The following is a 59120-nucleotide window of genomic DNA, read 5'->3' on the forward strand; positions in this document are numbered from 1 at the left end:
ACTATACCCTTAAAAGAGGAATACTTCCACCAGAGACTTCACAGTCTTTTGAATTGGAAACTGAGACGCAAATAAAGGAGTTACTCTCAGGCTCTTCATAATTTATTTCAATACCAATGGAAATTGGGTTGCTGCTAACAATCAGGTCAAAGAAGACTATATCTAAAACCCAGGAATTCATTGACAAATCCACGTGAGTACTTACATATTCAATGGTCCTGATGAGTGGAGAACTATAGCAACTCAAAAAAAAAAGTGAACACTGAGGAATCAAATCCTGTAGAACTAACAATTTGGGTCACTCTGGAAAGAACCTTATTACAGTGAAGTGCTGTCTGAGAGAAAGGGAACATGCGATGAGTAGTGGAAAAAAAAGACTCTAGGATTCTAAACCTAAAACTCATGGCCAACTATAGAAACAGGGATCCTAAAAATGATGTTTCATATTAATTAATTAATTATCTGCATCCCCAGTCCTTTTTCCTCCTGACCTTGTAGGAAGAGTAACAACCATGATTCACATTTTATGTTTCAGGTAGGAGTATGTCCAAGTTAAATTACCCAATTATGATATGATACCCAATGACACTTCTCTTGTGTCCCTGCTGATGTTTTCAATTTTCATATGAACAAAGAACAAGAAAGGCTGAAGAGGCAAGTGTTACTGGATATTTCCTTTCTGTGCCTCGTGATCATCCAACTTGCTTTGTGACCCGGGAATTCTGTCCCTGTGGACTGCATCATGGACTTCCTTGCCTCTGGCTTCTGGTTGGGTTCAGTCAATGGGAGAGTTATTTTTTCTAGTTCTTAATTTTATGGGTCACTATAGATTCACTGCCTCATTTATTAAAGGTGACAGGTCCCATAGTATGACCACCTCTTTACAATTATTCTTTTGTGGTTCTAATAACTAGTCCCTACTTTACCCTTCAGGCCTAACATTAGTAAAAATTTCTTGCTGTTCTGATTCCTATGCTGTATGTTATCTACTATGTTGGGATGGTCAAGTACCCATGCATAGGTAATTTTCCTTAACTGCCCAACCATTGGATATAGATATTTTTAATTAAAATCTTCTTAATTTCCCTGTTAAACTGTGCTATTTCTGGTTGGAGCTAGCCTGACAAAACACCTTATTTGCATGAATGTTAAAGTGATTACTAAAATAACGATTATAGTCTAACCCCTTATTTTATTATTCTTTGTTGTTCTTTCTATTTTTATTTTGCTTTCAGAGGCAGTGCAGTATGTTGATTCAGATAATGAACTCTAGAACCCAACTTTGTGTGTTCAAATTCTGGTTCTACCTCTTTCCAGCAGTTTGACTTTAGGTAAATTACTTAGCTTACTTATCTTATGGGGTTATTATAGTGGTTAAAAGTTATTATATTGAAATCCAGGTGCAGTGCCATGTGCTTGTAATTCCAGCTGCAGCAGGGCTCATTTTAAATTAGAAACTCCAAATTGTTTTTTCTTCTCCATTTCCTGGTCAAGCTATTTTCTCCATCCCAGTTTCCATCATCCCAGCAAACTGTCATGTCATGCTGCGATTGGAAGATAGGACAGCTCTACCCCAAAGTCCTGGCACCAACAAAGGTTGGGAAAACTGAACTTGTAACTCAGCCCGTGGTTAGCACAACCTAGCTGAAGTTACGCTGTATATTTTCTGGCTTTTTGTTCCTATATATCATAAAAATTCTGTAGAATGGGGAAGGCAGATTGGTTGCCTTCCCAATTTTGATCCAACTGTGATTAAATTCATTTTTCTTTTTTATGTCATTTTCTCTTACTTCTTATATTGAAATCCAGTTACTTGGGACCTCAACACCCTCTGGCCCCAGGTTCTGATAACACAGTCATTGGTAAGCTGAAACAGAAGGATCGAAAGTTTGAGGTCAACCTGGTTAACATAGTAGCACCCTGGTTACAAAATTAAAAAAAAAAAAAAAAGTTCTTATATTGAAAACATTTAGAGTAACATTAGCCATCAAAAATTATGGGTAAGTGATTTTATCATTCAAAATATTTATTAACAACTGATAAATTATGTATTTATTTGTTTATCATTTGTAATTCAATCAGATTTAGCTCTCTAAAGGCAAAGACTTGATTTTGTTCACTGATGAATCTCTGGTGTCTACAACAGCATTTTTCAATAGAACTTTCTATGATGATGGAAATGTTCTATATCTGCACTAATATAATAGTCATGAACCACAGGTAGGTAATGAGCATTTACAATGTGGATAGCACAACCCAGGAAGTGACTTTTAAATTTCATTTTGTTTTAATTAATCTAAAGTTAAATAGTTATATGTGGATAGTGCTACCAGATTGGACAACACAGACATTGCCTGGCACAACATAATAGATACTCAGTAAATTTTTGTTAAACGGGGAATAAACATCCACCACGTATTATTTGCTAGACATTTTGCCAGGTCTAGAGATAAGTATATACATTATTTCATGTAAACCTCTCAAATTATAAAGGAAACATCTCTGTTATCTAGATGAGAACATTGAGGCACAAAGGACTCATTTGTCACAACTCATTTGTCACAACATTTGTAAATAGATTGGAAGCCAGCAATGGGCCATTGACAGTGATCTGAATTAGACTCAAGTTTGTCACAATCCTTTGATTTCAGAGTATAGGACTGCTAGTCTTTCTTCCAGGAGATGGGAATATATTCCCAACCTCCTTTCCTGTACTGGACACAGCTGTCATACTGTCCAGCCATGTATAGGCTTTCCCACATTCCTAAAGATAAAATCTTTAAGTGCAGGATTCATATCTGATTCCTATCTCATTCTCCCATATAATGTTGACACTGTTAAGAGTAATTATTTTATTGGTGCATAATAATTATAGAAAATGGTGGATTTCATTGTGATATATTCATATATGCACATAACATACTTTGATCAATTACGTTCCTTAATACCAGTATAATTCTTCAATAAATGTTGGTTGAAAGAATAGAGGCCAAGAGATGCTTGGGTGGATGGATGTAAGCAACAAAAGGAATTTAGCATTTAGTATCAACTATCATACACAAGAAGAAATCATATGGAGATTTGCTGGCTCTAAAGTTTCCCCTATTGACTACTGAACAGTTCGTTTAAAGCAAGTTTTAGTAAACCCTGTAGAAAAAGCTTTAGGTTTTGTGCTTTATAGGTCTTTGCCTCAACCATGTGTCATTTTGGTGTGATAACATAGACAACATGTAAATGATTAGACATGCTCCAATACAACTTTATGATCACCAAAGCTCGAATTTTTTATAATTCTCACATCTCGAAATATTCTTTTAATTTGCTAAGCCCTGGTCTAGACAGGCAAACTAACCTAGAATTAGTAGCAATGAGAAAAACAATAAAATTGTGGTGAAAACTGGCAAGAAGGGAAAGGCAGGGTAATATGAAGGTGGCTGTTACTTTTCTTTCGACGTATATATATTTTTTCCCTCTTCAGGTAACTTCACATATTTTTCCTGTGTTGCTCTTTAAGGATTGTTCTCAGTGTGCATATTTTCTCATATCTCCACTGTTCTCTCAGGATCATATGTTTTAAATAGAAGGATTTTGGAAGAATGAAAACCATTCAGAATTCAAAGTAATTACTTTCTAATAAAGCGCTTACACTCACTGAGAGATGTTTCATTAATGTGAAGCAATCTCTGTCCCCATTTGATAAAATACAATGCTGGTTTCTAGTCCCATTCACAAAAGGGACATATGGCTTCCCGTTCCCTGGACTTGGGGCGACCCCTGCTTTTCCCTCACTGCCCATCAGTTGGCGCCTTTTGCCGTTCTTTTTTTTTTTTTTTTTCCCAAGCCAGCTTTGGGGGCTGCAGTCGCTCCGCAGCTCGCAGGTCACATGGCCTTCCCGAGCTAGGGGAGCCCTGCGCCGGAGCTGCGCGGCGGGAGGAGGTGAGGCTTCAGCGGCGTACCCAACACGCGCCGCTCCGGCTGCTCGCACCTCGGAGTCCGGGGATGGCGCCTCCACCGGAATCAGCCAGCCACCCGGCCTGGAAGACGCTATAGGCGGCCTCGGTGTGCGCCCGGGACGGAGCTGACCGCCTCTACCGGGTAGGTTTGCGCGGCGCACGGTCTGCCCAGCCTTTTGGCACGGTGGTGGGAGCACCCATTCCGGAGGCACGCCGCAGGAAGGGGACGGGATCAGGGGTGGCTGCAGCGGGCCCACGGGGGTATGGTGCTGCCTGGAAAAGCCTGCACCCCGACCGTGCGCCCCGGGCACCCTGGCTTCGCTGCGGCCCTGCTCGCGCTGCGGGCCGATTGCTGCCGGAGGACCACAGGGACCGCTGAAGGGCGTCGCCGCGCGGCCCGGCGGTCGTCAGCTCAGGGAGGAAAGCACCTCTTCACCCCTCGCCCGCGCCCGCTGTGTTGCGGCTTGGATCAAAGGACCCGAGCTGGGCGCGTACAAGCCTGGTCAAGACCGCTACCGAGCCCAGCCCGACGCAGCGTCTAAGGGCTGGTCGCTTAATGGCCGCCCCCGGGCAGCTGAGCCTCGTCGCGCGTCCGCCCCTCCGGCCGCCGGCTGCGCCTCGAGCGCTGCTGCAGCGTGGGGTTTCTCGCAGCTCGGCAGCCGGGCGAAGGTGATCAGGCAGAGGAGGGCGCCCTCCCAGCTCGCGGAAAACACCCGCAGAAAGAAACCAGCAAAGCGATGGATATGCTCAGCCTCGGCCTTTGGGAAGGAAAACTGAGGCCTGAGCATAGGGGAACTGCCCAAGGTTGGCGCCAGACCCTAGATCCCGGACCCTGATCTCCCGACCGCATTCTTTTCCCAAGAACGATAGTTAGGACATTCTGGGCATTTCTCGCCCTCCCTCTGGCCGCTGAGCTCTGGTGTCACCAGTGCCGCACTGCGCTCTCAGTGTCTTGGGGCACGAGCTCCTGCAGGGTCGGTGTGACCCAAGCATCTCCTGCTCGCCACACGCTCTCCCCGCGCGTCCGCAGGGCGGCTCCAATGATGATCTCACTATGCGGACCATTAGCAAAACCTGCAGGTGTGTGTGCATTTGTGTACGCGTGTGTGTTTACCTCAAGAAAACTAGACCTTGTCAGGGCAAATAGTTGTTTTAGGGGCAATTCTTTTTCTAGAGGGCATGCACCAGGTACTTTATGCTGTGAGAAGAGAAAACTATGCGTGCCTAACACAGAATTATTACAATTTCTCTAAAAGATAAACTTTCTACAGAATATTTAGGAAACAAGCATGTTAAAGAGATGATAAAGGTTACTTAACACTTCACTTCTAGCTTGTTGAGATTTTATGGGTATCTTCTTAAAATTTTCTCTACTACATGCACTTGAAGTTTTGAATCCTTAACATGGACATCCCCCCAAAAAATACGGTTTCTTGTTTTAATTTGCTTGTTGTTGATTACCCATACGAATCAACTGTTCCTCTGAATATTAGTCTTCTGCGTTTCTGTGATTGAATTGACTGTTAATTCCTTTGCCCGTTTTTCAGTTGAACTCTTTCTCTTCTTTATTTTTATTTTTTTCCACTCTTCTCAGTACTGGGGATTGAACCAGGGCCTCCCACATGTTAGGCAAGCATTTTGCCACTCTGCTACATCCCCCATTCTGAATTTTAAGCATTCTTTATATACTACACAAAAAGTAGTGATTATCTGTCATATATGTTGCCATCAAACTGAGCATTTCCTGTTAGATTTTGAGTTTTAATTCCAGATGATTTTTAGAATACTTCCATCAATTTTTAAATTGTGATGGTGATTACATGGGTGTATAAATTTGATAAGTGTCATTGAATTATAAAATTAAAAGGTACATTTTTTGTTTGTAAAGTGTATCTCAAAGTTTTTTTTTTTTCCTTAAAGCCAGAAGAGTGAATCTGCCTAATAGGTATTAAAACTTATTTTAAAGCTTCAGTAATTAAGCTGGCATGATTCTGGCACCAAAATACACAGAGAGATGCAAAAGTCTACACACATGCAAACATACAATCATTCAATATATCATAACTGTACTAAACCATTTCAATTAAGGATAAAAATATGGATTTAGGCTCCCTGGCTCTCATGTTCACCATACCAGTGCCTGGCATAGGACTCAAGTGTTAGTGAATCAAATGCTTAGTAATGATCATAAAAGTTTTATGTTCATTGCAGAAGTATGGAAAGCAAACAGGAAACCTCCATCTCCCACACCCTTCATCTCTCCTTCACCAAGTGATACTCCACATTTAAAAAGCAAAGTGTTCAGAGTATGTACATTTTTCTGCAGTTGCCTTGACAGTTTGCATTTTCTTTTAGAAATTGTCTTAGTCTGTTTGGGCTGCTCTAACAGATTACCACAGTCCAAGCCCCTTAAACAACAGAAATTTCTCACAGTTCTGGAGGCTGAACATTTTCAGGTCAGGGTGCCCTCTTCCTGGTTAGAAACTGCAGGGCAGGATTCTCATTCTGTCCTGACTTGAGGTGAAGAGAGCAGGAAAGCAAGCTTTCTATTATCTCTTATTACAAGGGCACTAAACCTATTGTGAGGGCTCAGGACCTAATTACCTTCCAAAGATCTGATCTGGATCTTGGAATACCATCACATTTGGAAATAATATAGAGTTTTAACATGAATTTTGTACAGATACAGAAATTCATTCCATAGTAGAGACCTAGCTAGCACTTCTTTTATTTTAGCCTATTTAACCCCCGCCCCAGACTTTTTAATGTCTTCCTAGCATACTCTTGTGATTATCTAAAAATCTTTTTCCCCATTCTTAGACATTTTGTTGACCTGAAATTAATTTTCCCCCTTCCTTGCTACATTTTTCTCCCTCCTTTGATTTATTCTTTCCTTCCATTTTTCCTTCTTTCCTCCCTCCGTTCCTCTCCTCCTCTTTCTCCTTTTTTCTTTGTAAAACCAAACTTAAATGAAAATTCCTTATCCATTTTTGGTACGATGTGTTGGCATTTCTGTCAGTTATATTCTTAGAAGTAGAATTGCTATGTCAAAGATGGAGAACATATAACATGTTTATAAATACTGTCCCAATGTTACCTCTAAAAATTTTACCATTTTATAGGCAAATGCCCATTTGTTGATCTACATCATTCCCTCTTTAATTGAGTTATAATTATATTATGTTCAATATAGATATTAATTTGGAGAAAGGTACCTCTTTCAATTACTAGTCTTTGGTAAAATGTTTTTTATTAATGACATTTTAAATGTCCTTTAGTAGAATTTGTAGTATGTGTGTATATTCTCTATATTTCTTAAATTTATTCCTAGGTGTTTTAGTTGGGTTTTTATTTTTCCATTTTGATTGAGACCTTATATTCCATTAATTAATTTTTATTGATCACATGAAAGCATTTAAGTATATTATACACATATACATATCTATAGTGTAAGTATATAATCAGAGGTAATCAGAGTTATAAGGTATATATAAATGCATATATTTTGTATGTTATTTTTTATGTTAATTATATTGCCTACCACATTCCAAAATCCTTGGCCATTTTTAATTGTTTTTCAGCCGATTTTCTTATGCTTCCAATCTGTGCAGAGGCAGTAGTATATATGGGTTGAGAATATGGGTTTGGGAACCAGTCTGCCTGGGTTCCAAACTTAAAAGCTTGGTTAACCTCAGGTACAAGTTAATTGTGCTTTAGTCTTTTCAGCTATAAAATAGGGTTGATGACTTCTCATGGTCTTTTTCTGAGGATCCATGAGTTGCTAAGAATAGTGCCTGGCACGTAAATGCTCATCAATATTTACTAGTAAGTTGGTCTCTGCCCATTATGTGATCAGACTTTTTAATACTCTGTTTTATAACTGAAAAATCAAGGCCCATAGAGGTTTTCACATGGCCTTTTATTTACTCAACAGTCGTTAAGCTTTATCTACGTATAGACTGCTACGCTGAGTCCATAAGGGGTATCAAAGATATATCAGTCTGAATCCACTAAAAAGGGATTTAGAAGTCCAACTGGGGCATAAGTGAAGGTCCATAAATAAAAATGATGGAGGCACTAGGCATCCTGAATAACACATGGGCTTTAAATTTGACCCGTGTTTGAATTTCCTGCTTTTGATTTACTAGCATTTATTTCTGTTCGCAGCTAAATGGGATTAATTGCATTGCTAGTTGAAAGGTGCTGTTTTAGTCAGAAGAAAGAGTAAAGGGTCTCACACAACCCTGGGATATATTGTAGGGAATTAATAAGTGGTAGCGATAAATAGGTACAATCAGCCCTCTGTAGCTCAGGTTCCACATCTGTGTGTTCAACCAATTGTGAATTAAAAATAATTCAAAAAAAGAAATCCATCTGTACTAAACATGTACAGACTTATTTTTCTTGTCATTCCCTAGACATTATAGTACAACTATGCCTTAAATACAATTTTCATTGTATTAGGTATTATATAAATTACTTTTATTTTTTTATTTTTTGGTATCAGGGATTGAACCCAGGAGCACTCAACCACTGAGCCATATCCCCAGCCTTTTTATGTTTTATTTTGAAACTGGGTCTTGCTGTGTTACTTAGGGCCTCACTAAGTTGCTGAGGCTGGCTTTGAACTTGACATCCTTCTGGCCCACCCACCATAGGCACTGAGAATATAGGTGTGCACCACCATGCCCAGCTTATAAATGATAAATGATTTTAAGTACACAGGAGGATATGCAGTAGGTTCAATGCAAATATTATGCCTTGTTAGATAAGAGCCCTGAGCACCTGCAGGGTTGGGATTGGTGGAGAGTGTTCCTGGAACTTCAATATTTCAACAATAGTGCATTCTAAAATAGGAAGTAACAATTGAATGTCATGGGAAAAAACATAGAAAGAATCCCAATATGTATAAAAGAGTTTACTTCTGGTTAGAGGAAATTATTCTTAGCTTGTGGAAGAGGTACCTTTTGATCTGATTTTGACAATTGTGTTAGCATTTTCTGGAGAAGGAATGCAGCTGGAAAGATAGAACTGGCTTGTGAAGAATCTTGGCAAAGACTTCAGACTTTATTCCGTAGTCACCGAAGAATCATTGAATGGTTTTCCAGAAAAGAGTGCCGTGTTCTGACCTGTACTTCAAAGGATGAGGTGGACACCGATAATGTAAAATATTGCCATGATTTGCACAGTGTCTCATGCCTGACATAGGGCTTTTGTAACCTGTGTCTTTTTCATCTAAACAATACCTAATAAATTAGATAATTTTCAATTTTACTATTTTGCAAAGAGACAAAATAGGACCAGGGTGAGGAATGACTTATTTCTACAAACTGATCTCATTAATGAGCGTTGGGGCCTTGATTGGACCCAGATCTTTTAATTTCAAATCTGTCACTCGTGCTGGAGTTCGGAAGTCCACTTAGGAGCCTATTGCAATCAGCTGACCTGGAAGTGATGAGGGTGATGAGGGTGTGTAGTGAGGAAGGCATGACAATGGACAGGGAAGGAGAAAAGAGAGGCATAGTAAGAGACCATGGAGGTGGCACTGGAAAGTGACTGGATGGAGGGAGAAGTCAGAACCTGGTGTCATTCAGGAAGGAGCAGACTTGAGAAATGTGGCTAGTCCTCAAGTGCTCATCTCCTGATTCCTAGCCTGGTGTTCTGCTGCTCATACCTTGAGTTTAATTTTCAGAAACTGCACAAAAACCTACCTGTCAATGACGTTCCATTTATTCATGCCAGCCCTAGTTCATGTTTATTAGTATCTTTCTTCTTTGCTGTCTTTCCTGGGTCCTATACCTAGCATGGTAACAGGCAGAATCCAGTTTGGGGAGTGATTGGGTTTCAAGGTTCACTTGCAAGGCACAGATAAGAACTCAGTAAATATTGTTCCATTAAATTGAGAGTGTAATGATTGTTACCAGGCCAACTCACAGGTGCGGATCAGTTTACAGTGTTACTGGGCTGTGGGCCTGAGCAGGTGACACAGTGGGTGACTCTAGAATTCTAGGAAAAGGATCGAATTATCTTGTGTGGTCCAAGGTAGGTGTGCTAGATTGCATTTTTTATTCAAAGGAGAAGTGCATTTCTTCAATCTTTGACTTCAGGCTTTGGGTACCCTCTTCCTATAGGAAAATTCCATATCCTGCTCTGCTGAGCTCAAGTTATTATGTAACTTGATCTGGTCAGTGAAATGTGGGTGGAAATGATGGTGTCACTTTTGAACAGCAGCGTGAGAGCTAGATTGTGGTTCACTATTTCTCTTTTCTCTCAGCCACAAAATAGTATTCAAAAATAAGGCTGTTTACCTCTCTGGGTTCTGGAGTATAGAAACATGGAACAGAGGCACAGACAAGTAACATGACCAGGGAATAAACCTTAGTCATTAAAAAAATAGAGGTGGGGGGAGAAGAAAAGAAAAAACTAATATATTATGTAGGGGTTGTAGAAATTGAAAAACAGAGTATTTCCCCTTTATGGTTATATCAATATGAATAGGTAAATCTAATTACACAGTTTGTTTCCAAAATGGTATTGTTCTCTTGGTTTTTTGGCTCATATACACCTAAAAAAACTTTCAGAGTAATTAAAAAGTACTCCAGAATCTTTTTATTTAAAATTTAACAATAAGAGAAGAAATGCATTTTATCATGATTTCTTGATTATTTTTCCTGTAGCATATTTATAATAAAATATATTTATTGCTTCTTTCTTATATATACGTGAACTGTTTTCCCTTGTCACATTAAAATACAAAACAAACCAAAACAAAACACCTTAGCTCTTATAAAGCACTGAGATTTGGAGATCATTACTAAAGCCTGTTCTGATGCATACAGTGTAGAATAATGGCAGGCCTGGCTGGGTCTTATGCCTTGTCAGCACTCTAGAAATTTCTGTAGATAGATTGATAGATCCCTTACTTTCTCCTGAGGGTCTAACAGTTGGCCTGCTTTTTCTTTCTGTGGAATCTTCACAACCCCCCTCCCCAGCTCTGTGGGAGAAGTGAATTTCCCTGCCCCTTGGCTTGGGCCAGTGGGTGGTGAATGGGCTTGATCTGTAGCACACCCACACAAGGATGTAACTGTACCTGCATGTTTTGACTCAGCCTCTTGTGCAGCTTCTGTTCAACATAAGATCACTCCCTAGGTAACTGTTCCCTCTGCAGGTTGATCTGGAAGGAGAGACACGACCGATGATCTGCTTGCAACCTACATTCTAGACCTGAGTCCAGCTGGGCCACAGCTATCCACAGACCTGTGTACAAGAAATGCATGTTGTTATTGTAAGTTATGAAGGTCTGGGGCCATTCATCACCCTAGCAAGAGCTGATCACTGCATGCAGGCAGGGATTCAACTGAATCCCTCACCTTCCCTGTCATCAATGAACCTGCTGTCTTGTAACCTTATTTGTTAAGGAACTTTGTACAATATTAATGATTTTATTGTCCCTAGGAAAGAAAATCACCTGGGATTAAAGGTCCTCTTTATGTCTATTCTTAGTGCTCCTATTCTGGCCCACCTACCTTATCATAGTAAGTGATACTGCTTACTGTGTGCCTGGCATTTTCCAAGCTTCCTGCCTTATCTTGTTGACTTTGTTTAGTTCCTCCCCTATATGGGTCCAGCTCCCTTGAGTTATAGCAAGGAAAAGGACAGAAGTGTTAGCAGGAAGTCACCTGAATGCCCCTACTCCCAGGGCTATTATACTAGGAGCATGAGCTTAGCCCTATTCCAATATTTGCATCCACTAAGTATGATATGGGCTGATGAGGCCATGTGAATGTGGAATCCCATGTAAGACCTAAGGAAATCAAAGGCAGAAACAAATAGTCTGCAGTATCTTGGAAGTTCATAATTTTCCTCTTTGAGTACTATCTAAGTCTCTTACTAGTAGTAGAGTAATGTATCTCACCTCTGGGGTCACCCAGCATAATCTGCTTCTGTCCCTAGAATTTCACTAGATTTATCTTTTTACGTCCTTGAATTATTATTCCATTGAACTGTTCAGAGAGGTTTGGTATTCTACACAACCATAGAGGGATGGCCAGGCTAACTACTGCAATAAACAAGTCCAAAAATCATTTGTGGCTAGACACAATGGTTGATGTATTGCTCACAGCAGAGACCACTCTAGGTTGGGATGTGATCTTTGGGAGCTGTTCCAGGCAGTCATTCAAGGATACAGGCTCTTGCTATAAGTGGCTCCATCCTTCTCTATTTCTGGCTGGCAGAGTGGAAAAGAGAAGTGGAGAGGGGACACATCTCTTTATCGCCTGGCCCAGAAGTCACACCTTTAAGCTTGCCCACACGTCCTGGCAAACCCTAGTCATATGACCCCACCGGGGAGGAGACAGGCTAGGTTTGTGTGTGCTCGAGAAGGGGAGAACACGGATGTGGAGCAGACCACTACCACAATGTTGCATGGAGCCTGGACAACCTGTTCTTCACAAAAATTAACTGACCATTTTCTTCCAAATGTGTACAAACTTTATCATGCTTCTGAAGCAAGAGGTTTATATTTGGTACCATGGAAACCATTTAGATTTGCATTGACCTCACTGGTTTTTACTGGCTTTGTCCTTCTGTTTCTATTGTTTGGTGCAAATCTATTTTCTGTCAGAACATTCGTCCTACTTTCTCCTAAAATATTACTTGAGTTTGAAAACAGATTCATTTTAATGGCATTTTCAATATGCCCACAATACTTGCTCTCACCGGTTTCCATGATAGTTCTATAAAAATAAGAGAACAATCAGGACTAAATGAATATGTATGAGATGATATGGGTGCATGAGATTAGAGAAAAATGAATACAATATGATATTAAATTAACAAGACATTTTAGGGAATCCCAAGTATTATTTTTCTTGTTTGGGATGTGCAGGCAAGACAAGAGTTTATACCAAGCCTAGTTTTTTGGTGTCCCTTTTAAGAACCCATGTCTATATAGTTGGAGAATCGACATAAGGATTTTAACAGTCTAGCTGGTGATTTTTTTGACACTGTAAATCTAACTGAGCATCTTTATGCTTGGGGACTTGAATGTACCAAGATCTTGATACTTATAGAACTAAGATAGTATCCCAGAGATCACTAACAGGTATAACTAAAGATGAGTTCACTACAGAACATAAAGCCTCTGGTAGTTATACAGCCTCCAGCTAGAACTTCTAGTTTGATATGTGCTGGGTTTGGTTCTCAGAACTTTTTTTTAAAACCACTCTTTACTTTCTCTCCTTAGGTTTGACTTGCTTTGATTCTGGCCTGAGTTCCAGGATGCTTTGTTCTTGGGATCAGACATGACCAAAAGTTGACCTCATGAGTACATCAACCTCTTCAGCTGCCATGCTCCTCCGGAGGCTGCGGCGACTCTCCTGGGGCAGCACTGCTGTCCAACTCTTCATCCTAACGGTGGTGACGTTTGGCCTGCTGGCCCCCTTGGCCTGTCACCGGCTTCTGCACTCTTACTTCTATCTGCGCCATTGGCATCTGAACCAAATGAGCCAAGAGTTCCTGCAGCAAAGCTTGAAGGAAGGGGAGGCCGCCCTTCATTACTTTGAGGAGCTGCCCTCTGCCAATGGCTCAGTGCCCATTGTCTGGCAGGCCACTCCTCGGCCCTGGCTGGTGATCACTATCATCACTGTGGACAGGCAGCCAGGCTTCCACTATGTCCTGCAGGTGGTATCCCAGTTCCACCGGCTTCTGCAGCAGTGCGGCCCCCAGTGCGAGGGGCACCAGCTCTTCCTGTGCAACGTGGAGCGCAGCGTGAGCCATTTTGATGCCAAGCTGCTCTCCAAGTACGTCCCCGTGGCCAACCGCTATGAGGGCACTGAGGATGATTACGGTGACGACCCTTCGACCAACTCCTTTGAGAAAGAGAAACAGGACTATGTCTATTGCCTGGAGTCATCACTGCAGACCTACAACCCAGACTACGTGCTGATGGTGGAAGATGATGCTGTTCCGGAGGAGCAGATCTTCCCAGTCTTAGAGCATTTGCTACGGGCTCGCTTCTCCGAGCCACATCTCCAAGATGCCCTGTATCTAAAGCTGTATCATCCCGAGAGACTTCAGAACTACATCAACCCAGAGCCCATGCGGATCCTGGAGTGGGTCGGCGTGGGCATGTTGCTGGGGCCTTTGCTCACCTGGATATACATGAGGTTTGCCAGCCGTCCAGGCTTCAGCTGGCCTGTCATGCTCTTCTTCTCCCTGTATAGCATGGGGCTGGTTGAACTCGTGGGCCGGCACTACTTCCTGGAACTGCGGCGCCTGAGTCCTTCCTTGTACAGTGTGGTTCCTGCTTCTCAGTGTTGCACCCCAGCCATGCTCTTCCCTGCCCCTGCAGCCCGCCGGACCCTCACCTACCTGTCCCAGGTATACTGCCACAAGGGCTTTGGCAAGGACATGGCACTGTACTCACTGTTGAGGGCCAAGGGAGAGCGGGCCTATGTGGTGGAGCCCAACCTGGTGAAACACATTGGGCTCTTCTCCAGCCTCCGGTACAACTTTCATCCCAGTCTGCTCTAGAGTGCCAAGAAACGCCTTTCTGAAGTTGGCCACTTCCTGGAAATTCAAATATTGAGCTCTTTATTCAGACATGGTTGCTTGCAAATATTTCATTGTTTAATGTTGCTAGGAGTAAAGGCACTGGGACGGTTGAGGGACACACCCAAGTCAAGAGCCTTGGCTTTGGTAGCCCCTGGCAGGAGTAGCAGTTTGCCACAGGTCTGGACCTCTCTCCCTCCACACAGCCACACTGCCTCATGCAGTAGGTCCCACCCAACGAGGGTACATTTAAATACCAGTTATATTCTTCTGTTGTTTGTAAGCTCTTCTTTGTGATAGAGCTTGTGACTGCCAAAAATCTTGTACACAACTGTTTTAGGATTTTAAGGGTAGAATCTGGTGAAAGGTGAGATCTTTCTGACAAGTTTCCTTCTCATTGGTTTTGAGAATGAGTGTATGTTTAGAATACATGCCTAAAGAGGCAGGACCATGTTGATATATTCCATTTGTTTCCTTGACCTGGTGTAATAAAAACTGATAAAATATATACAGTCTCTGGCATCTTGTAGGCAGATGATGTGGCATTTTCTTTTCTCATCAATCTGTCGTACACTGATAATTGATATTATTAGTGAGAAATTTAAGGCATAGCCAGATCTGTAAGAGCTCTCTGAATCGTCAAAATCCAATTACTTCTGTTCAATTGTAACTTAATATTAATTTTTTTTGGTCATATTCTGACTCTTTGGCAATTGGACATTTCAGAAGGATCCAGAATGGGTGAACTCTATACTAGTAGCAATCCTCTTCCCTAACTTTTGGACCTAACAGTTCAACCACATTTCTTTTTCTTCTGGTATGTGATGTTGTAGAAGAGAAGACATGGACCATATCTCTTCCATGCCCTTGGGCAAGTCATCTGACCCCTCTAGGTCTCCTTCACATGTAAAATGAGGACAGTAGGACCTACCTTTTAAAGTACACTTGAGGATTAAATAGCAAAATGGATATGAGACACAAGCAAATGCTTAGCCTATAAAGGACATGTGGTAGACTTTTTCACTGTTGTAATTAGCTGTTTTAGTCAGCTTTGTATAGCTGTGACCAAATGACATGACAAGTTTAAAAAAAAAAAAAAAAAAGTAGAGGAGGAAAGAGGAGGAAAAGTTTATTTGGGCTCATGGTTTCAGAAGTCTCAGTCCATAGACAGTGCTGACTCCATAGCTCTGGGCCTGAGAGATGGAGGACATGGTGGAAGAAAGCAGCTCAACACATGGCAACAGAAAGCAGAAAGGAGCTTGGCTCACAAGGGACAGAATATGTACCCTAAAGTCATGCCCCCTCCCTCCCCTGTAACCTACCCTCCTCCAGCCACACCCCTCCTGCTTACAGTTAATGCTCAATTAATCTAAATTAGGATTAATCCACTGATGAGGTCACACCTCTCATAATCTAACCATTTCACCTCTGAAAATTCTTGCATTGTCTCACACATAAGTTTTTGGAGGATACCAGAGCTTAAAAAGTTTGGTAGTTTTACATAAGCACATAAAATGCAAGTATGTTTTGGATAAAGATGCTAGTGATGATGTTTAAAGTGTAACATGGGACATGGGGCCGGAACCTGCAGAGCATCTGGTCCAGAGCAAACACTGTTAGAAGAGAGGCTGACTTCACTGTGGTTTCTGAAGATTATACAACTCAGCTTTCAAGCAGTCCTACTTCTGACTAAGCCACAATAAGAACTGTTCATTCAAACTGGAAATGAACTGAGATTCCTGTTGAACCTATTCCCAGACTAACACTTGAAAATTACTCTTCTCAAAAGTTAGAAACACATGTCCTTTGAAAATACTTCGTAAACTAGTAGCCAGGAAGTTCCTTTTAAAAATGGAGGATTAGGGCTGAGGTTGTAGCTCAGTGGTAGAATGCTTGCCTAGCACATGTGAAGCACTAGGTTCAATCCTCAGCACCACATAAAAATAAATAAGGGTATTGTTTCCAACTGCAACAAAATATTTTTTAAAAAAACAATGGAGGATTATATGAGAGAGCTCAAGCAGTTGCCCAGTTTGATCCAATAGCCACATCTTCCACTTGTTTTTAAATTTTCTGTCTTCATATCTGCTTAAGAACACTGAGGGAAAATGTAGGGATTGACAACCCATGCTCTACAGATGAACAAATTGAGATCCGGAGATGTTCAAAAGGTTCATACAGATGAACAGCAGCAGAGCCAGTACAGAAACAGGTCTTCTGACTTCCAGCCCATGTGCTTTTTAACTCTTTCATCCTTTTTTTTTTTTAATATTAGAAACTCTTTATTTAGGACATGGCAAACAATGAGTTGAAAATATGATAGTATCCAAGGAGGCAGAGGAAACCAACATGAAGAGCCGACAGATCCAATGATGAACCAAAGACATTTCCAGTTACTATTTATACTTAAGGCAATTTTAAAAAATGAGGTCTGAGAAAAAATCCTTTACATAGCATTAAAAAATATTTCTTTTAGACAGACTAAAAGAGCTAAATTGCCTATCCAACGTCTATACATCAGAGACCTGTTTTAACAAATAAGCCTATTTACAAGTAAGAACCTCTTACTCTTATAACATTGTCCTGTTTTAAGAGAATATGTAACTCCCATCCTTGCAGAGTTAGTCCATAAGGTCTCAGTGACCCCACAGAAATATGAACCTATCTCTGCAAGAGAACTGTATACACTGCACTGTAAACACACATATAAACACCTGCCTCCCTTTCCCCCAATATCTGTGAATGCCTTGAATGAAGGGGCTGTGGCTCATTCAATTTTAATTCTAGAATGACAGTTATTAGACACTCAATTACTTTTCTTTGCATGAATGTTTAAATGAAAATGATTTTATAATATCACTACTATTTACATTTTAAACATGCCCACCATTACCCATCACCAAATTAAAAACACCAAACTGCCACCAAGTTTACTGTGGTTGTTGTGATATGGTACTTCTGGACTTTTTAATCTAAGCACACATTCATGATTCACTACTTTTCATAGTAATGACACAAGCTTGTCATTCTCCTTGAAATGGAAAACTTGCTTGGAAGTTACTTCATCCTTTGCCTCTTTTTCAAAAGTGCATCTGGTAGCACCAGCTGCTTTTCTGGGAAGAAACACTTGCTTTTTGACTGGACATTCTGGCTACATTGCATCACCATGAAGTTCCGCTTTTTCTTCTCTTTATTTGTGGAACTAGAAAATGGATTCATTTTGGTTTTTTTTCCTCACAAATTCCTTTCAGTCTGTCTTTTTAGCCATAGCAGTTGCTAGCCTTGTCTCCTTGTCAGACTTTGGCTTTTTATGAAGGCATCCAGTGTTCCAAAGAGAAAGTAATTCACCCCTGGGCTCCTCATCACTGTCATGAATGTATTTTCTTTTTTGTTTTTGTGGTGCTGGGGGTTGAACCCAGGGCCTTGTGCTTGTGAGGCAAGCACTCTACCTACTGAGCTATCTCCCCAGCCCTTTGTATTTTGGTTTTGGGGCTTTCCCAAGGACAGCGTCAACTCAACTGCAGCTTTGGCTTTCCTCTCCTCGATGAGCATGGTGGTGTTCAGCTTTTTGGAAATTTCTTGTTCTTCAGCAGAGTGGTGCACATCAACCCATTCACCATCAGCATCCTCCTCACTGAGAGTGGTACTTTCCCATCCATCTTCACCATTTTCAGTTTTCTCTTCTTTCTCAATTTCTAGAACCTCTGCTCCTGGAATGTAATCTTCAGCATCCAATTTACCATATTCTTGAACTCTCACTTCAACAGAGGCTTCTGTAGGTTTACGCCGGAATTTCTTCTGCAACATCCGAGGGTTCCGTGTTTGGAAGAGCTGACACAGAGTTCTAGCAGACATCATTACATTCTTATCTTTTGTGTCTTATGTCCAGGTCTGGGAGGAGTTCTTCAGTTATAGCTAGGGAACATCGAGCTGTTATCTCCCTTACAGCATTGATTCCTACTGCCATAGCTTCCCCAGAGTTCTTGTCAGTAATACAGTTCTTGGCCACAGTCATGAGCAATGACTGAATGCTCTCTGGGGGTACTCAGTGATGAGAGGTTTGGGCAGCAAACAGAAGGACCTTTTTTTTTTTTTTTAACTTCTCTCTGGTGAGGCTGCTGAAACCTTTGCACACAGGGATAAGAGTTGAAGAGAAAAAGCTCATGAATTCCCACCAGTCTGGAGATGGGATTCATGAGGATCATCTTCACTTCAAGTCTTTCCTTAGAGCTCTCTAGCTGCTTTAGTATTTTCCTGCAAACTCTTGGGGATCATGAATCAAGTGAATAGCTAAAAAGTTAAACATCTCTGGCTTTTTTCTCCTCCTCCTCCTCCTCCTCCTCCTCCTCCTCCTCCTCCTTCTCCTTCTTCTTCTTCTTCTTTCTCCTCCTTCTCCTTCTTCTCCTTCTCCTTCTCCTCCTTCTCCTCCTCCTCCTCCTCTTCCTCCTTCTCCTGTTCCTCCTCCTTCTCCTCCTCCTCCTCCTCTTTCTTCTCCTGCTTCTCCTCCTTCTCCTCCTTCTCCTCCTCCTTCTCCTCCTCCTCCTCCTCCTCCTCCTCCTCCTCCTCCTCCTCCTCCTCCTCCTCCTCCTCCTCTTCCTCCTTCTTCTTCTTCATTTCTTGAGTATTTTCATTGCTTTTTCCAGCCTTGTCTTGTTCTTGGAGCTCTTCTTCCCTGTGGCATAGTGCACTAGCAGGTCTCTTGCTGTGGGACGTTCACCCTCAGATTCTGAGTCACTGTCCTGTTTCTCACCTTCATCTTTCCCAAGGAAAAATGTCAAAGCAGCAAAAAATGTATTGTGATAATTTTAACAGTTGTGGCATCATTCCAGATGTTCCTTCTGTAGAGTTCTATCATCATGTCCAAAGATATCTTGGCTGAAGTTGCATTGCTGTCTCTAAACATGGTACTCATAAAATTCTGCAAAACTATATTCACTTTATTGTTCTTATGTTTTGCATTTATATTCTTGAGATCAGTTACAATATTTGTGTATAAAGTCTTTCGCAGAAGCTTATCATGGCAACACAAAAGTTCAAAGAAAGATTCCAGTAAACTTGATGGATTGATGAGATTCTTATTTCTCAGCAAGATCAAAACTTTGCAAAATGTCATTTGAAGATCTGGATCCAAGACAGTATGATGGTAGGAGAGAAGACCTTTCAGCTCTGGAGGAAAGTCACTTAGATGTCCTGGGTAGCAGCAGCCAATCTGTGCCATAAACATCATCAGCTCCAGCTCTCCTGGGTTTATTTGGTTGTACCACATTGGATTTATAATGATTATACTGCTAAACTCCTCATCAATGTAGTCCAGTAAGTCCAGCTTGATCAGACTCTGTAACTGCAGCAGGTTGTTGGATAGCTGCTTGTTGTCTCTGCTGGACATGTTGGCTGTAGACTGGCTTCCTAGGCAGCAGTTACAAGAAGGTTCACACAGCCCCTGGCAGCCGGGCAGTCCCAGCTATGGCCTGGACTCCTGCACATGTACTTTTTTCTTAACCACACTATTGTGGTCAAAGTCTGATATAAAATCTGATAATAACCTAAATAATATCTGTTCACTAAATTGGTAGAAAGCCATTGTTAAGTTAATCTTGATGTATGTGTTCTGTTGTTTTAGTGAGCTGTCATTTACCCCAGCAATGTTCAAAGTGATTAGAGTTACGAGATGGCTTCTTACAATGTTCAGATTCCACTTCTTCATTCCTCTTCCCCCAGTAATTGGTTCACCCATAGATTTAAAAACTGAACCATCTGTGACATACTCATCAGAGTTTGTTACATTGGCAATTGGGTCTCTTCCTGAGAGGTTTTGACCAATGTCAGGAGAGGCTCTCTAAGCCAGACAGGCCCAAGACAGAGAATCCATGCTGATTTATATTTTTGCTCTGATTCAATTGTCCATTGCATGCAAACATTCCCTGTCTGACTCTTCCACTCTGGGTGACTCAGGTCACCTTTCCTTGTCTATTTTCTTTGCCTACACCCCAAGATGTTTTCTCCTGTTGATCTTAGCAAACCGTTCTTAGACATTTCCCCACTCACTTCTAGATCCTCCTCCATTTTGTCCCTTATTCCTAGAATCTAATTTTTGATTCAGGCATCTGAAAGCTTTATACTGAAGTTGAAGTTCATTTAGTCCCAAACAAGAGGCTAGAGGAAAGCTGAGTCCCTTTCTACACCAAGGAACATAAGTTATCAGGAGGGTGGAGGTCTATAATGATCTCACCTGCCTTTCAGAATATAAATATACTCAGGCCCAAGAAATTTCTTATTTTGACTGAGTGTATTGCATAGATAGGAAAGTCAAAATAAAAGCAGGCCATCCTCTGAAGCTTTCTGAAAAGACTCTGTCATTCCCTTTTCTATGGATGAATTTTTCTGATGTGGCAAATAGCATGTACCCCCCACCCACCCACCTACACACAGGGTAGGGTCCTCAGGCAGCCATTTAAAAATACAGACTGCTGAATGTACAAGCAACCATGGTCACAGGCCACAGCAGTGCCAGGGCTTGATTCTTTCTCTTGATAAAAACAAATTTGGGGCCACTCAGACCACCTCACGCCTCGCTGATACCAACTTAGTGCAACATTGGGTCATTCCTTCATTCTTTCATGCCTCTTGGCCTAAAGTCCCTACATGTCTAGAAGATTTCCTCTGGCAATACCAGGAAGATGCAGGAATACCCACAGAAGGAAACCCAGGCTTTCCTGAGAGAAACACACAGACAAGGACCTACCCCCAACACACACATTGAAAACAAAACCATAATAACAAGGTGAAAAGTAGCCATACGTGGTACTATAACACATCACATTCCTTCTGCCTTGAATGCATGTTAAAAAAACTCCAAAAAAGGTACACAGGAACCAGTTCTCACTACCTGGATCTTACTCTTTGTTCTTCTTTCTAGTTTTCCTTTCTCACCCTATTTCTCTTTGCTCAGTATTCTTTTTTTTTTTTTTCCAGACTGTTTTACTGTGGGTCCCTGTACTCGGCCTCATTCATTCATTCATTCATTGCTTACTATGTCAGGTACTGTTCTAGGTGCTGGAGATAGAGCCATGAATGAAACCAAAGACCCCTGACCCTGCGGAGCTTTTGTTCTATAGGGGGAGGTGGAGCGGAAAAATCAAAATAACAAATAAGAGAATTTCAGGTAATGTTAAGAGCTGTGAAGGATGTGGGCAGTGTGGTGGGAGTAGGAAAGGGGTAGGCCTCTTTAGATAGGGTACAAAGTCTCCTAAAAGAGATTCAAATTTAGCTCAGAACTGAATTATATGGAAAGGTTTAGCTAAGGGGAAAACATTCCTAATAGTCCAAGGGCCTTGCAATAAGAACCAGTGTAGAAGGTCGAAGGAAGGGAAAGAAAGGCAGTGTAGCTAGAACTTGAAGTACGAGAATGGGTGGGAAGACATGAAGTCAGACTTGCAGGGCCAGATCACAGCAGGCCTGGTGGTGGAGGTGTCTGAATTTTATTCTAAATGCAATGGAAAGCCAGGTCCTAGCAAGTTAATGAATCATTTTTCCAGAGCATTGATATCCATAGTTTAGATCCTTTGAATTCTCCATAGACTGGTCCTATAAAGATTCTGTGACAGTGGGGTATACGTGGAAGACATATTACATAAGAGAGTGTGAGACACCAAGCACAGATGACAGATGCAGAGACTGCTTCACAAGACATCTTTGTCCTCTTCCATCTTTCTGACACCTTAAAAGCTATCCTGTTCCTCACATACTTAGGCCATCTGTTCCTTGGGTCTTTTTGATAAATTCATCATTTGCTTCTTGATTTTTATCTGTTTTTATCCCCCAATTGTTAATATAAGTGCTTTTGAGGGGATAAGTACATTCTTTCATATTTTTCTGTATGTTGCCAGGAAAAAGGCCAAGAAAATCTGTTATTCTAAACCATAGATTCCCATCCACTAGAGAGTGATGATTCAGAACAAAGCTGCAGTTTAGTTACTGCAGTGACATGCAAGCCACAGCACATCACCACTGCATCTGTAATATTTGTACTTTATTCCCCTTTAGTACTATGAAATTTCTAATCATTATTAACATAGCCCAAAAGGTTTTCCAATAATATCCAACCAAAAAAATGACTCCAATTAATAGCATTTCTCAGTAAATTCCATTATAGTTGGGATAAAAAACATATATACAAAGGATTCATATGACTTAAAATTACCCAATTTTACATCATGTGTTGCTGTAACTCACAGTGCATCATAGTACATGTGAAAATCCCACGGTAATCAATTCAATTAAAATGCCTCTTCACCCAAATTAGGTTGCCAATTAAATAAATTCTCCTAAATAAGGACTGTACCTAAGGTAGATGAGATTGATCCTTCCACATTGGTATTCTCCAGTTGCATTATAGTATTCTCACCACTTTTCTTTTCAAACACCAATAAAAAGAATGCAGTCTACATGTTTCTATTTAAGAGACAACAAAATCAGTTATCAATATTGAAGCAAACAGCTGTATCAAATTCCACATCGTGTGTGTTTGTTTTTTTTTTTTTTTTTTTTTTTTTGTGTGTGTGTGTGTGTGTGAACTTCAGTCAGTACTTTAATTTCCCTGAAAAGAAATACACAGAATCAGGGTTTTCCAAAGCATTTCCTTTTAGGCACGTTACTTGCAGAAGTAGGATTACCTTTTCTAGTTTTACCCAAGCAGGCAAGACATTGCTGATATGCCAGTTTTCACACCACCCAGTCTGTGTAGATTTCATTCTAGCAACATGCCTCTGCAATTCCTTTTGTCCTCAACCAAACTCCTCTATCCAAAATTTATAGTTAGCTGGGTTCTGCAAAAGTTTGGTTTCTATCTACCTCCCTTCCCATGGGGTTCACCATCAAGAAGGAGGATTCCAGCATCTTCTGGAATGTACATGTGGAGTATGGCCATCTTGAGCAAGAAAAGGAAAAATCATGTCAGCTTTCTGTCACTGGGATGAGATACATGAGATAATCAACTTAAAAGGTAGAAAGGTTTACTTTGGCTCATGGTTTCAATCTATGGTGATTCAACCATGTTGCTTTGGGCCAGTGGTGGCACAGTAAGTACATCATGGTGGGAGTACATGATAGAGGAGGATGGTCACCTCGTGATGGCTAAAAAGTGAAAAAGAAAATGGAAGAGGCTCAGGGCCTAGCACCTCCTTCAAGGGCATACCCTCAGTGGCCTAACTTCCTTCCACTAGACCTCACCACTAACAGTTCTACCATCTCCCAATAGTGCCACAGCCTAGCAACCAAGCATTCAGCACTTGGACCTTTAGGGAGCATTTAAGATCCAAACCACAGCAGCATCTACATTTTAAAACTTATTTAAAAATTGCATGTGCCCATGTCATGTTAAAAGTTATATAGTTCGTGTTTTATTCTGAAAGGAAATATATCAAACAAGTTAATCTTAAGTAAGTTTAAATTTAGCAGTTTATCTCTATCTTAATGAATGCCTAAATCCTGTTAGCGGCATGCATTCAATTGACTCAAGCTTTCTTCTTCTTTAATATAGCCTAACCGTTGGCTGAAATGCCCTAATCTGCAGAAACAACTCCCATATTTGAAACAGAAAAGGCTCTGAGGAGATTAGAATCACATTATCATTCATTTTACCAGATGACACAGCAGGAAGAAAAGAACTATTTCAGTTAAACTAATTCCTCATTGTCACACTTAAAACATTAATCCTCAAGCTAAGGCAGACATACATTAAAATTCAGAATTGCACCTCCGGTCTCCTTTAGGAGAAATTAATTTTTGTTCCATGAAATGCAGCCAGTGTCCAATCTCATACATCAATTGTGTTTATTGAGTGTCTATGGGATGACAGGTGCTGTGCTGAGTGATGGAGACACAAAGGTGAGTGAATAAGACATGCTTTCTTCCTTTCAGAACCCTGGTGCCAAGTGGGAGAGTTAGGACAGTGAGGTAAATCACAGGATGTCAGTGTCACCATGTGCTGTCTGTAAGTTACCCCTAAGCATTGAAACTTTTTAAGTTACCGCAAATTTCCTCTACAGTCCTGCAAACTGTGTGTGTGGGAGGTGGGGCACAAACATGTACTTTAAAAAACAGTTGACTCTCAAACAACTTTACTTGTTCAAAGATGATTTACCTTGTTGTCATGCAGCATGTGAACCCCCAAAGTCCCAGTTAGATGGGAATCTGCACTCTTAAAGAAGCTTACTAGCTACAACTGTTAAACAAGCATCTATTTTATCTTTCCTCTCTTGCTCTGGCTCCATACTACCTGCCAAGTCACTCTAAAGGGCCCCTCTCTCACTCCTGCTTAAGGAAGCTCTTTTGAGAACACTAGTGCCTGTGCACTGGGGACTATTTTTCAATGCTTCCCCAACTGCCACTTTTCCAGGCTAGGATAGACTATGGTACAGCAAGGTCAGATGCCAAAGTTTATTTCTTGCTTCCACAACATCTAATAAAGAAAATTCTCCAGGGTAACTGTTTTCCATGTAATAACTCAGCAATTTAGGCTAAGGGAGATTCCTGTCTACAGCTATCTCATCAGAAGCAGGAAACCTCCCTGGTCAACCAAGCAGGGCTAAAAGAGATAGTGTAATGGTTACTCACCAACTCTTTGCTTCAGAATGCAAATGGTCAGAACTAAACACCATAGTTCTGCTTAAGGGCAAGAGGACCAAAAACGCAGAGAGATCTTCTGTATGTATGAAAGTGGAGCGAAGCAGATTTTGGTGAATACTGGTAATATCTATTTGACAGGTCATTTACTGGGTTGTAGGAAAGGGTAAAAACAATGGTCCTCTTTCTAATCATTTCATTGTTTTGGTACCTGATCCTCAAATGAATGCTACTTATACCCAGAAACTCAAAGATGTTTTCATGAGTAAGCTCTATCATTTGGTTCTGATTTCTATTTCTATAAGGATATCAACCTAGCCCAATGGTGGGAGAAAATGTTAAATGATCACCCACAGATGCTGCAACAAAGGTAGCCTATTCCATTTTCTACTTATTCAATGAATTTCAGTCACCTTGACCCTAATTTCCATCCTTCTGACTTAGATGCAATTTTAGACACTTTTTCAAAGCTCTTTTTGGATTAAAAAAAATCTTATTTAGGATTAATTATGGGAGTGTCAGGGTTTGGGTTTTTCTGGTTCTTGTTTTTGTTTTTTGCTATATTTAAGATTCAACCCAGGGCCTCACACTTGCTAGATAAGTGCTCTACCACTGAGCTTTTTGTTTAAGAACTGAAATTCTACTACTCACATCTCTTCAGGGATTCCAAATTGAGGAATATGCACATAAGAACAATAACCACATGGAAAATAAAAATCTTTTTTAAAACTGATAAGTAAACACCACAATTTCTCCCAGTGCAGGGATCTACTTCTATCATTTCTGTCCTGGGTAACGGAAGAGTCCAGAACAGACCAGATGCAACATACACACATAGCGCATAAGCAGAGATTGGGTGTTCTCTGTCCCACTGGGCTGTAAAAAGGGACCATCAGCTTAGAGACTCTACCCTCTGGTAAAACGTGGCTGGTAATTACACTGAGCTTTGAGCACTTGATTAACCAACTCCTCCTCTCTCTGGAAGGAAGGAAGGAAGGCAGCTCTGGGACTGGTGGAAATGCCTCCTCCACCAGGGGCTGAGGTGGAAATGGGGGAAGAGCTGGCTGGGAGTTCTCCGACTCCCCTTCCCTCTTACCTGAGTGCCTTGCCCATCTTCATCTTTGCCTCGAATGCTATTCCTCTTTGACCAAGCCCAGCTGTCCTTTTCCAGGGGTTATGCCCATTCCACTTCATGACAAGATTCTCCTGACACAACAGTCGAGGATGGTGTCCTCACTCCGCCACACCTGCTGGTAGAGAAACAAACTGTAGGCTTATAACTGCATGTTTATGTAAATAAGGTCCTTCTTTCTAACACAAAGTTTGCTGTACACTGACACAGGCATCCGTATGAACTTTCTTCTTCCCACGCATGGATTTCTCATCATGAACCTTACTACTAAAAATTCCTGGCAAATTTGCCACAAGGAGTAGCCTATAGTTAGATTCCACTGCTGAGCTACCATCTCATTAACATATTTGCTATAAAACAGCACAGAATTTATTCATAATTATGAAAAAAATACTTTGGTGGTGAGGAAACTCCTTCTGAAGAGTTGGATGTGAAATAAACAGTACAGGAAGAGAAACTTTGAATGGAACAAAATTACTCAAAATCTTTCAGGGTCTCTACTAACCTCTCCCAATGTCACTTAGTTATACATTGTTATTTCTTCCATTCACTGTCACATCTGCAAGTCTGAATAAGTCTCTATGCCAGAAATATCAGCTTATTTAGGTAGTTCCCTGTTAGATTAATATAGATTTTTATTTCCAACCACTATTGCTGTTTATTAAGTAGCTTTGTCAACAACATTTTAGGACAGAGCATACAATTCCTCAAAACATTCTCATTGCTACAGAATCTTTACAAGGGGAAGAGACTGAGGCAATTGAAAAACAGAAGTTGTGGTTACAGATACTTCACCACAGAAGATGGCAAGTAAGGACATGAAAAGATGCTCTATAGCATTAGTCACTAGGGAAATACAAATGAACTACAATGAGAGAGAACCATACACCCACAGAATAGTTCACATTTTTAAAAACTATGCTGAGTGTTGTTGAGGCTGTGGATCAACTTCATTTGTACCCAGTGTGGAATTGTACAATTCCACTGGTAGGAATTGTAAAGTAGTGCAGCCACTTTGCAAGACAATAGGCTGTTTCTTGAAAAAGTGAACTACACTTCTATCATTTGATCAGATCCAACCATCCAACTCCTAGTTATATGCCCCCCCCAATTGAAAATATATGTCCATATGAAGACTTACGTGTGAATAGTCATAAAGCTTTATTTGTAATAGCTTCAATCTGGACACCATTCTAGTTTCCATCAGCAGAAAATGGATAAACAGATTGAAAACTAGTCATACAATGCGAGAATACTTGGCAATGAAAAGGAATGAATTGCTGCCATGTGCAACAATATCGATAAACCTCAAAATAATTATGCTCAATGAGAGAAGACAGATTTTTTTTAAAGGTTAGGTCTAGTATGATGTCATTTATATAACAGTCTAGAAACTGTGAACAAACTACTACAAAGACAGGATGCCAATCAGTGTTGCCTGGAGATGAGGATGGGGTGGGGCAAGGCAGGGAGAAAGGGTTTATAAGGGTATGTTAGGAAATGTTTAAAGATAATTAATATGCCCATGATGGTTTCATAAGTGTATACATGTGTCAAAACCTACCAAGTTTTATACTTCACATGCATATGCAGTTTATTATGCCAATTATATCTCACAAAGTTGTTATTTAATCAGACTTTTATATGGTGGTTTTTGCACCGACTAAAGATGAAAGAACTGACTTGCATCTTTTCATTAAGTTAAATTATTCTTTGGCAGCTCTCCTAAAAGTTCAGGTCAGCAGACAGGAGAAGTGAGTGCTCTGGGTTACCTGTCGCTCCACTGTGCTATTATCTGTTGGTTTGTTCATAGTTTCTCTAAAGATTTCCTTCCAAAAAGGCCAGGCTTAGAAAAAAGGAAAATAAAACAGTGGGAAAAGCTTTTAAAATCCATTGAATCATCTGATCTTTAATGCCCCTGACTATTCCATTTTATGAATCTAAGATTATATTAATGAGGAATTTTGAAAATATACTATGTCTTTGAATTGAAGCTGCCCTCAGTTATCAAAGACCCACAGTATTCCTATTCCTAGTTTTTCTCAACAGACTTTTTTTTTGGTGGGGTGGGGGGTGTGCAAATGAAATAAATTGATAGTACACTAATCATAAGATGCATTCCAGTTTCAAACATATTCAAAAGGAAGGTTTAATATACTCAATGTCACATGTAGTCCTAGGGTTGTGGAAAGGTGTGTGCAGGGCCAGTCTTTATAATTCAAGGTGCCAGGACTGTGATCTCTGCACCAGGGTCAGTCTCAGGCATCATCTTCTTAAAGTAGAAGCAGTACCCTAAACCCCAAACTTCATACTGAGCATTGGAAACTTTTTCCTTTTCCCAGATTCCATAGAATCCCTGTTGCTGGGATTGTAGCCAGAATTCAGTTTAATTCTTAAAAATGTAAATTGATAATCATTTTTTTGTTTATTCACTCAACAGAAATTTATTGAGCTCCTTGCACTGTTTTAAGAATAAAGCAAGGAATAAGACAGATGAGGGTCCCAGATCTCATAGAGCTAATATTCTACCAAAAAATCCCAAGTTTTAAAAATAGGTACAGATGGAAAATGGTATGGATTCAGATGGTGATGAGCACAGTAAGAAAAAGCAAAACTGTTTAAGGGTGTGGAAGGTGTGGGGGCTGTTTCTGCTAAGAAATGGTGGAGGCTTTTCTGAAGGGGTGGTGAGTGATATGAATAAGTAGGTTGTGTGAAAATCTGGAGTGAGGATCCCAGGCAGAGGCACAGCAAGTGGCGCAAGGTCCGGAGGTGGACACAAGCTCTGTCTGTTGAAGGAGCATTACCATGTGGCTGTAGTGCAACAAGAAAGGAAGAGTGATCAGAGATGAAATGGAGAAGGAAGATTTTTAGACTACAGCAAGAAACTGGCATTTTATTCTAAGTGTGAAGGGAAACTATGAGGGAGGTGGAAAGTTTCTGTATCCTCCACCGAGGTATAGAAAAAAAGAAATCTGGGCACAGGTTGACATCAGCATTCTTATCTAATCTCTACTTCAAACACCCAGATTGACTCTGTTGCAACAACCACAGAATAGAAAAGTAGAGAGAACACTGAATTTATGCTAGCAATCTTAGGAAAAGGAAGAGTCACTTGACAGAGACTTAGGGGGATTTCTGCAAGACACAAAGGGGCTGTGTTGGAAAAAATGGCCATTCCTACCTGCTGTAACTAGGTTACTAGCAGGAACAACTCAGAAGAGGCCTGCAACCCAGCACAACCCACTCACTTATTTTGGAGCTAGAATTGGAGGCAAGAGGGGAGCAAGAGATGGACTGGGGACATGTCTACACCCACCCCGAAACCACTCTGGGACAATTTACCCAATACTGGAGGTTGTACCAAACAGGTTCTTCCAGTGTCACTTACTGTCATCATGCCTTTGACAAAGAAAAATGCTTGGCAAATATCTGGGGCATTGCTCTGGCTGGTTGTATAGATTCAGCCTGACATGACTTCAGCTAACATGAGTCTTAATCACCATGATTACCCCTGAGTAACAACAGTTAGCTTTCCCCACATATTTTCACAGCAGACTATAAATAGAAAAATCCATTAGAGTGTCATCAGAAATGTGTGTGAATCTTTGATATTACCTAAGATACACCAGGTACTTTCTGGCTAGAATGAAGTCACTTTTGTTCTGACCAATATATATGTCTTTCCTTCTGACCAAAATTGCAGGGATCCATCTGGTCTTCTGCTGTCCACAACCACACTTCTGTCATTTAAGTCCTCAATCTTGGATCTGTCTGCCTCTTTTCTTTGGTCTCATGGCAACTTCAGTTCTCATGTACTGGGATTAGGTTGTTTCCGAACACTGGTCTCCAACAGGCCCAATCTTGCCAAGCAAAGAATAAAGACATGGGCCAAGCTACTTCTAATTAAAAAGTAAACAAGCAATTTGAAGTTCTATTATATATGAATGAAGTTCCCAGCCACACCCACTTTTGGACCTGGCTCCTTCCACCCTATATCTAGATAGTTCGATGCTCTAAACTGGCAAAGGAAGTCTAAAATAAAATTAATGTTATATGTTCCTTCATTTGGACATCATACAAATTCTGCAAGACTCCATCTTAACTTTCCATGCAAGACAATCAAAAACTATCCTAGGCCTCCTTTTTTAAGACTGTGCAAATGGAAACATTTATAGATGATAAAAAGATAAAAGAGAAGAAGGGATTCAGTCTAGGAATCAGAAAAATATCTTCCAATGAAGTATAGCTCCTATGACAAATAATGAATTCTAGAAAATTTCTAAACTGAGTTTTCTAAACTGTTTTCTAAACTGTTTTTTTTTTTTTTTTGCAAGATTCAAAAGGAACTTAGAACTTCAAATCAGAGCCCAAAGTATGAAACATTCATGAAAAAAAGGATCTAGACAGATCAGTGGGTTGTAGAAAATTTGATAAATAGGTCTGGGTAACAAGTTTCTGAACTCTCTTGCCAACATCTTTCTGTTTGTTTGTTTGCTTTACTTGATAAATACATGTAACTTTAACCATTAATTAATTTATTTTTAGTTATTGTTTATTGTGCTGCTGGGGATTGAACCCAGGGCCTTGCACATGCTAAGCACTCTACCACTGAGCCATAGACCCAGCCCTTAACTATTAATTTTAAAAATAAGTGAATAAAATACACAAAAGTGTTAACCACATGGAATTTCCAAATCATGCAAATACAGTTTTTCCCTCTTTACTCACACTTGATTGGAGATGAGGGTTTGATAAATGATGGTCATCACAAGGCCAAACTTAGGCTTATTTACTTACCAATTGTCAAGAATGGACCCCATTTGTGGTGGGAATAATCCCTTACAGGCAATGACTTCACAACTATCACAAATTTTAAGAATTGTGAAGTAGGCTGGCTTCTATGAATAAAATGGGAAATATTGGGAAGGAAAATATATTGTGAGGATTCACTTGAGTTAATGTACAGACATATACAAAATATGTGGCACATAATGACATTCACTTCATCATATTCATCTGACTTCATTCCACTCTCTGCCAAGAGAATCACATGCACAGCCCTACTTATTACAGTTATTATCTCCACCTCATTCATTAGAATGACTTGTTTTTTCATGTTCTAAAGAAAGCCCCTGGGTTAAATCCTCACTACCAAAAAAAGAAAAAAAAAAAGAAGAATATATATATGTGTGTGTGTGTGTGTGTGTGTGTGTGTGTGTGTGTGTGCGTGCTCTTGGCTGTAGTTCTTTTTTTATTGGTGCAAATTAATTACACAGAATGGTGGGCTTCATTATGGCATACTGGTACAAGCATATAATATAATTTGATCAGTTTAACTCCCCAATGCCTCCTCTCCCCCTCCCCTCCTCTCTCCCCCTCTTCCCTTCTTCTCTACTGTTAGTCTCCCATCTACTTTCATGATGTCCTTTCGTTTCCCCTACTAGAGCCCACATATGAGAGAAAAACATGACACTTCCCTTTTTGAATCTGGCTCACTTCACTTAACATGATGCTCTCAATTCCATTCATTTTCCTGTAAATGACTCAATATTCTTCTTCATGACTGATCCATTTTTGTATGTATACCACATTTTCTTTATTCAGTTATCTCTTGACAGACAGGTAGACTGATCCATAACCTGGTTATTATGAATTGTGCTGTGATAAATACGGGTATACATGTTATCTCTAAAGTATTCTGACTTGGATTTTTTAAAATAAATATCAAGGAATAGTGCAGTTGGATCATATGAGTTTCTGATTTTGGTTTTTCGAGGTACCTCCATAATGATTTTTGTTATCTGCCACCTTCTTTCAGTGCCTTGGCAAACACCATCACTCAGATGACAAATTATTGCAAAAAAAAAAAAAAAAAAAAACCAACCCAAATCATTATGTCATCTATCCTCCTGAGGTAGGCTAGAATAACTACACTACTTGCATCCCTTTTCTGCCCATGAGGCGTCACTCTCATTTTTGTCCAATCCTTTAAGTGGAGAGAGCAATTTTTTCAAGTAGGAAGGAGATCCCAAAATTCTCCTACAGTGCCAGCTGTGTGGAAGGAACAAGGGAAACAATTCAAGAGGAAACACCTAAAAGAAGAGGTCTCTGAGTGTGGGAAGCATTTATCCGAGGCTAGCTCTGACTTTTGTTATCTTTACCCTTTGGAAATAGATTCCTTCCAGGGCGTCAGAGGAGAAAGCCTTGAGCGCCCCCTAGAGGACAGAGTGCGAGGCAGCGCTTCCCCAGGCTGCTGCGGGTGTGTTTAATAGGTGTGTCAGCCTTTCCCTAAAGGAGGCACCAGATACAGCCTCCTGGCTGCCTTAGGCGCCTCTTTCTTAGGGCACTTACCACATTGAACAATGTGTCTCAACCCATCCTTCCTTTACAAGAATGATGTCCTTGAGGGTAACAAGACTGTCCTTAGGTCTTCTCCATCCATTGTAATGGCTCCTGGTGGATGGTACGCCCTCAGCACTGTGTTTGTTATAAGAATGAAAACATCCATGGGAAATAAAAACAAAAACAAACAAAACAAAAAAATACTAAACTGCTGGATGGTCATGCTTTATCTTGCAATGCTCATTTATTTCACCTGTCTTCTTTTCTATTCTCTCCTGCATCCTTCTTATAACTAACAACTTAAGCACATGTGATATGTAATTCTCACCCTTCTATGGGACAGATACCTCTGCCTGCCTTTACTAGAGAAGAAACTGACTCTCAAACAGATGAAGTAAGTTGCTCCCATTAACAACCAGGAGGAATTAGAACAATGAAACAAAACCAGGTTTTCCTGACTTCAGATTCCATGATGAGTTAGGTCACTTTGTTTTCCTTTGGATTCTTTTGCTAGCTTCAGTTTTTGTTTGTTTGCAACTGCCTATATACACACATGCACATTGCACAATAAATTGGTAAACTGAGATAACTTTGTCTGGTTTCCTGACTTGTAAAAATGAACACTGATTGTAAAGCCAAACAAAATAACACTGGTTCTCAAACCTGATTGCACATTACAATCATCAGGAGGAATTTTTACCAACATCCAAGCCTCCCCCTGAACAATTCTGACTTAATTGGTCTAGCATTGAGGTGCATAACAGACTTTAAAGGCACCGAGAACCACTGAAACATAAAAATACAGAGAAAAAAATGTTAAATCTTTGATTACCACCACTCAGAGATAACTACCACTGCTGACATTTTGGTCATTTTCTCTTCTGTTTGCATGGAAATTCACCAAAACAAAACAAACAAACAAATAAAACATGTAATGTGGTTTCTTTGTTTGTTTGGTTTTTGCTTTCATGGTGCTGGGGATGGAACCCAGGGCTTCAAATATGCCAGACAGGTGTTCTACCATTGAGCTACACCCACAGCTAATTTATTTTTTTACCTCAACTCTCCTGTCCCCATTATATACACATTTTATACCTTTATAGTATTACATTGTGTACATGTTAATACAATCACTTAAAAGCTTCTACTGATATTTATATTTGAAGGTTTTATTCTGTTAAAATCAACACTATAGTTAACATCCTTGTACACATGGCTGTGTCCCTCAGCTTATTATAATACTATTTAATTCTCCAGTCTGATTTATGCTTCAATACAGCATTCTCTCCTCACCTAAATGAAGAGAGGAGAAGGAAGAGGGGAAAGATACAAAGACAAGTCCAAGAAACAGAAAACGTGACGCTTTTACATGTATTCTTGGCTCACTCTGGAATGATGAGTGATGGCCTCCTCTAAGCCTGTTTCCAGGCACGTCAGTGTGTGTGTGAGACCACATATCCCACTTCCTAGCCAGATTCCCCTGAAGCCTTTTTGTGGTCCAGGGTTGGGCATAACAGTGAGTGATAAGCTGTTTATCCTCTGGAAGTTGGTTCACAGCAGGTAGTCCGTTTGCCACAAGAGGTCACTAAGGGATAAAGGACCGCTGCTTCTCTAAGAAACTTCTGGGCTGAACACAATAGTTTTTAGGATATCTGTTGGCAATGGTAGGGATCATATACCAAAGTGATCTGATAGGACACCAGGGTCCTAGATTTATTGGAGACACTGCTTTGCTGCAAGATCAAAGAAGGACCTTTCTTTTCACAATCATTTCACAGCCATTGTTTTAGGAATTATCTTGCAATCCTAAAAAGGATGAGGAAAGAGAAGGGATTAATTACATAGACTTTGGGGTCATAAATACAGTGATCATGTTTCAGCTTACACTCTCTAAGCTTCCATTTCCTCATCTGGAAAATGGTAGGGAATATGATATAAATACTAGATAAGAATATAAAATGTTTGGTACATGTTTAAAGCTAATTAAATGTTCGTTGTTTTGCATCTACATTTGGTATAGGAGGGGAAATGAGTTTGGGGCATTTTAAGTTAGAGGTGCTAGTGAAACATCACAATGGAGACAACAGCAAGGGTATGTATGTTTTGTAGTTCCCACATGCGTATATATTTCATATGCATATTTCATACACATGCATATGAGAACTTCAAAACATACATAGTCATACACAGCTGATGGGAGTGTTAACTAAATAGAAAGATATTTCTCTTGTTTATGCGATCTGGCAATGTGTTTTGCGAAGGAAAAGTGTTGACATCAGTCAGGAAGCAAAATGTAGCAAAGGCCCCAAAATACAACATTTTTAGATAGGAATGTATTTCAACCTCATGAAACACGCAGTAGGCAGGCAGTCTAGGGTGCTGCTCTCTGCTGGCTTTATGGGTGCTTGACCTGTGCAGTCACATAGGGCCTCACAATCAGGAGGGTTCAAGGATTGCTGTTGCCATCTTGAAAGTCTTAGTGATTTTAATATTTGAGTTTGTGTTATAAGTAAAATCCAAAGGGACAATGGAAAACAGCATGTGTGTTTACACCTGGTGTTGACTCTGCTCTGTGAGCACAGACTTGCAGAGGACCCTTGATGCATGGGAGTGCAGGAGAGTCTCAAGGAAGGGACAGCAGGAAGGATACCGTCTGCAAAGGCCAAGCTTTCCATTCAAACCAGAGCTTGCTTCTGTTCCAGAAAGAAAGCCATGCTGTGATAAGAACATGAACAACCATCAGCACCACAGGGACGCTTCACGTCTTTTCTTCTTTGTGTCACTTTCTTGTATTAGCCACCTAACTTGAAAAGGATGACATTGGGGGGGAAAGGGAAAGATAAAGCAGCCTGCACTTCCTGTTCCTCTTTGGACTTTACTAAGTGGAAGACAGAGCGCATGAGAGAACACATGTTATCAAGAAGTAAAATAAAGCTGTTGAGTTTTGTGCAGTGTTTCTATGTGCCTGGTAAGAATGAAATACATATGCATGTGGGAACTACAAAACATAAAATGAGTCGTTTTTGTGATCCCACACACAGGTTAAATGTTCCTGTATTTGTATTCAAAATTGGCATAACGCGATGTAAAGATGAGTGGCAAAAATTCATACTGATGATTCAAATTTTAAGCTTTCTTAACATTAAACATCAAAGTACCATGAGAAATCAAAAGAGAGACCGTGGAAGAAAAAAAAAACTTTATATTTTACTATTTTTTCTTTGAGGTACTGGGGATTGAATCCAGGGGATCTCTACCACCGAGTCACAACCCCATTCCTTTTTATTTTTTATTAGGAGACACGGTTTCCTTGAGTTGCTGAGGCTGGCTTCAAACTTGTGATCCTCTCTCCTCAGCCTCCCAGGTCACTATGATAAGGCGAGTGCCACTGAACCCAGGTAATTTTACTACCTTTCTCCTTTTGGAACCAGAGCCCCACATTTTCACTGCCCCTGCAAGTTACCTTTAACTTCTGGTCGTGTCTAACTCAAGAAAATGAAATTACATCGTCTGGGTATAAAGGAATGCCTGTCCATTGTTAATTCTTCTCTGGTGTTTCTTGGTTCTGTTTCAACCCCAGTCACAGAGCAAAATGGCTAAGGAGGAAAAAGACTTCTCCTCACCACAGTTCTGCATCCACCTCCATCCTCCATCCCCACCCCCGCCCAGCCCCAGCCACACACACACCTGCAAGTTCTATTTCAGAGCAGGAAACAGCACACTCCTAACTCTGTCCACAGATTCCTCACTTTGGTTCTTCCTAACGGTCTCTGAGACCACCTTTCCTCTGAACTCACAAACTTTCAGAGCTCTCCCTGCATCTCCTGTGGTCCTCCCCATACAACCTTGGGATATGCTTAAAAGAAAAACCAAAATTGTGCTGTAACACCAGAGGTGCCTTTTAAGGCTGGTGGGATGTGTGAAAGGAAATCTCAAGGCTTCTGTGAGTGTCTTGTTGCTAGCAGAGTCAATGGCCCTGCCTGATGTAAGTTGCTGTGATTGGAGATTCAAGGTTGAGAGGAGCTGGGATGTCCCTCCTAGTAGAGAAAAAGCAATTCAGATCTATAAAGGAAATCTGCAAGGGAAGAGGGGAGGAGGAGAGATGCGAGGGAAGAGAAGAGAAGTCGAATTTGCATCAGTAGACAGAACAAAGGACTAGGGATGTAGATGACTAATGATCAGTTTTAAATTACTTTATTGCCACCCTGTAATACTTTCTCCTCTCTGAAAACATTTATGTCCACACAAAGGCTTTGTGCAAATGAAATTGCATATTTTTTCTTGCTTTTTTATTAGAAATCAAATGAGGCGATTGAGGTTCCCATTATGGCAAGGACAGGGTAGGTGTGCTGGAGCTGGGTGATGACCCATGAATTTGACTCAACTGATTGGGTGAAATGAGAAGCTCTGAGCCAGAGTGATCTCAATAACATAACACCCGCCACTGGAAGTTTTCCCCAAACTGGGGGAAGGTACTGGACTTTCTGTAGGTCCCAGGATGGAGGTTCAAACCAATCTTATCTGGATCTAAAAGGGCAAGGAGAGTCCAGCTAGCTCTGAAATATGTACTTATTTGTGATCATGCATTCTCTTCTCTGCCAGACCTGTGTCAATGGGACCAGGGCTCTTGCAGGTAACCTCCCTCACAGCTTCCCTCAGGGAGGACAAGGGGAAATGGGCATCTTGAGGAAGAAGCCTCTGAGAAAGAGAGTTGGAGGAGGGGAGAGGACACTGAAAAATGACTGGCAAATTTGCTTTCACACAGTGAAAGCTCTAATAAGAGAAGTTTCCAAAATAGAATTATCCTTCAAGAACCGATTGCCTTTTTATCTCCCACCTCCTGCTATTTTTTTTTTTTTTTAAGTCAGCACTGGATATCCATATCCCTCAGTGGGGTGCTTCCCCACTGAGCTACCACTGAATACCGAGCTACATATTTTGTTGTTGTTGTTGTTGTTGGATTGTTGTTGTTGCTGCTGTTGTTGTTTTGAGACAAGTTGCGGAAGCTGATCTCAAACTTTTGATCCCCGCCCCCGCCTCAGACTCCCGAGTGCCTGGGATTACAGCCCTCTTCCCACTTTTAAAAGTGACAGCTTTTACATTCCTCCCTGGAATCAAAGGAACTCTATTCTCCCTTGGTAACTGACTCAAAGAAGAGCGGCAAAAGAGAGTAGCAGAAGAGGGCAGGACCAGGGCAGGCAACAGATTAAAAGAGAATAACTCCTCCCTCCTTTCCGCACCCCACCTTCCCCGCCAGGTCTTCTGCCACTTGATCATGAGCATTCTGCATGCAGCCTCCTGCTGGGAGGTCAGTAGTTGGAAGCAAAGCACCCTGGGCTCCCGGCCAGGGAGATAACTTGTTCCAGACTCTTACTTACACCACCATGTGGCAGCCCAAGGCAGGTGTTACCCTGCCTGGGGGTTGGTGTGCCACAGAGGACATGCTGTCTCCACGCAGTCCTGCCACGCACCTTGAACGATGTGACACGGGGGCTAGTGAGGGGAACCTGTCGGCCTGCCTGGCAGGCTGGCCCTCCCTGCCACTCAATCTGCTCCTGACTCAGAGGCATGGGTACATGGCCTTATCTCGGCATTCCTTCCCTCATTCCCCTTTAATATATTTCCATAAGCAAAACTGCCATTGTCTTTATTCTTCGCAGACCTGCTTCCACCGGTCTCTGGCCTTCTGTGTATAAATTGTATAGCCTTCAAGAGGGGATACCTCTTCATGGTTGTGTGTGTATACAACGTTGGGATGGACTCCGGATTCAGCTTTATTTTTCTATATGTTAGAGGGAGAAATATCTTGTAGGTAGAAGTGAGATGGGAAGATTCTGGATGAAGGATACAGGAGATAATGTGGTACTTTTAAATGACTCCTCTTTGGTGACAAAGAAGGAGAAGGGAACTTGGAGAATGTGGAGAGAGAACGAGGACAATGGGCGACACCTGTTATTTTCACAGTCCTTACCTCTGGCCAACATTATGCTTAACCCTGATTCATTATTCAACCCAATCCTCTAACAATGATGTGAGGTAACTTTTACTATCATCCTTTTACTAATCAGGCTCAGAAAAAAGTACAGAATTTTCCCAAAGTATCATAGCAAGAAGGCTCAGAATTAGAATTTGAAACAAGTTCTATCTGACCTTCAAGTTCAAATTCTTAATGACTGTTATAACTGACTCACCAAGAAAATGTATGGGCGGACCGTCAAGAAAGAGATGAATTTGTAGATGACTGAGTTAATTCCGGGGAGGTTGAGCAGCCCTGTTCTTTATTTGATGGGAGAGAAGGTGGCACCAAGGTGGCCACTGCCAGTTGACTGGTCTACCATCTGCTTAAGCTACTGGCCCCTGGGCAGTCTGAGCCTTTACCCAATTTACCAGTTCCGGATCAGTTCCAGTTGGCCCTCTTCATTCCTGAAGAGTGCTGAAGTGGGATGAAGCAAACCTGAAAAATAAGGGGAAATGAGGCAGGGGGCTAGAACCTTCCTGCCTTCCATGCATGCCAACATTTTGAAGATCTCTAGGTAAGAGTCAGTATATAATCCAATTTTTCTAAAAGAAAATATTTTACAGTTGAAGTTTCTTATGGCTTTATCATAAAATATTTCCTTTGTTCCAGGACAACTATGTTTCAAAAACACGCCATTTTCGGGTAAAAAATAGACTATCACAGCCTGAAGAAACCCTTCCTTCACATAGATAAGAAGCTCAAAGTTTGTGGAGAACCTTATACTCATAGACCTGTATTTCAGTCCCTGCCCTGCTTACTAATGGCATGACTTTGGGCAAGATATCAGATCATTGCCCTCCTCTCCAAAACAATGCCTAGGCTGCTGATGAATGGGGATTAGTGGTGCATTGTTTGGGAAGTGCCCTGCAAGGAGGAGGTGCTCAACAAATGGCAATGCCCCCTCGTGAGCAATGCCATCTAGTTATGAAGGGTAGAGTTAGGACCAGAATCTTGTTTCTGGATTCTGAAACTCTGTGTGTGTGTGTGTGTGTCTGCCATACATGCCGCAGGAGCAGTGGAATGTCTGTTTCTGTGAAGTAACATGAAGTGTCTTTATAATAATGTAGGGATTCTTAGATTTCAGAACACTGGTTCAGATGCTATCATTTGAGCAATGCAGCAACAGGAGAGCTGGGCCCACTGTACATAGCACAGAAGGGAGTTGGGAGGAGGGGCTTCCTCCAGGTCTGTGGCTGGATCCAGCACCCAGACCTCATGTTTCCTCATCTGGAGATTTTTCCTCTTGCACACAATGCTTTTCCACCTAAAGGCCAACAGTTTTACCACAGAGATAAGGAACAGTGAAAGAAATATTAGACTGGGGGTTATAAATGACATAAGTAACCAACAACCAGATTAGATAGTGAGGGGAAAATTGGACTTTGAGATGATTGAGCAAAAGGCAAAGAGAAAACACTGAGGAGATGGTAAATAACCCAATGTGAGGGGACGTGGGAACATGGGGATTGGTGGCCTCTGAGGACCACAGTGTAACTATTTCCCGTCACATAAATACTGGTCCCTCAGTAATTCTAAAATTGTTTCCTAATGACCCTGCTTCCACAGCATCCTAACTTCATCTACTCATTTCCTCAGTTAAGGAAAACCTCAAATTCTTGATGAATGAATTTTTGATGAATAATGACTCCTGATTTCAGAGTCTTGAAAACATTCCAAACACCAAAGCAGGTTATAGTAAACAAGGAAACACACAAATCACAGATTGAAAAAGATAATTTTAGGTTCCAGTCATGATCCTTCCAGTTGCATTGTGTAGATGTGGTCCCGTTTCGTCAAAGTTCTTTCTCCATTTCAAGCTTCAGTTTTACTCTCCAGTATCAAAGGAGGTGATATTTCTAATTCCGAGAATATGAATACTCTCACATTCACTTACATTGAATAATGAATTTACACAGTCACTCTAGTCATAGAATGCATAGAGTTCAGATTTTCTAGCAATGAAGAGTGTTTGAAAATTTGACATGAAGAAATGTACTGACTCTTCCATTCCCACGTTGCCCTGAGCTTCATTATGGTGTCTTAAGATGATACACTCCAATTCTGAGCCTTTAAAAATGAGTGAATTGTGTAGTATGTGGCTCTAGTTTAATGAGGCTGATACACTAGTAAAATAATTGAAAGCAGGGTTTTAAAAGAAATTTCTACATTCATGTTCATGATATCATTATTCACAATAGCCAAAAGATGGAAGCAGCCCAAGGGTCCACTGACTGTTGAATGGATGGACAAAATGTGGCACACATACAATAGGGAATATTATTCAATCTTTAAAAGGAAGAATTCTGACATATGCTACAACATGCACGAAACTCGAGGACATTATACTAAGTGAAATAAGCTGGTTGCAAACACACAACTGTGATTTTATGAAGTACCTAGAGTAGCCAGACTCATAGAATCAGAATATAGAATGGTGGTTTCCAGAATATCTGTGCAGAGTGGAATGGAGAGTTGTTTAATGGGTAGAGAGCTTCAGTTTTGCACAGGTTCTGGAGATTGATGATAAAACAAAGTACATGTACTCAATGATACTGAACTGGACACTTAAAAGTGATTAAGATGGTACATTTTATCTTATGTGTATTTTAGCACAATATTTTTGAGGAGTGGAGAACTATGGTTCTTGTGTAACATTGCAGGGGAGATGCAACTTGGATTCCCATGAAATTCCAAATGAATAATGACAGAAAAGTTTTTGAACCCTAGGACGTTTTTAGAAGAAAGCAAAGGTTATATTCTACTTGTCAATAATTACAAAGATTACAGGGATACTAATTATAAGCCAGTTAATCTGGACTTTTTTGAGATTTATATTAATGCATTAATATATTAATTAATTCATTTATTCAACAAAAATTGACTGGTAACTTACTGTAATCCAGACATGGGACTGGAAGTTGAGCAGACAGTGGTGAAGCATCGCTGGCCCTTCTCTCTGGCGTCTTGTAGGTGAGTTGAAGCAACTGGTATGAAGCATGCATTGGCTGTGTAAAAATCTGAAATAGGTAGACTTTTGTTAGGTCTTTTCTTTTGTGTTACTTCAGAGTCATCCACGAACACTGCAGTAACAAGAACAACCACAGCCACCACCACGACCACCTTTTACTACTTTTCATACTCATTGGTTTGGTGTGATTTAATTCCTGACCTCGACGCTATCTTTCAGGACCTGATGTTTCAGTCACTTTTACTCATTTTATATTCTTCACAAAATATATCCTCTACAAAAGTCTCCACAACTACCAAAACACTACACATAGAAGTTCAGTAAAGATTTTGTCAACTATGCTGAGATAACACTAGCCCTATCTCCATAATCAAAATCATGACTGCTGATTTCAGAGTTATGAAACCATCCCAACCACCGAATCAGAGTGCAATTCAACAAGAAAATATCTATATCACAGATTGGGGGAGATATTTTAAAATTCCAGCCATGATTCTTCAAGTTGCATTGTGTAGGTGTGGGCTTCTTTTTATGAAAGTTCTTTCTCATAATATCATTAATCCTATAGTGAATATAACTCTATGATACATAAAATTTACTTACATAAACAAGTTTGTCTCTCATCTCACACCTTGTACTGTGTGCCTGAATACATTCAACTCTATGGCCTGATGATTGATTTCTGTATCACATTCAAACTGGAAGTACTTAGAATGGGGAATGGGGTAGAGAGTGGAGACTAATTTGGCAGTTGTGGGAGGTATTGACAGTAATGATTATGAATGACATCAGTGTACTGCCTCTTAAAATAATCAATAATTGGAGATCTCTGAATCAGAGGTGTGTTCATATTTACCTGTTTCATGAAAATTCACCCTATGTTAGACCACTAATGTTCATGCTTCACAATTCATTTCTGATGGAGGCATTACTAACCCATTTAACAGATGGTGAAACAGTGGACCAAAAAGGTGAGGACTTGGCTGGGGATGTAGCTCAATGGTAGAACACTTACCTATCATGCAGGAGGCCCTGGGTTCAACTCCCAGTGTAGTTAAAAAAGAGAGAAAAGATTGGGAAATTCCCCCATGTTTCACAGACTCCAAGTCCCATGGTATTTCAATTTTGAACACTTCACAGGGTTAGAAGGTTTTTTAAAATAACATCTTCAACCAAAAAAAAAAAACCAAAATAAATAATCTGTTCTGCTTGGGGTCCTTGTTTCTCTAAGGTCCAGTAAACCCTTAGCTTGGCTTTCCTGAACTTTGAGTTTCAGCAGCACATCAAGCCCTGGAGGTGGGCAAATGCTGATGCCAGAGGAGCAGCAGCAGGCAGGTTGGTACTGCTCAGGGCCAGGTGTCCTCCTGCTCCTCTGACGTGCCTGGCCAGTCTGCTGTTCACGTGAAACTACGCCCAGCATGACCAGGAACACCTAGGTCTGCCGACGCAAGTCATTCCTCTCTGATTAATGCAGGTTGAATGTCCAAGGTTATAAACTGCTGAGAGAGAGACAGGGAAAAGCCGATCTATACTGTCTGTGTTCACTAAAACGTAAACAGGTCTGCTTTAGACCAATGACTTGGAGCAAGACATAGTCGGCTCATAACTGTTCTGTGACTCCAGACAAGTTATTTACCTTCTTTGAACCAGAATTATTTCTGTGCATAAAATAGGAGTAACAAGCCTTTCCTCAGAGAGGAACCGAGACTGAAGATCATGTAGAAAAGGAACCAGGTGCACCACAGAGCCTTAAAAGAGAAAAGAAAGCTATGGTGATTGTCATTATTGTAACAAGAATAGGTGTACCTAGGGGCTGGGGCTATAGCTCAGTTGGTAGAGTGCTCACCTCCCATGCACAAGACTCTGGGTTCAATCCCCAGCACCAAAAATAAAAATAGCTGCATCTTTTGGCAGGTTGAATCTTTTAGTCACAGTTCTGACCACCCCAGTTTTGGCCTCCAAAGTCACTCACTCTCCAATCTTCATCACCATCTGCCTCTTCTTCCTCCATTCTTTTTTTTTAATTTATTTTTATTGTAAACAAATGAGATACAACTTGTTTCTCTGTTTGTACATGAAGTAGAGGCATACCATTTGTGTAATCATACATTTACATAGGGTAATGGTGTTTGATTCATTCTGTTATTTTTTCCTTCCCCCAACCCCTCCCACCCCTCTTTTCCCTCTACGCAGTCCCTCCTTCCTCCATTCTTGCTCCCCCTCCCACCACTCATTATGTGTCATCATTGGTTTATCAGCAAGATCTTTCATCCTTTGGTTTTTTGAGATTGGCTTATCTCACTTAGCATGATATTCTCCAATTTCATCCATTCGCCTGCAAATGCCATAATTTTATTATTCATTATGACTGCGTAATATTCCATTGTATATATATACCACAGTTTCTTTATCCATTCATCAATTGAAAGGCATCTAGGTTGGTTCCACAATCTGGCTATTGTGAATTGAGCAACTGTGAACATTGATGTGGCATTCTTTTTTAACAAAATCCATATGTCTCCAGATGAGGTCACCTTGGTCTCAAGAATCAAGTGCCTTGTTCTTGAATGAGCACCAGGTGGAGATGGGGGGGGAACAGAAAATGAAGTCAAGGTGACTGATGAGAACTTCACCTGGTCTAATCCTCTGATATCCTCAGGACAGCCTTGATCAAAACTTCCCTCACCAAAGGAACCCCAGTTTCTTCAGACAGTCCAGTTTCCTTCAGTAATCAGAGACAATGTCTAGCACTTCCTACTTTAAGAAAGAGTCTTACTGTATTTGGAAAACCTAATTCTCTTGCTTCTTTTCTCTTTATGTTATTGATATTTCACTTTTTCACTAAATAGATTCTACTGTTCATATTTTGCTCTGCACCATCAACCACTTTGGTTATGTTTTCTTTTGTTTTCCATTTTATGAGTTATTCCAAAAGAACATGTTCCAGAGAATTTATATTTTCCTATAATCATGGCCATTGTATTATGTTTCAGATTTCTCCCATTTATTTGCCTCAGAAAGCATTTGATATTTTCACTTACTTTCTCAAGAAATAAATTTTGGTTTAATGCTCAAGGAAAAATTTTTGTAGAATGAACTGGTACTTAGGGCTGCATTTGGGAGAACTGATGGCTTTGATCCAACACTTGGACTTTACTTCTGTTTTTTACCAACTTTGAAGACAAAAGTAGAAACGTTGAAAGAAAATGACAAAAGGCGTAAAAGATGGTAGCTTCTGGTGATCCTCCATCAGGAAGCCCCACTTAATTTTTGTAGACGAGGTAGGATGGGAAAAAGATGATTTTTTAAAAGAAGATATTTGAATTTTATTTTCCATCAAAACAAAATCTATACATAGGGAATTCAAAATTCAGAATCTATTTCTTCCGGTGAAAGATGATTCAAATATAATTATAAATTATAGAATAAGTTATTGGAATTGGCCACTAGCAAAGCATTGAAGATAAATAATGAAAATATAGCACTGCTTGTCTAATTTGGAAATAATGGTTCTTGAATGCCTACTGTATACAAGTATTTTATAAACTCAATGCTCCTGTGAAGGAGAAATTCTACTTTGCAGAGGAGGAAATTAAAGCTCAGAGTAGTAAAATAAATAAATACATATATACATACCTTGATCATGGTCATGTTTTTAATAAGTACTGGAACTAAACTAATAAGACTTCTTCCCAGGATCCCTTGATGGACCCTAGAGCTCAGTCATTCTCTAGCTGTGTGATTCGGGGGCCTCTTGGAGTCCACCATTCCTCAGTTTCCTCACCTGCAAAGTGTAAGGTGTTGATCAGCAGTCATGTGATCTAAAGTCAGCCTTTGCAGCTTTAACATTCTATGAGTCTAAGGAGGGTGTGAGCATGATTAGAAGGATTGGTTGATTATGAACCAATCAGAGTTATTGAATAAACACCTCCCTACCGGGCCAAGGTAGGAAGGGGAGGACAAAAGTTAAAAAAAAAAAAAAAAAAAAAAGACTGATGAGAAGTCTATAAAAACTGTGTGCTTTCAAAGATCGTCCTACGAGGCAGCTGCGACCTCACCCACAGCTTCTGATATCTCAGAGGGCTCTTCTCTCTCAAACCGTAAGTAAAAGAGCTTCCTTTGAATATCCAGACAGCACCAGTGAATCAGGGCTTAATGATAGCCCTGCGTCTGGAGGGGAAGTCCTGCTTGCCTTTGTTTACCGGAGAAGCCAGGCGGCAGCTTGGCAGAGGTGCTGAAATCACAGTGTACTCTCTCAGCACAGACTCCTAGCACTTTTCCTCAAGTGGCCAAATGGTCCAGATTGATTGCCAGTTACCTCATTACCTGTCCAAGGCACTTATGAGTCTGTGGTCTGGGAAATTTACTGGAACATTTCTAATTTTTTGGAGCCCAGTCAGTTTTGAGGTTCCTGTTCACTTCTACTTTCCTTTTATTATAACTACTTATTTCAGTGAGTTATTTACATATGTATTGCCTTATGTCATTTTCTACATTCTCTTCCCACATGTACTCATACTAGCACTGAAGTTTCTTTGTGACCAAAATGAGCCCTTGGAGTGTTTTGCTCTTTGCCTTCACCCACTGCTCAAATGAAGAAACAACAGGGTTGGAAACTTCACCGGGCATGGTCATTCTGCGATTATGGATGTTCAAGTCCTCTGCTCACTTGGTGCTTTCTGTCACATTTCTCTCTGGCATCAGACAATGTGAAGACTGATTTATTTTAGTACATTTGCTCTACTTTATGAAAAACAGGCATGTTATGAAAATATGTTATCTTTTTCACAAACTTCTCTTTAAACAGTTACCTGGGGCTCTAGTTGCCAGTTTGGATGCAGCAGTGGCTTGAGTTCTGCAGCTGTGGTATTTACCACTTTAGCCAAGGCAAATCTGTGGACCCAGGTTAGGGTCAGAGGTGCTAGGGCAGGGAATGGTGTAGTTGCTGGAAATCTGAGAGTTCCTGTGGTTTAGATGACAGTTCAGTGGAAACAGCAACACTCAGGTCTCTTTCTGGGCTGAACCATGTGTTCAAAGGCACTGGGGATCAGGTCTGCCAGGGCTTCCCTAGACCATCTCACTGCACTTGTCTCTCTGGCACTGGGGTGGGTAATAAAGCTGTGCACATCTTCATGCATCTGTGCATGAGAGTGCTGCACACAGTGCTTAGCAATCATGAGCTTTCAATGAATGGCATGCCCTGCTCTGTGTTCATCCTCTTAGAAACCCATCTGCCTTGTACAGAAGCACATGGATTCTCTGCTGTCTTATAATTCTCTGGGAGTTAAATGTCCATATTGTATAAATGACTATTTCATAGAACCTCTTTAGGAAGATAGAAAGAACCACACTGTAGGATGCTATTGATGATTTGACTGAAGAAGGACTAGAAATCAGATTCTAAGTCATAAGCCAGGAGACTGTGACATGCGATCCTAGAACATCACAATTCAGAAGGGACATCAGTTAGACAGAGTGGCCCTGGGCCTCAGTTTCCAGGCCTCATCTCTAAAGTGGTAGGATTGATGCAAATATTTCTCTAAGATCTTCTGTAGTTACTCTGTGTTAATACATGTTAATGTTCACAACCTTCAGCCAGATTCGTGTATATATATATGTACATATATATATGTGTGTGTGTGTATACATGTATTTACATACTTGCTCATCAAGACATCAAACATTACTAAGGATGTATAAAGTGAAATATGAGGGTCTCCCCACCCTATCCCATTCCCCAAAGGTAACATGAGAATGTTACTGTTTGTATATACAGACCTACAAATAGTATGTGAATATACTTTTTTTATTAAAAAAATAGGGTGATGATTGCATATTTCTCTGAAACTTGCTTTTTTCACTTAACATAATGTGAACAACTTCTCATTGCACTTTTAAAAAACAGTTGGCATGAGACCTCTGCGATCAGAGGCTTAGGGGCACAATAATAATTGATTCTTATTATCCATTCCAGGCCAGCCTTCTGTCTCCTGGCAGTGAACATTGGCCTGTGACCCTGTTTTATGATTAACAGAGAGGCAACATTTGTGCTGATGTGGTACAGACCTTTAATCCTTCTGCATAAGTTTAACTTCCTGCAAATAGTATGAGTTGGACTTGACTTTTCTCTGTTATTTGGTTGAGTCAGCAAACCCAGAATGGGGAAAACAACTTGTAGTAAATAGAAACATGGAAGTCATTTAGATGATTATTTTTTTAAAAGTTTAAAAAGAGATAAATAGAAACACATTGCACTTTTATAATGCTGTATAAAGCACCTTCATATTTATTATGCAATTCTACAAATTCATTTTGAGCAACTATGGTGAGCAGGGTACTTGTAGTTTGCATGGAGTCACTTGGCAATAAGACAACCAGAGTAGATATTACCACCATTTAATTCATAATAAACTAAGAGAAGTTACTGACTTGCCCAAGTCCCAGCTAGGAATGGTAGAACATAACTGGTCTTTGAGCACAGGTCTGTCTGATCTACAAACCCGAAATTGCTGATGAATGTGGCAGACCCTTATGAATTGCTAATGTCTGTGGTGTGATGATTCATAGCCTAAGGTACTCTGGGACTGTCGTCAAGGACATCAGGATCCATCCCGAGGCCAATTTCCTTCCCCATCCTCACTCTTTTCCTTGAATAGGTGGGAGTACCATCTCTTTTCCCAACTTTGTGTCTTATTGAGTATTGGTCCTTAGACAAATAATTAAAACTCTTTTATTATTTTCTATTTCTCATTATTTTCTAGTCTATTAAGTAAAAAAGGGAAAGAGCCCAACTGCTCTCTGGAATTATTGTGAGGACTAAATTATATGTCAACCAATTAGCAGAATGATTGGCAATAAATGGTAATTTTTAATTGTTATCATGCTATTTTTTCCCTTTCCCTTCATTAAGGAAACATTTTTATTTTTTGGTAATTTTCATCTCCTTTGTGCAAATAATTAAACTGGGAAGGAAAAATTGCACCTTGGTCTAAAGGTTACCATGGCACCAGAAATCCACAGAACAGAGAGCTAGCCCATTGCTGAAGTTCCCTCTATTTGTCAGGGTTTAGTGAGTCACTGATTAGCTGGTTCAGCCTCAGAATCAGTGACCTCCAGGTCTCCTGGAAAGCATCTGATTTAGGATCGCCATGAGTATTTGGCATCTTACCTTCATCCATTATGACTATTTGGAACTACTTAGGCAAAGGGGGAGAAAACATATCTTATTTGTTTATCCAGCTGTGGAAATGAGCCAGAAAGTTCAGAGGGGCCTGCAAAGTTCATCTGTGCTGGCCGTCTTGGTCGCAGACCCATTTGAGCACCCACATTTTGTGCACAGCTCTCTTGCACTCTTTTTCCAGGTCTTCACCATGGCCCACCGATTTCCAGCCCTCACTGCAGAACAGAAGAAGGAACTTTCTGAAATTGCCCAGCGCATCGTTGCCAATGGAAAGGGCATCCTGGCTGCAGATGAATCTGTAGGTGAGTGTGAGACATGGTCGTGTCATGCGACAGCATACTCTTATTTCCACACTTAGCAACTTTATAATCATTCTCTTTCTCTCTGAGGAAGTAAGAGTGTAGGTACATATGAGAGGGAGCAGAAGATTCAGTGAGCGTAAGTCTTTTGAAACCTATAGTTCCAGCAGGTAGATTCTGAAAAATCAAGGCAAGAGAGACTCCAACCCCCCATCTTAAGGCCCTTGCTAGGGTCATTTAAATCTAGCCTGTAGCAAGACCAAGAACTCAGTAATCAGGGGGAGATCAGATAAGCAGGTGTCTGCTGCTAGTAAGAAGTCAGTTTAAAGTCAGCCCAGTTAGGAGTCTGCAGGGTAGAATCTGTATCTGTAGTGGACCAGGGCTCATGGCTAAGGGAACCCCAGGGTGGCAGTGGGGAGAGCTGTGGAAGCCTTGCACAGCTTAGCCCAAAATGATAGAAGCTAAAATTAAGAGCCTTCCCCCTTTTTCCTTCCACTGCAAATACATTCAGTGAGATTGAGCACTAGATCAGGGGAGGGCTAGAGAGGATTAAGGGCCTTCCATATCTATCTGGTCCCAAAGGTAGATTCCAACCTGACTCCTACATGCCCAGTCCATACAGCTGCTAACTAGCAACTTTCCCCTGGGAGACAAAATTTCAGGGAGGAGATTTGAAGATCAGAATTTAAAAAGAGAGTCTTGCTTTCCATCCTGGCAAGGATCACTAAATGTGGAGAGGGACCACAGGAAAGCCTTGGCTTGCTCCTTATGCTGCCTTTGGCCCACCCCCATCAGGCACCATGGGAAACCGCCTGCAGAGGATCAAGGTGGAAAACACAGAGGAGAACCGCAGGCAGTTCCGAGAAATCCTCTTTTCTGTGGACAATTCCATCAACCAGAGCATCGGGGGAGTGATCCTTTTCCACGAGACCCTCTACCAGAAGGACAGCCAGGGAAAGCTGTTCAGAAACATCCTCAAGGAGAAGGGCATCGTGGTGGGCATCAAGGTGAATACTTCCTGCCTCTTCCCAGACAAGCTCCCAGCACACTGGGCAGGGCGGGGCCGACACCCGGCATTCTCAGCATCTCATTTCTCATCTTCCCATCGTCATCTTCTTCCCACGGAGAACCAGATCCTCTCCTAGACTTTTCTTCCGGTTCCCTTGTCTTTCAATTGCTTTTTCTACAAGGCACTTAATCTCTCTGCATCTCCACTTCCTCATTTCTCAAAATGGGAGTATTGGTACCTACCTCATAAAGTTCTTGTAAGGATAAAATGAGTTTTTTAAACAGTTCCTATCACATAACTATTTGATTAATGGCAGCTATTTAGGTTAAAGTACCTATTGTTCTGTCTTCTAACTAGGTCTTCTATTACTGCATGAATTTCTCCAGTAAAAATTAATATTCATTCATTGGGTGCTTATAATTCCAAGCACTCATTTAATCCTCTGGGCGACCTCTGGAAGTAGACTCATTTATTATCCTTATTTTAGAGATGAGTTGAGAATACTGAACCACATGAGGTAACATACTTTGCCCATACTCAGACTGTCTAATGAGTTGTGGATTTAGCATCTGCTCTTTTGATGTGTAGAGTAGGGGCTGCTTCCTTATTCTTTACCTCCAGTCCAAACACCATGCCTAGTAGGTGAAGGGGCTCAATAAATGTCAGGATTGACATTCTCACTCTGTTCCTTCTAGGTAACTTTCCTTCTGCAGTGGACTGAACTGGATCTGTCTCCCAACCCCACTCCCGCTGTACACCTTCCTAATTTGCTCCTTAGCTTGTGAAAGACAAGAATAGCACCAGGAGGTTTGCTTTATATTTTGCTGACATTCAGCATCTGCTAATTACTTGTTAATTATTTGTATCCACAGTTAGACCAAGGAGGTGCTCCCCTTGCAGGAACTAACAAAGAAACCTCCATTCAAGGTAAGGCTACCACCTCCTGATTTGAGTCATCCTCATATAGGCTAGAAATGAAGGTGATTAAAGAAGAAAGCAAGGGAAAATGAAATATGAATATTACTCTCATTTTAGAGCCATTCACACCTGGATTTTGATACCAGTTCCTCCATTTAATATCTGTGTGATTTTGGACCAGTCATTGAAATGCTCTGAGTTTCAGTTTTCTTACCTATATATGGGATACCAGCATCTACTTCGCAGAGTAGTTGTGGGGATTACATCAGACATTGTACACAAAGTGGTCACCACAGTGTGTTGCACAAAGGAGATATTCTACATGGAACTATTATCTTTTAAGAGAAATCCAGCAGCAGTAGAAAGGAAAGTCCCCAAGTTTTGAGATCAGACACACCTGGGTTTGAACCCTTGTTCCATCCCAGGCTACATAGATAATTTTGCAAGGTACTTTACTGCCAAGTAGACAATTCTTAACCTCAGCATTGGGTTAGTTAAGCAGACTTTGAATTACAGCTGTTACTTTCAGTCTTTCAAACTGTAAGGTAAAGTGACTTAACCACTTGGAACCTCAGTTTTCACATCTGTAACGTGAGTAATAATATGAACTCTTAGTTACCTCTGTTCTACTATGGAGTGTCCAGTATGTACATTAAAAACATATTCATTAGTTCTAGGTCTTGTGGACCATTATTGTGATTAAAGCTATTTTCCTGGATGTTGTCAGTCCCAAACTCTGTGGTCTGAAGGCTAAGCCAAAAGAGAACTTCACTTTGTCAGTGGTCCCACACACAGATCAGACACAGGAGTGCAAAGAAGCCATTCTGTCTTTTGTGACTTGCAGGGCTTGATGGTCTCTCAGAGCGCTGTGCTCAGTACAAGAAAGATGGTGTTGACTTTGGGAAGTGGCGTGCTGTGCTAAGGATTGCTGACCAGTGCCCCTCCAGCCTTGCTATCCAAGAAAATGCCAATGCCCTGGCCCGCTACGCCAGCATCTGTCAGCAGGTGCTCTGCCTTTCCTGGGTTAAGAAACAGTAAAATAGAACTTTCTTCAGAGCCTCTCTTTTCGATTTTACTATAATCACATGTAGTTCCTCCTCTTCCCTCACTATATACTGGTGGCATTTTTTACTACATTTGTTATAGCCAAGTGAATAGGGAGAGATTTGGTCCCATAAACTGGTAGAAGCCCCACTAAGTAAGGAGCTCAAAGGCCAGGGCTGTCAACTGCTGCCCTTTACCAAAGCTCCATAAACCAAATCTTAAAAACAATAAGGTTCTTGAGGCCAGGGTACTTGCTTGTCTTTGATCCATAATGTCCAAGATATGACTCTCTTAGCTATCTAGCCAGAGGGCAATAGCTCAGATATAGTCCCAGTGTAAATAGTTTCATGGAGGATGGTGGCTTGACACCCAAGTTTCCAACCAACACATGCTGAAGTATTTCCAGGGCAAAGTTAATTCTGATGTACTTCTGTGAGTACTGTGTTGGGGTTATTAAAGTTGCAGACACCCGGAAATTCCCAATTAAAACTGTAAACTCTGCTTGAATTCTTCAATTAACTTACACCAGAGGCACCTTTCTTAGTAATTTAAACTTAACTTTCCTAAAAGGATGGCAGCTACGTTCTAAGGTAACTAGAATAATCTCTGGAACAAGATACAGAAATTAAGGGTTTGTATTTATTTTTTAATCCTATTCCTGAAAACCTTTTCTTTAACTTCACAGTTCTTTTACCTAAGCCACAAATGCTAACTAGATACTCCAGTTTCTTTTTACCTCCTTTAACTCATGTATATGATAGATTTTGTTTAAACCAATTGAATCTGTTGAATCTGCTCCTAAGGAAGGGATCAATCACAATGCCCACAGCTTCATTTTTGACCACCCCCTTCCCCACCCCATTTTCCTTTTTAGAATGGGCTGGTACCCATTGTTGAGCCAGAGGTAATTCCTGATGGAGACCATGACCTGGAACACTGCCAGTATGTAACTGAGAAGGTAGGTCTTAAATATATAGATCCAACTCCAGCGTAAAATCTTGTTTTTAAGTAACTGCTGTTATTAGCATGTAACGTGTTTTATTTGAAATAGCCTTTAGTTCAAAATCATTGTGTAACATGGAGAAGGTGAGGAGGTACTTATCAGCACTTCACTGTTTGGTATATGAAAGAAGAAAAGATTTGCATACCAAGATGGGTTGGAGAATCCTTTCTCACTATGGGAACTTGGTTGGGCAAGTCATATTATCTCTTTTGGATTTCACTTCCATTATGTGTACACTAAGAAATTTTAAAATAAGACCAACATGAGAAAAAGCTTTTAGAAAGCATGTTGCTCACATTTGACTTTATAAATTAGTCTTAGTAGTTCTAGGGTGATTTTTCTCATACACTGAGAAAGTGGGAGACATAATGTCACCTGAACTTAATTTCTCCCTTTACAAAGTTATGTGGACTGAAATGATATTTGAAAGCACTTCTGTCTATACTAAGTTTTTATGGGAATAGAGAAGGGAGGCCAGTTTAGATGTTCTCAACTAGCTATATTGAGGCAGTCTTATTATGGGATGACGTTGACCAAGGGCATAATGGGAAGAAATGAGTGAAAGGACCCTAGGAAGTAAAGCCATGCCATAGTTCACACAGTGGAACCACTGAAGTAGAGATGGTGGGGAAAGGCAGCATGGTTGTGCTCAGTGGCTACAGTTTACAATGCATTGCCCAGATAGGGCTGGAGGCTGATTGAGAAGCTCTTGCCAAACAAAGCATGGAGTTCCTCCATTCTGCATCTTTGTACTGTTGAAGTACTACAGTTAGAGGACTCTAAAATTGACTTCGAGTTTCACCTGTGTGGTCCCCTTGTCCTGCAGGTCCTGGCTGCGGTCTACAAGGCCCTGAGTGACCATCATGTTTACCTAGAGGGCACCCTGCTAAAGCCCAACATGGTGACTGCTGGACATGCTTGCACCAAGAAATATACACCCGAGCAAGTGGCTATGGCCACTGTCACAGCTCTCCACCGCACTGTTCCTGCAGCTGTTCCTGGTGAGGCCTTCTTTCTTCTCTAACTCAAGGTCTCATCCCTCAGTCTTTGAAAGAATGCCACAAGCATTTGAGCTTATTGTGGCATCTGCTTCTACCCTTGAAAGAGACCTCCACGGTCTCACAGGCAGCCAGCACGTCCCCTCCCACTCTATGATGCCAAGTCAGTCCAATGGCTCACATCTATTTATTTCCTCGATATTTCATTGCCCCCTTTTATTTATTAAATCCATTTTCTGCTTAGCCAACTAGTTTCAGCAAAGGCAAACTGATTTCTTTGACCCAGCCCCATGCAAATCAAGTGGAGAAAAGATTAAGATAGTACGTTTTGTACCTTGAGTAGGGTATATAAGGAGGGTCTAATACAGTGGAGTGGCTTCTTTCTTTCTAGGCATCTGCTTTTTGTCTGGTGGCATGAGTGAAGAGGATGCTACCCTTAATCTCAATGCTATCAACCTTTGCCCACTGCCAAAGCCCTGGAAACTAAGTTTCTCCTATGGACGGGCCCTGCAGGCCAGTGCACTGGATGCCTGGGGCGGCAAGGCTGCAAACAAGAAGGCAACCCAGGAAGCTTTCATGAAGCGGGCCTTGGTAAGATGCTTCTACCTCTTATCTACTTGATTAAGTTGATACTTGAGGCCTGATGTTCTTGCAATGGTGGAGCAACATTTTCTTCAGGCAATGAAGGTTTCTATAGGTGGTGCCTCATGGGTATTTGAAAATGTGGTATGAGAGCTCAGTAGGAAGATTGTGGCTAGAAAGAGTTCTGAATTATTCATGCTTGTAGTAGCACTAATGACAGTAAATCGAAGGTCTTTGGTTTCAAAGTGGCACTTCAGAGGGAAGAAGATAAGAGCACCAAAGTCTAAATTCAAGTCACCTTTCATTTTGGGAAGATGAACAAGAGAAGCCACCAAGAAAATCAGCTGTTATATAATAGGACGAAACAAGGATTCTGGGAACAAATAAAAAGAGTTTTAAGGGTCAGTAACTATATACTGCAGAGAGATTCAAAACAAAGACTGAGGAAAGGCACTGAGATTGGTATTTAGGAGCATATCAGTGACCCTCAACATTTTTAGTAGAGAGAAAAAGAAGAAAGGTGCCTCTTCAAGAAATTTGTCTAGAAAAGACCAGGAAAAGTGATCAGGAGAAATGAGGACCAAATAATAATGAACAAATGAATGAATGAATGAATGAATAAATAAATAAAGGTTTTAGTTAACTAGTAACCATTACTTTAAAAATACCCTCTGTGAGCCAAGTACTCACTGGAGTGAACAAATCAGACATAACCACTGCTCTCAGGCAGTTTAGAATTTAGTGAAATAGGGGAGAGGTTGGCCTTTTAAAATGTAAATCAAAAGGAGTATGAGGAGAGATAAACATTAGGAAATGGAAATAACTAAGAGTAAAAGGACTTAAAGAATAAAGGATTGCATGATACTAAGGATTAAATATGGATGGTATCATTGATCTCAGACAAAAAGAAGGAAAGATAAAAAGGAAGAAAGAGAACAGGTTTGGAATCAGCTTGGTAGAGTTGAGATGTAGCAGTTGATCATGATTGCAGTTGCAGAAAATGTGAAAGAAATGAGATTTCATTCCTGACAGTGGGGAAGTTTAGAAGCTGTTGAACGAATCTGCTAGGAAATTGACCAGACATTACAGCCAGACATAGCCAAGTGTCAAGTAAGTTACACATGCAACTGAAATGAGAGTGAGTTTGTAGTACATTAGCTTAGTTCCTAATTTTTCCTAAAGATGTTCTAAGGCCTGCAGGGAGATTTAGACAAACTTGAATGAGAAGAAGAGTAAAAGCAGGGTAAAAGACCAAAGGTTTAGTAGAGAGAGAGGAGTGACAGGTTAATTTCCTTGCTAACCATAAGGGAGTCTGCGTAAGAAATCAAGTTAATCAGAAGTTTGGTGAGGAGACCGTAAAGGAAAGGAAACCCCCCACCCCAAATTGAAAAACCATCTCTGGGACTGAAGAGGAGCATAAAGATACCATGGTTATGGTAGGCAGGGAATGGATATGCTGGTATGTGGCTGATGGGATGGGGAGGTGGGTCTCACAGGATGGAGGAATCATGAAAAGTATGGATGAGAAAAGCCATCCACAGAGAGGAAGGGAAGTTGAGTTTATCACCCAGGACAGTGGTTCTCAAGCTTGAATATGCATCCTAATGGCCTGAAGGCCTTGCTAAAATGCTGGCTGTGGAGCCCTCTCCACTGAATTTCAAACTCAGTAGGTCTGGAGTGAAACCAAAGTGTCCATTTCTAACATGATCCTAAGTGATGCTGATGGTCCATGAAAGACTCTGAGAACAAATGATGTAAGATATCCAAATCTTGGAGAGTCCTGGAGAGAACAGACAATGGCAACAGTGACTGACAGAAGAAATGGTACCAACTATTATTATAAAAGTTTCATTATTCCAAATTTATCTTTAATTGGAATGTACACAGGGAATCAGATGATACTATGCTAACAACTATATCAAACTTACATATTCTTGTGGATGAATATAGGTAGAACACAGAAAAAGATGTAAACACTTTCTTTTTGTTATAGTACACTATACTATCGAAAAGTTTCTCAACTTTAATTTCCAGTACTGTCCTTGCAGTATGATTGGTACTACGAAGAGACTTTTCCAGTAACTGACACAAACCTAAACTTACCAAGGAAATGATCAGAAAACTAGGTCCAAAAGGAACATAACATGGAAGGAAGGGGAGGCATCAGCCTCAATATTTAGCGGTAGCACTATAAAGAGAAAAAAAGAAAAATGCAAATGAAGGGGTAGCTGGTTTCCAATGAGTGTGAAGTCAAGGGCTGCATTTCCTCTAATTTGGCGTCCTCTCTCATACTTGTTTTTCAGGCTAACTGCCAGGCAGCCAAAGGACAGTATGTTCACACGGGCTCCTCTAGTGCTGCTTCTACCCAGTCGCTCTTCACCGCCTGCTATACCTACTAGGTCCTGACACCCACCAGCTGGCTTCAGCTCCTCTAGGTGTCTGGGTAGGAAAGCTGACAGGGAACAGTCTTTCAATCGACCCTGGAAATTAAACAAAATTAGATTGGAACTGCTGGAAACACAACACATGCTAAATATCAGACATGGGAGAAACCAAATCAGTTGTTAAAACATAAATATGAATATCAAAGATCTGATGACTTTCGCACAGTAGTTTCCTTACAGTTCTAGTTCCCCATGCTCCAGAGTATTCACCCAAGAAAAGAACATTCTTCATAGAAAACCCATTCTCCATCTAAATAACAACTGCCAAGTAAAATACCTCAAAAGCTGAATGGGAAGCATATCTTATGGAAAAACCTTATCACTGGGAGATTATGAAGGAGACAGTAGCAATCCAAAAAGAAAGAAATAAAATGTTCTATAACTCTTCAGTTGGTATTGGGTGTGATTTTCTGCTGTTGTTGACAGACTCAGTATATTTCATTGTCTTTGACTCTACTAGACGTACCTGGCATTAATGGTCAGGGTCCTCAGTTTGGCTACTCATTGGAGTCAAATGGTAGATGCTCAGGCTACACCTTAGCCCAATTAAATCAGAAACTCTAGAAGTGCAATCCTCAAGTTATCAGATTTTTTAAAGCTCTCTTGGTGATTGCAATGTGCAGTCAAGTTTGAGAACGACCAGTCTAAATTTCAAGTTTGAGAATATTATAAAATTAAATCCATTCATAGTATGAAGCCAACTAAAATGCGGAATGATTTCCAGTAACTTGTGACAGATGTGACTTTGATGTTTGGAACATTGCTCTTCCAGTGTCCAGGTCAGTGACATGGAACTACATTTCCCTCTGCATGTCAACCACATTTCCTAGTATTGCAGTAAATAATATTCCCATAATTAGAATGTGTTGACTTTCAATGCTCAGGATTAATCTATAGAAGAAGCATGTAAGAAAATCATACTTACAAAAGAGAATTTGTACATCATAACTTTGGACAATACATAAATAATAATTTAACTGACAGAAGGTGGGATATATACAGGCACAAAGAAGTTGAGGAAAGCAAAGGGAGATAGGAATATTATGTAAAACTAATGGGTTAAGAAATAGTGCTGTAAGTCTTTTCAAAGTGATAAAGGAAATAATATAAATCATCAATATTCACATATCTATAATTAAAATATAGAAGAGGGTAGAAAATTTAATTCCTTGTCTTGAACATTACAAAGATGAAAGATAGTACTTAGAGTAAATAATTTTTTTAAAAAGTCATAAACATTCTATCTAGACTAAAAAGACAGAATTGGTCCAAAGGGGCTTGAGGAGAAAGACCTGGGAGTATAGCAATGGAGAGGTTACTTTTACTTATTTTGTACCCTCTATAGCATTTGACTATTTTTTGCTATATGCCTGTCATTACTTTTCTAAAAACAATTATATTTACTTAAATAATTCAGTCCTTTCTCAGAGGTCATTAGCCAAGTTTTCCTTTTACACACCATAAAATCAAACCCAGAGCAGTTAAATTACATGCCAAGGGTCACACAGTTAAAATATTTATCCAGACATAACTGAACCTGTGCTGTGAAGACACTTCTTAGATTCCCATTTAGTGGTTGAGTGTGAATTTCTAACCAATGTTGAGTTCTTTGTATCTTCGGCCAAGGTTGAATTATGTTGCACTGGGGATGAGGATTTATACAATGCATTTTCTGTGGCTCCCATCTGATATTTTTTTCCCACTAAAAGACTAGTTACTTTGAAATCTCAAATCCAATAGCTTCCTATATTCAGGGTAATACGAATACAAGTGTTATAAAAGCTTCAGATTTCAATTTTGACTAACTCTGTGATCACTGAGTAAATATATTAGTGGTTTCCTAGTTTTATGTAACTTGTCAGATTTATTCTAGGAGTGATTGAACACATACCAAAAATAAAATCTGGTACTACAAATAGAAAGGAATTAGATGTTTTATCTTTAGGATAGCCCTATCTGCATACCAGATCAGCTTACATAGCCTGACAAGACATACGCAAGTCATTGACTGGGGGTGGGTTATGGGGAGGAGAATCCAGTCAGATGACTGCATGT

At 40.6% G+C, this 59120-nt stretch overlaps 2 protein-coding genes, 1 long non-coding RNA gene and 1 pseudogene across 4 annotated transcripts; 2 read left to right on the forward strand and 2 right to left on the reverse strand.

Annotated features, from left to right (window-relative positions):
• The first annotated feature begins 3876 nt into the window (after positions 1-3876).
• Pgap4 (post-GPI attachment to proteins GalNAc transferase 4) lies at positions 3877-15055 on the forward strand. 2 transcript variants are annotated; one of them, XM_047524780.1, is made up of 3 exons: positions 3877-4095; positions 11122-11238; positions 13198-15055. In XM_047524780.1, the coding sequence occupies exon 3, from the start codon at positions 13275-13277 to the stop codon at positions 14484-14486; it is 1212 nt and encodes a 403-aa protein (XP_047380736.1). In that variant the 5' UTR covers positions 3877-4095; positions 11122-11238; positions 13198-13274; the 3' UTR covers positions 14487-15055. The 2 variants fall into 2 exon arrangements, with proteins under 2 accessions (XP_047380736.1, XP_047380737.1); XM_047524781.1 differs by lacking the exon at positions 3877-4095 and adding an exon at positions 9892-9995.
• Positions 15056-17561: 2506 nt separating this feature from the next.
• On the reverse strand, positions 17562-19890 carry LOC124964991 (protein SDA1 homolog; annotated as a pseudogene).
• A 16922-nt stretch (positions 19891-36812) lies between these two features.
• Positions 36813-45419, reverse strand: LOC124964597 (uncharacterized). The gene is made up of 4 exons (XR_007105001.1): positions 45225-45419; positions 43225-43336; positions 41514-41637; positions 36813-39055 (listed from the first exon to the last, which is right to left on the reverse strand). It is a non-coding gene; the product is annotated as an uncharacterized LOC124964597 (long non-coding RNA).
• A 130-nt stretch (positions 45420-45549) lies between these two features.
• Positions 45550-57454, forward strand: Aldob (aldolase, fructose-bisphosphate B). The gene is made up of 9 exons (XM_047525383.1): positions 45550-45688; positions 48950-49070; positions 49863-50074; positions 50949-51003; positions 51839-51999; positions 52913-52996; positions 53868-54042; positions 54431-54630; positions 56925-57454. The coding sequence occupies exons 2-9, from the start codon at positions 48959-48961 to the stop codon at positions 57018-57020; spliced, it is 1095 nt and encodes a 364-aa protein (XP_047381339.1). The 5' UTR covers positions 45550-45688; positions 48950-48958; the 3' UTR covers positions 57021-57454.
• Positions 57455-59120: the final 1666 nt, after the last annotated feature.

Source organism: Sciurus carolinensis, chromosome 14 (assembly GCF_902686445.1).
Source record: "Sciurus carolinensis chromosome 14, mSciCar1.2, whole genome shotgun sequence".
Lineage (NCBI taxonomy): Eukaryota > Metazoa > Chordata > Mammalia > Rodentia > Sciuridae > Sciurus > Sciurus carolinensis.

What these genes read in the sequence shown, in the direction of transcription:
- Pgap4 (XM_047524780.1), top strand. Translation starts at nt 13,275, where the DNA reads ATGAGTACATCAACCTCTTCAGCTGCCATGCTCCTCCGGAGGCTGCGG.
- Aldob (XM_047525383.1), top strand. Translation starts at nt 48,959, where the DNA reads ATGGCCCACCGATTTCCAGCCCTCACTGCAGAACAGAAGAAGGAACTT. An exon ending in GCATCGTGGTGGGCATCAAG is followed by an intron (nt 50,075 to 50,948) that starts GTGAATACTTCC and finishes TTGTATCCACAG; the next exon opens with TTAGACCAAGGAGGTGCTCC. An exon ending in CAAAGAAACCTCCATTCAAG is followed by an intron (nt 51,004 to 51,838) that starts GTAAGGCTACCA and finishes TGTGACTTGCAG; the next exon opens with GGCTTGATGGTCTCTCAGAG.